Genomic DNA, 72089 nt, shown 5'->3' on the forward strand with positions numbered 1-72089 from the left:
AAATTAATTTAAAGAGGAAAATTTTATTGGAATGGCGTAAAGGTAATAATCAACTTTTTTTTTTAACTTTCTCTCTTCACATGCAAGGCAAATATTAAGTCCCCCATTATTTTTAAACGTCGATAACTCTTTCAACAATATTTAAAAATATAAGTCCCGTGACGGATCTTTCAATGTGATATCAAGAAACTCGGTGATTAGGCGGAAACTAATCACTAAGTCGATTCTATAAAACAATCAAGAATACATGTAAAACAACGAAGACGCTTCAAAACACACGAATATTATACGTCGGGTGCTTAAGCTCTTAACAACTTACACGGTTGAATGATAATGAACGAACAACCTAATATCGTTAACAAAAGTTCTATATATATATATATATATATCCTACCAACCGGGCCTAAACCCAACTCAAGCCCACCGAGATCAACAGATCTCAGTTTACATACAAAAGCCCAACTAAACCAAAACCAAACCCAAAACCACAAGCATAAACCACAAAATACGGCCCAACATTCTCCCCCTTGGTTTATTGCTTGAATTCAGCTCTTGTCAAAAATGCCAACCATAGACATCTAACATGCTTCTACACCTTCATTTATTCCTTCCGGCGTATATACTATGGCTTTTAAATAGACACTTGGAAGTTGAGTGTCTTATTTAGTGCCTTTATTCCGGTAATAAGAACCCCGGCCAGTAATCCAGCACAGGTCATGCCACTTCCCTACAGAAGTAGATGATCATGATTTTGGTTAGTGAAAACAGCACCAACTATTAGGCTTGATCGACTCAGAAACATCAAATACGATGTATCTTTGGTAGAACCAACGAATCCTCTGTCATGGTTTGACCGAGAACGCCTCAAAATGCTTTTAATCCGAAGATCTCTCTGGTTGATTAGGAGGATCTGATCAGTCCACACTGAAAACCTGAGAATACCCATCGTCGTCATCCACCTATCGCCAATCACCATTGATGATCAACCCTGTAACTGCAAATGATGACTAAACGACATTCAGTAACTTCAAAATAAATCAAATCATCCTACCAAAACCATGAACCGAACGCATCTAATATCTCAATCAAACATCACCGCAAACCCCTCAACTGTTCCTCCAGAATGGCTGGTAATACCACTTAAGGGCGGATAGACCGTCCACCCAGTGCCACTACCCACTTCTACTAAGGCTGGGCGAGGCTTTTCATCTCACTATCCATCTGGGTTAATCTCTCACTGAGAATAGTACTATTTACCATATACTGATTCAATTCATTCCTTAGAAAGGATAAGATTATTTCACTATACTGGGGTGTAATGTAACCATACTGATTATGGAAACACTTGAGTTAGATTTCATTACCTTTTAAAGAAATCCGTTTGAAAACTGAGGGGGACAAGAAAAGATTGATGGCGGCGAGAAGGTGAGAGATTTGATGGTTATACTTTAAGAAGATTTTGGAAGATATAGGAAGTTGCAAATTTCAAGAATGATTAATAGAGTGTAACGAGTGGCTTTTAAACTTCCAAGACGCCTCCATCTGTGCCGAGAACACATAGGGACCGAAAACATGTATAGGCCGAGAACAGATATTATGAGCCGAAAACTCATCTCAGTGAATTTTTCTGGGCCAACATGATCAGGCTGAAAACAAGTAAATTCGTTGGGCTAAGAACTAACCCACTCATTTTGAGAAATAAACAAAAACCCAATTAAAGATTGATTTCTTAAAGACATCTGTTTCGACATGAGTAGATATGAGGTAAATAAAATTAAATTAAATTAAAAAAATTTGAATAAAAAACTAAACTAAAACAAAAATAATTTACCAATCCAATCTTCAGAAAAATCAACATATATTGGGATCAAATTTCAGCTGTTTAAAAACAAGCACCCCTTTTAAGAAAAGATCCGAACATGAAATCATATTGATTAAGATACTTTCACAATGATCCATTTTCAGCATTATTGTGACATAGTGAAAATGTTGATAGCAGGTATTTAGAGACTTGGTATGATTTTCATTGCGTCACTGATATGATTAGATTCAATTAGGCATAAAACTAGTATGGACATCACTCATGGACCCATGATACCCCCTATCTCTTCTCAAGGCGTATTTGGCTTTCCCCAGATCACCCCAATTTGACTCCAACCCCCTAGTACTTGATCAAAGAATTTTCTATGTACAAAATAAGTATTTCTTTTTGGCTTTAAGGTTGAACGTTGGACTTGCATGCCGTCCGGACTTACAAGCCTTACATTCAGGGTGTTTAGGACTTACTTGTATTCCGCACCCCTGTAGTTCCCTAGAGCCCCTTTAAGCCGTTATTTTCGGATCATACATATATATAACAAATTTTTTTAATACTTTTGGCGATCAAGTCACTAACGGGCTCGTGTATGACTGGGTAATTACTTTTCTGTCTATCATTCAGAGAGACGTATCTAGAGACATGCACGCTGTCACACCCCAACCAAAGGCGGAAATTCCGGGGCGTGATCCGATTACTCACAGCTCGAAGATACTATCATACATAAAATGTGACAATATCTAATTAATTATTTTATAGAAAATAAATACACACAATATCCAAATAAAACAAACAATTTAAATACATGAATGGAAACTCAAATAATGGTTATCTCGTTTATATCCTAAGGAGTCTAAGTGTCCAACTTTAATCTTCAATACAAAGCAATCTGCATATGCGTAGAAAATGGAGTTTGTCAACAACAAATGTTGAGTGAGATGATCACCAATTTTGACACAACAAATAATATATATAATAGATAAATGATAAGTGTTAAATGCGCAAACCAATCTATGTAGTAATAATCAATCAAACCTTAACAAACCATGTACATAAACAAATTGTGCTAGTGTGCCAATGAATCGTTGCCAAGCAAATCGGGCATTGATTACAATGACTAAAATTGTCGGTTTACCTTCGCCAAGCGAATCGGGCTCCGTTACTAAGACGTTCGTATTATCATACTAATGAGAATCCAAGACTTGATAGAATACAAACACACTTAAACAAATAGCAATTAGCAAATAGCATTTAATTGATACAACACACAATGATCATGTTTGCGATTGTTTGAGATATATATACGATAGAAAATATGAATATGTACGCATATGTCCTCAAAATGTTTGAAAACAGTATATAGAAAGGGGAATGATCAAACTCACCTTAGATTAATGATAAGCGATTAATAAATGCGATTAAACGAGCTAACGTATAAGCGATCGTCCACTACACGTCAAATGTTATAAAAAATCAGAATCTAAACCTTTAGTATATGATAATATAAGTAAAAACGAACTCGTGGCCACTGGAATCAATCCAAACGGACGTTTAGAAATCTAGACATGTTATATTTAAGATTTAAGCGAGCTGGTACTGACCAGAATCCAAACAGCGAGTCAGGAGTCGGGTTTTGGTCAGCAGCCTTAAAATTTTGTTTTGAGAATAAAAGTATTCTGGACCGAACGTTGAATCCGACCAGAAGTATGAGAAAATGTAAAGTCAAACTTGTTGACTATTTTGTCCTTTAACGAATTTTAAACGATTTAACCAGTCAACACCCTTCAACCACCGAAATTGACTGAAGGTTATTGACTAAGGAATATATATAAACGATTTATTAGTTTACAACTTACCCGAAAAATTAAAGGATCGATCAAGAGATGAAGTCAAAGGTTGAGAATACTTGAAAGTCAAACACGTACACTTGTTTCTTGAGTAATATGGCAAAACCGGAAGAGAAACCAAGGGTATATGATAGATGACGGCTGAGGGGTGATGAATTAGGTTTTAGCGAAGTTTGTGGCAGAAGAATTAAGCTTTGTTTATATAAGAAACACAAAAACGAACTATATTTAGTTAATTTACTCGTTTAGGAAACCGAATCAAGTTTTAATGATCAAATCAACTAAAAGTGCAGCCAATATTCATTCTTGAGGAATGGTTAATGTATATGTACAAGTATTTTAGTTATATTAGTTTTCTTGGACCTTAATTCACTCGATTTATGCCAAAATAAGCGATTTAGATACCAAAAACGAATTTGGAAACAAAATATTCAATTAATGACAAAACCGGGTATAATAACTTAAAGATTTCGGTTTGGACAGCAATAAAACGAAATTTAAATGTTTTATAACATTAGTTGACATATCTTGGAGCTTAAGTTTCGTTAATTTTATCGAAAATAGGAAAGAATTGGCAAAATTAATCCCTGCAGTTCCCGAAAATGCGAATTTTAGCCGTTTTAAGCGATTTTAAAGGTTGTTAAGGAATATTCGGCATGATTAAAAGTTACGAAATTATAAAATAATTTAAACCAAGTTAAATACCAATAAATACAAGTTTTAAATAGTTCAAAAGATCCGAATTACATTCTCGAATCGGTTTAAACAAATACGAAAAATCTGAGATGTTACACACGCATCTTCAAAATGACCCTCCACAAAAAATTTAGCAGATTTAGTTTATATCACTTCAAACTTTTACTTATCATAGAAAGCTACCATACACATCAATGACTTATCAAGAGCTTTTTTAGCTTAATAACTTCACACGTTAGGCACACAAAATCAATTTATCTATCATCTCTCAAAGGTTGGATCAATTTTCATTTGAAAATATTTTAAGCTTCTAATAAGCTTTAGCTAAATAATATTATCACTTCCCAAATGGTAACCCTGAAGACACTCTTAAATTTAATCACCCCAGTTGCCTTCAGTTTTTAGATGAATGGCTATCCTATATTTCTAAAGATAGACGATAGGACCAAACACATAATAAAATGTGTCCCTCAAACTTAGGGGCCGACATAATTTTCAGTGAGAGAATTTAAACCGATAATTAAACAAAAATAATTTTTTTATGTATGTTCAGTCGCCCCAGTCACTTTCAGTCCTAAGGTTAATGGCTATCTCGTGAGTCAAAAATTGATGACGGACCAAACATATGAAATATGTCCGTTGAACTTAAGTAAACAGCATGATTTAAGCAACAGAACAAAATGTTTTTTTAAGCACACACACACACTCTTTTGTATTTTTCTTTTTCTCCCCCTAAATTTTTACAGAAATTATGATAAGAAAAAAAATTATGTACAAATTTAAACCTCAAAAATACTCAGTCTTCAAAAACATAACATCTTAAGAAACCCTACACGCACATTGAATCTGGATGTTCCGACCGGTTTCGTAAATAGGTCCGCCACATTATTATCAGTGTGGACCTGTTCAAGATGAATTAGCTTCCGGTCGTAACAGTCACGGATAAAATGAATTTTGATATCGACGTGCTTGGTTTTAGAATGTTGAACTGGGTTTTTAACAATGGCAATCGCAGCATCATTATCACAAAAGATAGGAGTGTTAAGAAATTCCAAACTGTAGTCCAGCAATTGATATTGCATCCATATGACCTGAGAACAGCAAGCAAAAGCAGCAACATATTCGGCCTCAGTAGTGCTTGTGGACACCGTTTGTTGTTTCTTGCATTGCCACGATATGAGCCGATCTCCTAAGAATTGACATCCAGAAGACGTCGATTTCCTGTCAATATCATCACCTCCATAATTGCTGTCAGCAAAGGCATATAAGTCAAGTTCTTAATTCTTGGGATACCAAAGACCAAGCTTCGGTTGCCTTTTCCGATATCTAAAAATTCGTTTAACAGCAATCAGATGAGAGAGTTTAGGATTAGCCTGGAAGTGAGCGCACTGACAGACTGCGAACATGATGTCCAGACGACTGGCAGTAAGATACATCAGAGACCTGATCATCGACCTATAGTATGTTTGATCTACAGGTTTCCTATCAGGATCTTAACACAAAAGAGGTCTTTCAGCCATAGGCGTCGAAGCACATTTGGAGTCTTGAAACTCAAATTTAGCCAACATATCCTCGACGTATTTCCCTTGATGTAGCAGAATGCCTGTCGAGCTTTGACGAATTTGTAAACCCAAAAACATGGTCATCTCCCCCAATGAGCTCATTTCAAACCGTTTATTCATCACCTCTTCAAACTCAAAATAGAGAGCATTGCTAGTAGAACCGAAGATGATGTCATCCACATAAATCTGAACCAAGATCAGATTATTTTCGACAGTCTTTATAAACAGCGTCTGATCAATGGTTCCACGCCTATACCCATGCTCCAACAAATGAGCAGTCAACGTTGCATACCATGCTCGAGGAGCCTGATGAAGGCCGTAGAGAGCCTTTTCCAACTTATAAACATACTACGGATACTTGGAGTCAACAAAACCCGGTAGCTGATCGACATAAATCTCTTCCTTTACCTCACCATACAAAAATGCTGTCTTGACATCCATCTGATAGATTGTGAAACCCATGTACGAAGCATATGCCAAGAAAATCCGAATGGCCTCAAGACGATCCAATGAAGCGTACAGCTCAGTATAATCTAAACCCTCAACTTGTCGAAAACCACAAACCATAAGCCTTGCCTTGTTTCTAACGATAACACCCGAGTCATCCTGCTTATTGCGAAAAACCCATCTTGTGTCTTGTGACTTCTTTCCCACGGGTAGTTCAACCAACCTCCAGACCCTTAGTTTCTTAAATTGATTGAGTTCCTCATGCATGGTGTTAACCCAGCTTGGTTCTTGCAGAGCCATGTCAACTGTCTTATGCTCAATTTGTGAAATGAAGCAAGAATACAAGTAATTGTTGATTGTTCCAGTTTGACTTCTAGTTGAGACGCCAGCTTCAATGGGACTAATAATACTGTCAATGGTGTGATCCCGTTGAATTCTTGATGGAGTGGAGTAATCAGGAACAGAACAGTTTGCTGGAAAATTGGTTGGCTCTTCAAGGACTTCGGTGAGAGGGTTCCTCCATCCCGATGTTGCAGTACTGTGCGAGTACGAGGTACTGGCAACATATTCGTTTGGAATTGCATCAGGGAATTGAGTGCTACCGAAGATCTGACGAATAACGCTCTCCCCCTCAACTGGTGACAACTCTGCTGGAGAGGGTTCTTGTGGGGATACAGTGTCAGTGACATTCTTTTCCAGATCTTCTGATGACGGCTGAGTGGTGTCTGAGGGTTTAGACGGATCTGCACTCAACATAGGAACCTTTTGAATATTAATAGAAAACTCTTCTTCGTCATCGACAGGAGCAGTGTTTCCTCCCTCTGAATTATTAGAATCAAACACATGAGCCAGATTGAATGGTTTGAATAGAGTGTTGTAGTCAAACAACCAGTTAGGCGCCACACGAGCATCTGTCTCATTTTCTTCCAACTAGCGCGCATCATATGACTCTACAATCTGCTTCGATGCCTTTTTGTAGACTCTGTAGGCAGTTTGACCAGCGTAACCAACGAAATAAAAATCATCTTCCCTGGCTTCGAACTTAAGAGTTGACTCAAGATTCAGCAAAGTGCACGGACACCCGAAGGCTCGAAAGTGTGCGACTGTGGGCTTGCGGCCATAAACAATTTCGTAGGGATTTTTCATCAGAGATTTGTTGATCAACACCCTATTTTGAACGTAACACAATGTGTTGATCACTCCAGCCCAGAAAAATAATGGTAACTTTGAATCACATAACATCGTTCTTGCAGCTTCGATCAAAGTACGATTCCTTCTTTCTGCAACACCGTTCTGCTGCGGGGTACGAGCTGAGCTGTACTGACGAAAGATTCCTTTTTCGGTACAAAAATGATTCAGTATGGAGTTCTTGAACTCCATGCCATTGTAACAACGAATTACCTTGCGCCTTAGGTTCAGCTGATTTTCCATAAGCACCACGAACTTCTTGATCAAGTCAGCTGTTTCACCTTTATTCGATAAGAAAAACACCAAGTGAAACGGGAGTAGTCGTCGGTGATGACCAGACAGTGATTGTTACGGGATAAACTCAAGACGTGAACTGGACCGAACAAGTCCATGTGAATCAATTGAAAGACACTAGAGATGGTATTTATCAGCTTTGGCTTGTGTGATTTCCGATGATGCTTCCCTAACGCACAGGCCACGCACTTCTCGATAGTCATGAAGTCTTTAACATGCAAGCCATGGACAATATTATTCGTTGCAAAATGGTTCAGGGTTTTAACATTTGCATGACCAAGGCGATGATGCTACAGCATGGCATTATGTTCCGACACTTTAGAGAGCAAGCTTGTAATTTCGTCAGGAATGTTCTTGTTCATGTCAATCAGGTAGGCATTATCTTTTCTTTCAGATCTTACCAGGACCCACTCCTCTGATATGACAATACCAGGTTTCAGAATCAAACATTCTTTGTTGGTGAAGTGTGTAGAAAAACTCTTATCACAAATTTGTGACACGCTAAGCAGACTGTGCTTCAGTTCAGGAACATAGTTAACATTTTCAAACTTTAAAACTCCATTACTTACGGTACCCTTCTGAGTAATTTTTCCTTTTTCTCCTCCTACAAAGGAAACAAATCCGCCGTTTAATATTTGAATGTCGCTCAGCTGAGATATGTCCCCCGTCATGTGCTTGGAACAGCCACTATCAACAATCCATGGTCTGATAATATTCCTCCATAGCTGTTCCTGCACAGTATGCGAGATTAGTTAGTTTTAGGTACCCAGTCCATAGTAGTTCTGGGTAAGCCTGACTCAGTTAACCGTGTTACGGGTTGCCATAACATATCCTCCTCATAATCAAAAATCAAGTCTGAAGTTGTTGAGGACTTTGCTACCGGAGACTAGGGCAACCATTTGTATTTCGGTTTGAAAACTTTGTGATTTACATAATGGTTGTCTTAGTCTCTGGTTTGCAAATGGAAAACTCAGTCGGCTTTGTCCTTTTAGACGTTTTCGGTTCAGAGACCCACTTCGGTCTTGGAACCGAAATCAAGTTTCCATTCCACCTTTGAGTCACAATGGGCTTGGTCTGATGAAAGCTTGACCTGTTAGCCTTGACTCTTCTCCAATTTCCTTCAGAGCGCCTTGTTTCATAATACCTTGAATTATTTGAATGTAAGTTTTTGTAGGCATTATGAGACATGGTCCTCTGATGACGTTTATAATATGGGATGTATGGGAGACGAGAGCAATTTCTAGCAATGTGACCGGGAATGCCACAGTTGAAACAGGTTTGCCTTTTAATGTAGAAATCATTGTGTCCTATTCCCGGTCTTGCTCTGTTGTGTGAGCTTGCTTTTCCATCTTTGAACCTATCATTAGAGACTTCACTTTTAACATTACAAGGGTTTCTTTCTTTCACAAACTTAGGTGACAAAGGTTTATTTTGGTTTTTAAGTTTATCAGTTTCATTAAAGGACAGATCACTGCCTTTTGAAGTTCTAGAAAAAGTAACCAAACGATTGTATTTGCTCTTAAAAACAGAGCACACATACATCGGTAGCATTATTGTTTAAAACAGACAAAACTGGCAAATTTAAAGAGACGGTAGAGTTAATAGGTGATTCATCATCTTCCTCAGTCCAGTCCTCAATTAATACTTCATCTGCACACGAGCTAGACATGTTAGAATCGTTCACCCCTGAGGTTGATTCAGTTGCTGAGTCTGTATCAACCATACCCTTGCCAGTTGCAGTTGACTTACCATACTGCAAGCATTTTTCTTTTTCTTCTTCTTCCTTGGTAATAGGAAGACCCGTATAATTATTGTTGTATGGAGGGGGAACCGTGTTATACCCAATACCCACACCCTTGTTTTCCTTCCATTTCAATTGATTTTCTATCATTGACTCAACGACAGCACTAGAGACATCAATTTTTTTAAAGTTGAATTCAGCATTGTCAAACTTATTTGTTAGTTTTACTATCTCCAATTTCGATGCTTCTAACTCGGTAGTTAGTTCATTGATTTTCCTTTTAGCAGCGATATGGTGACAACATTTTATGCTAAAATCAGATTGCAGTTTGGAAAAATCTTGTTTTTGTGCCTCTATTTTTTATCTTTTAAAGCTTGTTCAAGTTTTTTAAGTGTTGAGTTTTCATATTTTACACCCTCCATTTCCTTCATTAGGTTACTGTTATGTATTTCATACAATCCCACTTTATCAATGCACGATTGAGAACAAAGTACAGGACTTACCTCAGTTTGTTTGGTGGAGGTGAAGGCCATGAAAGTATGCTGAAGATCCCTGACCTGCACCACAGCATCATTCTCCTCTTCATCAACATTCACCTCAGCAAAATTAGCAACTTCATTGCTCAAACTCAGTGCTCCCATTTGATCCTCCCAAGAGAAGTTCTGAACCACCAAACCTTTCTCACCCGTGCTTGAACCAGCCATATTTTCTTCTCTTCCACCATGTATTGTAAACCATTGCTTTTCTTGATTTCCTTCCTTGGCGGATTGGTACATTCACGAGCAAAATGACCCGGCTCATGACAGTTGTAGCACCTTAGGGAACTTTTGTTGAACCCCTGATGTAACGTTTAATATACATTAATCCCGTGTACATTTTATTTATTATTTTATAAGTTTTGTTAGGTTTTAATCAAGATTTGTATACTACTAACTTATTTTTATATTTTAGGGTTCGGGCTTTGAATTGTGGTGAAAAGATGACGAAAAAGGAGCAAAAACAAGCCGAACCGGAGAACTGAGCCATCAGGAAACGGACCAGACCAGACCATAAGAGAACCGGACCGGCTAGGATCAGGAGACCCCGCTAGGCCGGAACGCCGCGCGGCCAAGGGAAGGAGGGCCGTGGCGCGGCACGACGATGATATTCCAGATGTTTCCAGCTTTCGTTAACCGACTTTCGTATTTTTGGACCCCTATTGCCTATATAAAGACCCCTAAACTCACCCTCAAACATACCCTGAAGTTCCAGACGAATTTGGTGAGTTCCGAGGCATCCGAGATCAACTTTTGGTAGCTTTGGAGTTGAAGAATCAGTTGGTGTTGCACGTATTAGTTGAAGACAAAGAACACGGGTTTTATCTTTTGTTTCTTTTGTTTTCATTTATTTAAACACCAAGAATTCTTATTTGCTTGTTTTTTTTAAACCTAAGATGCTAGGATAAATTGCATGAACTACTTAGGCTTATGATGAACCTACTTTGATGTTTTGATTTGATTTTGGGATTGTTTATCGTTATGGTTTTTATGGTTTAGTAAAAGATTTATTTATAATTAGTTAATGCGTATGGATGCTTAGGATTGTTTGATGAGTTTTATTCCATAGTTTTCCTTGATTATTGTTTGTCATAAGATAGGATTGCTATTAGGTCAATTACTTTGTGTTCATGATTATTTTATGATTGATGTCATGAGAAGGTCATAGGAATAATATTGTCAAATAAACCTAAGTGTGCTGCTAACCTAAAATCTGTAAAGTGCTAGGTTAATGATAAATCTTTACTATTTAATCTTGCTAGATTTAGTTTTTCGTAAGGAGTCCGTCTAGGTTTGATTATTTATTATTGTTTATCAAATCAGTTAAATATAGTAAATTGCCTTTGATTTCCGCGCTGTAAGGTAGGATTTCGTTATAAAGGAACTAAGTCATAATTAATTAGGTGTCCGTAAGGAAACTTGATTTTTAATACTGGTGTGCATTAAAACTTGTTAGAAACCCATAGGTGTCTCTTAAGAAGGGTCAGGGGTCCTGCTCGGGTTTTCTTTTTAAGTGTCTATTTTATGATCCCAGTCCATAACTAAACATTTTCCCGGGTTAATTCATTACTGAAATTTAGGGGATTCTAGCCTAGGTAGTTTTCTCATCATCACTTATTTTCATAACAAACTTTGTTTTCGTTTAAATTACTTGCTTTCTTAATTAGTTTTTAATAATAGTATTAAATTAGTATTTTAAATAAAAACCCCCCAAACAATTATAATTAATAAGTCGTGTTTTGTAGTCGAGTCTAATTAGCTAATAAACATAATTTAGAGAGTCTCATGGGTTCGATATCCGGACTTACTTAGCTTTACTAGATTCGATCGCTTCACTTGCCGGTTAGTAGTTTAGTCGAGTTTTAGAAAGTCTAAAGTATTACTTAGTGTTTATTTTTAGTTAATTTAGTTAATAAATATTAAACTACTTCAAGCACATCAAGTTTTTGGTGCCGTTGTCAGGGACTCTTGGCGATTGCGTTATTAGCTTTGATTGGACCTACTTGCTACATACGTGCTACTTGTTTACATTTTGTTTGAGTCGTAGGAGTCTAATTAAGTCTAGTTTGTTTTTAATTATTAGTTTGTTTTTATTATTTTTGTTTTATTAGAAACTACTTACTCGGTCTTTTGCGTTTTGTAGGTATATGTCACATCTTCGTTCGTAAGGACCACCATTGAATTGTTTTGGACCTACTCCGTTGAATTCCGAGGCAAGTTCGTCATCGTCAGAAAAACAACCGATCACCATAGATACTTCACCGAAATCATCACCCGCAAATTCACCACCACCGAGTCCCAGACCCGTTCCAATGGTCGAGAATAACCGCACCGTATACCAGCAAGCTTTTGAAGGGTTCCATGGAGATCACTCACCCATTGTCACCCCCGAGATTGATAACCCTAACTCATGGCAGATTCCGTCCTACGTTATGACCAACATCACCCAACACCACCAGTTTCATGGCCGTGAAGATGAAGATGCACTGGCACACATCAATCGTCTGACTCGTGTGTTCTGTAGGCTCCAGGACGGATCGTACACGGGATGTCGCTATCTGCGCAGGTGCGGAATCCCTGCGTAGTTAGATACGAGTGCAGAATATGTATAAACAAACACACGAACAATGAAAGCACACGTTATATTGATAACCGAACACGTGACTCGAGGTCACTATTACAGACACTGACACGTAACTCGTTCACTGAACAACTGAAACGAAAACCTAAAAAAACCAACACAGAAACTGTTCCGCTGAACAGTTTATATACACGACAACTTCGCCATAGGCGAAGTTGTCAATAACTTCGCTGGTTCAACAAGTTCGCCTGAGCGAACTTGTTGACAACTTCGCACGTACAAAAACATAAATATAATCATAAACATAATTACATTACAGACTCAATTACAAATGCTAGACTATGAACTACTGACACACATGTACCAACAGACTCCCCCTTGGCAGTAGCTTCATATCTTGATTTTCAAATCTTGAGTCTTGTAATCTTGCATCTCTACGCGTGCGCTCCCTCTCTAACATATACCGACACCACCCGTTGATATTTCCTAGCTTGATCCTTCCAAGCAGGAATGTAGAAGATCTTCTTCTCGTTGAGCATTTTCAGATCAGCCTGCGATAGATTAACAAGATGCATCGGGTCGTAAACCCTAAGCACTTCTTGTTCATCCTCATCTTCCATAACCGCCTCCGCTGTCTCACAGTCCACGAACCACCATTTTAGGTCTTTGAGCACGTCCTTGGGCATGAGCTTCATCGGTACTTCTTTAAGGCACCGGATCGGTTTATATTTCATAACCATCCAAGGTTTTCCATCAACTCTCAGACCTCTATCCTTGTCTACGACAAGTTTCCCCTTTTGTGGTTTCAGTAGCTCAAACTTTTTCTCTTTAACGCACTCTTTCCACACAATCTTCCCGATGATTCTAGCCATGTTGTCTTCACTTCTGTTTATCAATCCCAGTCTGGCTAAATCTTTTACCTCACATTCTGGCAGTGTGTTTAGAGATCTCAACGTTCTCCTGAAGTACTGAATGCCATCGTATCTCTTGATCACGAAGAGCCGCAGCTGCTCGTCATATAACCAGCAGATAATACCTTTCTTAGCTTCTGCGTATCCCTTAATATTGTAACTTTTTCTGAACATCTTAGGGACCGCCGGCTTCTTCGTCTTTATGAACCAGTGAGCACAACTCTCCTTCCAATTCGGTTGTTCCTCCCATTCAGTATCTTCCACCACGCTCTCATCACCCAACTCTGGTCTCTCAACCTCCGGAATCTCGTGTTCCACGGAGTCATCTACAATCTCACCCTCCTCTATCACGTTTTCAACAGTAATCTGCTCTCCGATCCTCTCGATCTCATCAACAGGCAGCACATCATCTTCATTCATAAACTCATCATCCTCCTCATCCAACTCTTTCAACGCATCTATAACATCTTCAACATCAACATCATCAACATCTACAACGTCGTCACCGGCTGCACTTGTAGACTCCCCCTCAGCTGTGGAAGCCCCAAGAGCCTGAGAGGTTCTTGGCAGCTCACCACCTGCACCTTCCGGTGCATTGGGATCATCGTCATGATCTTCTCTCCGTTTCGTCCTCAACTCATCTTCCCTACAAGTCTTCTCCCCCAGAGATGCCAAGAATGCCTTGAAGGCATCTATTACTTGTCCGTGTTCAACCAGGAGGGCTGCTTGTAGTCGATTGGATTCCACTAGGCTTTGAATGGTCTTTGTCTGTTCAGCAACAATCCGCTCTAGCGATGCAATCCTTTCGTTGTCAGAAGTAGGCGTTGGAGTTGGCGGGACATCAGCAGCAGAAGTGACCGCAGGTGGTACACTTGGTAACCCTGCAGTAGTGGTGACGGTCGACTCAACAAATCGTGCAACTACCACCGGTGGAGTAAGCGATTGGGGTGGTAGAGACACAACTGTTGGGGCCGACGTCTCGACAGCAGTAACCTGTGCTGTAGTAGGAATAAGAGACATACCAGACAAGGCAGGTGGAGCAAAACGTACCAGCCTCGAAGATTCTCCAGCTCCCGAACCCATACCTGTCCGTTCTCTTCGTGAACGTCTGAGCACAATCTGAACTGCTTCCTCTTCATCAACTTCCTCATCATCCTCGTCAACAATTCTCGGCCTCTTTCCCGTAGTTCTCTCCCGAGACACCATCAGTCGTCTCGCTTCAGCAAACGTTTCGTCAAGATCGGAGTCAGCTACCGAAGTAACTGCTCTAGTAACATCCATGACCTGAGAAACTGATACATCCATATCAAACAAACCATGTCCACTAAAAGCAGCATCAAGGTCTACATCTTCAGTAGTAGGCACAGCAGAAGATGCAGCAGCTGGCACAGCAGCAGAAACCACAGTAGATACAGCAGGCGCAGCTGGTACAGCATGGGGTGCTGCCGCCTGATGTGGCTGTGGGTCTCTGAACTCGTCCCCTCCTGCAGGAACATACCCCGGGTTGATGAGATACCCGAATAATGGAGTATGCCTGGGACGCAGCTCAGGCTTGCTACGAGTGCTCGAAGTGCGGCACTGAGCAAAGATACGTTTCGTCACGCATTCGACGTATCTAATAGGGCGTCTCTGCGGTAGCGACGGAGCGACATGATTTAGAATCATTTGTAAGAATCGAGGATACATGATAAATCACTCGCGCGCCACAGCCCTTCTCTGACGATCGATCTCGTAAAAGATCATCTGACTAAAGGAATATCGTCGGTTGTACGTCAGTGCAGCCATGGCAGACTGCATCGTCGCGCCCATCCCATCCATTCCTGCCTTCCTCCCAGACATGCATACAATCAACACATGCATCAGGAAGCGCCACTGATCCAGCAAAAACCCTTTCCTCCTCTGCGAGTCCCCCAGTGGACCCGAATAACCCATCCTCAAAAACGCTCCATCACGAAAAGGAGCTACGAACTCCGTTGGGTCATCTCTTGTTTCTTCCCCAAACCGCAAAGCCAACCGTATATCTTCCGAAGAAAACTGTATGTCATGACCATTTACGGTTGCTCGCATCACCGGAGGCTCAGGCCTGCAATCATAGTACACTGTCTGCCAAAAGTCTTCAATGTTAGGCAGTGAAATGGGCAGTGTATTTGTGATCGCATGAAAGACTCTTGATCGCTGGAGAAATGTGATTATCTCCCTGTAGTCTTCTACGCCTCTTGCGTCTGGATCTAAAATGATGTACTGGTTATGGGCCGGAAAGAATTGTCGTTGATCATCACCGTCGTCACCACCAGCACCGCCAATAGCAGCCATATCTGCACAAAACAAAACAAGTTAGACAATGTGTAAGCAACTCACAAGTTCGCTATGTACCACGTGCGAAGTTGTGAGTAAACCTGTATAGGCGAACTTAACGGTGAGGCGAAGTTGGGAACAACTTCGCTTCATCTGTAAGTTCGTCTAAGAGCTGTTAAGTGAATTGGTATAGGCGAAGTTGATGATAACTTCGCCTTATTACAACATCGCCACAGGCGAAATTGAGTTCAAGGCGAAGTTACGGATAACTTCGCCACAGGCGAAATTAATCTCCTGGCGAAGTTGTGGATAACTTCGCCTAAACCTTAACTTCGCCTGAATCTGAAACGGCGACTGTTCAGATTCAAAGGGCATAGATCCGATGTTTTCGCAACGATTTGACGATCCAGGAGTAGAGAACAGCTTATATTAATGGTTTTGAGAAGAAAAGGTCGTCCATGAACACGTAATACACGGTTGAAAAACTAGGTTTTGAAGGTTCGACGACCCGAGGTCTCGAACCGGGTAAAACTATAACGAACGAGTATGTTTGGGAATGATATTGACAACACATACCGTCAATGAACACAAGAAACTGGAAACAAAGATCGAAATCGAAAAGGAAATCAAGTTCGCCGGAAATATTTGTAAATTCGCCGGAGTAAGTTGAGAATAATGAACTGTTACTGTTTCAAAGTCTTTATATAGGGCAGAGTTTGTTCAGGCGAAGTTACGCTTAACTTCGCCTTGGCGAAGTTAAGCACAACTTCGCCGAATTCAACAACTTCGCCCGTACAAAAACATAAATATAATCATAAACATAATTACATTACAGACTCAATTACAAATGCTAGACTATGAACTACTGACACACATGTACCAACATGTTCAAAACGTTCAATCTGCAAGGTGCTAATGAGGATGCGATCTTCCTTCACTTGTTCCCGTTTACACTTTCGGGCCGTGCCGCCACTTGGCTCGACTCGCAACCAGCTGGAGCATTCACTAATTGGGAGGCGCTTCGCAATGCATTCATCAAGAAGTACTTTCCACCTGCTAAGGCTTCGCGCCTCCATGATCAGATCCACTCCTTTCACATGGAGCCGGATGAGCCATAATACCAAGCTTGGGAGCATTTTCAGAATCTGCTTTCCTGTTGTTCACAAAATGGTCTCACACCTTGGGCCCTTGTTGAGAAGTTTTACAATGGGCTTACTTATGAAGCTCAAGAGAGGTTTGACACAGCTGCTGGGGGTAATCTGATGGACAAGAAGAATGTGACCGAGTGCAACGAGATGTTTGAAAGTTTCGCGCAATCTAAGTATGCGAAGAAGCCACGAGGCGGGAATTCCAATCCTGTCACCAGTACACCCTCATCAGCTCGAGGTGTGCACCAGGTTAATCTGGATACTGGTATGGCTGCTGCTTTGGAGAATCCCACCCGAGAGATAAAAGAGTTAAAGGCTAAGGTGGATAAGTGTGAGATGTGTAGAGGTGGTCATGGTACGTTGGAGTGTCCGTTCATGAACAATCAAGATGTTGATTTTGTGGCTGGTCAGAACAGGTTCCCTAATGCTTACAACAACAACAATTAGAAATGGAACATCTACAAGAATCAAAATCAAAATCAGAACCAGAATCAGGGGCAAAGAAACTCGAATTGGCGTTCGGCTGGTGGGCCACCTGGTTTACAAGCTCCTTATAACTGAAATCAAGGACAGTATAACAATGATGGCTCCAATGGTCAAAGTTCGAATAATGTGCCGGATCTGAGTAAGAAGTTGGATGAGATGATACAGCAAATCGTTACTAGAGATCTAGCCACTCAAAAGACCCTTGCCGAGCATGATCTGCTTTTCAAGAATCAACAATTAGCTATGCTCTACATGCAACGAACCATTGGTGATATTGCCTGACAATTAAATGAAAGACCCTCATGACAGTTTTAAGAATCTACTCAACAGAATCCGACCGCTCAAATAAAGGCAATTACTACTCATAGTGGCAGGGTTTTGGGTCCCGAGGTGCGAAGGAATGAGGTTGAAGTGGAAGATGAGGAGGTAATGGATGAAGAGATCGAGATGGAAGTACCGAGTAAAGTGCAGAACACCGCACCAGTTGCACCGCCAGTAGAGAAGAAGCCGGTTGAAGTCCGGCCATCACCTTTGATTGATCACTCTCGTATCCCGTATCCCGCTCGTGCGAAACACCAGAAATATACGCGGGAGCATGGGCACTTTCTTGATATGTTCCGACAGTTGAAGATTAACCTCCCGTTCATTGAAGCCCTCCAACACATGCCGAAGTACGCGAAGTTCTTGAAAGACCTGTTGAAGAGGAAAGATAGGTTGGGGGAGGTGTCATCGATTCCCCTTATGGGAGATTGTTCGAAGGTAGTGTTGAACCGCGTGCCCGAGAAGTTGTCAGATCCGGGAGTGTTTACGATTCCGTGTTTGTTTGGAAGTGATGCGATGAGCCATGCATTGGCGGATTTGGGTGCGAGTATAAATTTGATGCCGTATTCTTTGAACGAGAAGTTGGAGTTAGGCGAGCCTATACCGACTCACATGTCCTTATCGTTGTCCGATCGATCGGTTAAGTATCAGCGGTGTATTATCGAGAATTTGCTAGTGAAAGTTGACAAGGTTGTGTTCCCGGTGGATTTTGTGGTACTCGACATGGAGGCCGACGAGAAGGTTCCTATTATTCTAGCTTGTCCGTTTATACAAACCGCAAAGGCGCTTATCGATGTGTATGATGTGAAGATCACGCATCGTGTTGGTGATGAGAATGTTACTTATGATGTCGCGACATCGATGAAGCATCCGAGTGATCAAGATGATTTCAGTGGTCCATGGCACTCGGTTTACTTTATTAACTTTTTTATTGCAGGTATTGATAGCTGCTTAAATTATATTTGTGGTGTGGATCTCGTGGGAAGTAATGGTTTGGTTGATTGTGATGATTTGGGTGAGGATGAGTCGTGTGAGAACGATTCGGTTTGTGATGAGTTGGCGGAGATTTCGAGTTTGCCCGAGATGATAGAGGTAAATGAGATTAGTTGTGAGAGTGAGGCGGGTTCCGAGGAAAAACCCGCTACGTTGGAGTAGAAAGTACTCCCGTCACACTTGGAGTATGCGTATCTTGATTAGGGCTCGAACTTGCCTGTTATTGTGTCATCCAAGCTGACGGAGGAACAAAAGACGAAATTAATAGACGTGTTGAAGTTGCATAAGGGGGCGATTGCATGGAGATTATTCGATATTCAAGGTATTAGTCCCGCTTATTGCACACACCGGATTTTAATGGAGGATGAGTACAAACCGGTGGTGCAACCACAAAGACGTCTCAATCTGAATATGCAAGAGGTGGTGAAGAAGGAGGTATTGAAGTTGATGGATGCCAGGATGATTTACCTGATCTCCGACTCTCCATGGGTGAGCCCGACCCAAGTTGTTCCGAAGATGGTGGGTATGACCGTTGTGATGAACGAGAAGAATGAGCTTTTTCATTCGCGTACGGTTACCAGTTGGCGTGTGTATATTGACTATCGGAGGTTGAAAATGATGCCACCCGGAAGGACCACTTCCCGTTGCCTTTATTGATCAGATGTTGGAGCGTTTGGCTGGTCAGCAGTTTTATTGTTTTCTTGATGGTTTTTCAGGTTATTTTCAGATTCCCATTGCACCGGAAGACCAAGAGAAGACGACTTTTACATGTCTATATGGCACGTTTGCGTACTGTCACATGCCGTTTGGACTATGTAACGCTCCGGCTACCTTTCAGCGTTGTATGGTGGACATCTTTCAAGATATGATAGAGACATCCATTGAGGTGTTTATGGATGATTTTTCGGTTTACGGTGATTCTTTTGATCAATGTTTGGCTAATCTTGAGAAGATGTTGAAGAGGTGTATCGAAACGAAGTTGATGTTGAATTGGGAAAAATGCCATTTTATGGTAACGGAAGGGATCGTGTTGGGTCATAAGATCTCGAGAGATGGTATTGAGGTGGATCGGGCAAAGATTGATACTATAATTAGACTTCCTCCACCGACGAATGTGAAAACGATTAGGAGTTTCTTTGGTCATGCAGGATTTTATCGGCGGCTTATCAAAGACTTTTCAAAAATTACCCGCTCGATGACCCGACTCCTCGAGAAAGACGTACCGTTTGTTTTTAACAATGAGTGTTTGAAAGCGTTCACGTATTTGAAAGAGAAGCTCGTAAGTGCTCTCATTCTTTGTTCTCCTGATTGGAGTTTACCATTCGAGCTCATGTGTGATGCTAGTGATTATGCGGGTGGAGCGGTTTTGGGGCAAAGGCGAGATAAGCATTTTCACTATATCTATTATGCTAGCAAGACGTTGAATGATGCACAAGAGAACTACACCACCACCGAGAAGGAGCTTTTAGCCGTTGTTTTCGCATTTGACAAGTTCCGCTCGTATCTCGTGCTTTCAATGACCACCGTTTTTACCGATCATGCAGCCTTGCGTTTTCTCTTTCACAAGAAAGACGCGAAGCCTCGTCTTATACTGTGGATTCTTCTACATTTCGAGTTTGACATCGAGATTAAAGATAAGAGGGGTGCGAAGAACGTAGCGGCCGATCATCTATCCCGCCTAGAAGATCCGAGGAGAGAAGAGTTGAGTGAGGATGAGATTGGAGATACATTCCCTAATGAGTCGATCGATTTTGTAGCGGCTGAGAAGCAAGGTATGCCATGGTTCACTGATTTTGCTAACTATTTGGCTAATGGTTTTATTTTGGAGGGTATGACTACGCAACAAAAGAGGAAGTTTTTTCGGGATGTTAATCGGTATGTGTGGGATGACCCGTTTTTGTTCAAGATTGGTGGTGATCAGATTTTGAGGAGATGTGTGACGAAAGAGGAAGGTTGGGATATTCTCAAGCAAGTTAATGAAGGGTTGACTGGAGGTCATCTTGGTGCGCATGCTACCGCGCAGAAGGTGTTTGATAGTGGGTTCTATTGGCCGACAATTGTTAAAGATGCTGAAGAGTTTGTGAAGCTTTGTGATGCGTGCCAAAGAACAGGTAATATTTAATCCAAGAATGAGATTCCTCAAAACCCCATACAAATTCTTGAAATCTTTGATGTTTGGGGCATCGACTTCATGGGACCGTTTCCCACGTCGAACGGTAATAAGTATAATTTGGTGGTGATTGATTATGTGTCGAAGTGGGTGGAAGCCCAAGCGTTGGATACGAATGATGCACGAGTTGTTGTGAAGTTCCTCAAGAAGTTATTTACTCGTTTCGGTACTCCGAGAGCTATTATTAGTGATCGGAGAACCCATTTTTGTAATACCGTCATGGAGAAAGCATTGGCTCATTATGGGGTTACTCATCGTACTTCTACTGCTTATCACCCTCAAACAAATGGTCAAGTCGAGAAGGCAAATCGAGGGGTGAAGAGGATTTTGGAGAAGACAGTTGGGGCTGGTCAGAAAGATTGGTCGGAAAAGTTAGATGATGCGTTGTGGGCATTCCGGACCGCATACAAGACTCTGTTGGGTACTACACCGTTTATGCTTGTTTATGGTAAGTCTTGTTATTTGCCGGTTGAGTTGGAGCATCGTGCTTATTGGGCATTGAAGACGGTAAATGTCGATCTTACCGCGGCCGTGAGGAAAAGGTACTTTCAGATTCATGAGTTGGAAGAGCTTCGGGATGCAGCATATTTCCGATCGTTGAACATCAAAGAAAATACGAAATCTCTACACGATCGATGTTTGAAAGGCGGAAAAGAGTTCAAGAAAGGCGACAAGGTATTATTATTTAACCCTCGTTTGAAGTTGTTTGTAGGAAAGTTGAGATCGAAGTGGACGGGACCGTACTTGGTGAAAGAAGTTTTCCCGTATGGAGTGGTGGAGTTGGAGAATCCGAATAATGGAACATCTTGGAAGATGAACGGTCATCGCTTAAAACACTATCTTGGAGGACCGGTAGAGCCTATCAAGATGGAGGAAACTCCTCTCGATCCGTTGCATTGAATTGTCACACGTGGATCTTGAGTGAATATTCAAGTGTAGAGTTTGTATATTCTTTCTTATTTTTACTTCTATTTTATTTTTATTTTTTTTTTTGAGCCACTAACGTAGTTTTTTGCAGTTTTTATTTGGTTTTTAAGTTTTGAAGAAAGAAGTATGGAGATCCCCTTGAAGTATAATGCAACATTCAAGTGTGGGGATGGAGCAGCTGTAGCCGTATACTTTTCTGATTATTTATTTGCTGCTTTTATTCATATTTATTAGTTTGATTGGTTGGTCTGGTTCCATACTTTAAATGATTTATATCTATCGAGGTTGATAAGATGAGTTTTAGATAGTGTTTGTATTGTTTCCGCTTCCGTTCATATACAAGAGAACGAGATACTGGCTGTTGAGCACGTTCGGAGTTGGGGGGCAGTTATGGAAGAAGACTTTAGCATGATACTTCACTCGCAAATTACCAGCTAAGTCTTTTCCTTTTTAATTCGTTTTTATGTTTTTAGTTTTTAATTTTAGCTTTGTTTTGTTCTTATTTATTTTTGTATTTTAAGGTTTTGTTTTGTTTTTAAAATTTTTGAGTCGTGTTTCCGTCCCTGCATTGAGGACAATGCAAATTTTAAGTGTGGGGATAGGAACACATGTCTTTAACTTGTTTTGTCATCTTTATTTATAATTAAAAAAAAGTTTTGAAAAATGTCCCTTGATTTTGTTGCTTTTTACATATAAATGGAAGATGAGGATACTTATCGAGAGTCGGTTTTTCAAACTACTAATAATATGATATAATTAAAGAACACGCACTTAACTTGGGATGTGTCGGTTGGCTCGCCTTGAGAATGAAAGGGCTTTGTTAGTTGGTTTAAATCGATAAAAATATGATTTTTAGTGGGAAACATGTTGAGTCTGTATAAAATACGAGATGAAAGGTCGGCCATACTCAAGCCTCATTTTTAGTTTGATTGTAGAAAATTATGAATTTTATAGGAATCTAAATAGGCTATCATATGATGCTTGGGTAGGTTTAAACGTTAAAGTGAACTGTGTAGCCTGTGATATAAACGTAAATCTTGCACTTCTAGTTTTAATGGTTAACACTTCATAGGCATATGGTTTTATAGCCTTAAATCCTGTATTGATGGGATGCCTCGGGTTCGGAAACCACGGGTCTTTTTACGATTGTTCATCTAGATATCTTCGGATATTTAAACAAATAAAATCTTTTAAGCATAAACCCGCAGTTTATTGCAATCATTACACTCACTTACATCAATTACAGTGAAGTAAAATCTTGATGGCCCAGTGATCATCCCGCTGTTAGTCATATGTGGTCCTCTTACTTGAGTCCCATACCATTAAGAACAGGATCAACTAGAGACACGACGTATGTAAGCCGACAGATGGAAACTTGTAAAATCACGTGTGGTAATGGGTCCGGGGTATTGCTTGATAACGGGGGTATGTCATGTAGTGGGGAACACTAGCTAGTTAGTTGAATAATTGAACTTTAATCGTCTCTAATGGCCGCTTGGTATACTTTGATGTTTAAATTTAGGTGTATAAACAATATCCTTGATCGTCTTAGCTGTTCATGAAAAAATGTGCAACAATGTTTTTAATCTGATATGAAGTTTAAGTCAAGTTGGGGTGGTTTGATCCGGTAAAATTTAAAATAAAGCGAGTCTTGACTGTGGGTTCCACTAGATTATATAATAATAATAATAATAATAATAATAATAATAATAATAATAATAATAATAATAATAATAGTTGGATCTTATTTGTCCCGGTTAAGACAAAGGCATGGGTTTAAGTGGACAACAATATCGGTGATCGTAGTTTTTGCGTTGTTCTATAAATTTTAAGATAATCTATATGTTTGTAAAACTGTATTTCTCCAATTCTGATCCCGTCGCAATGAGACTTTTTCAGGGACGAAAAAAGAATAAGTGTGGAGATATTTGATATTACGTTTAATATACATTAATCCCGTGTACACTTTATTTATTATTTTATTAGTTTTGTTCGGTTTTAATCAAGATTTGTATACTACTAACTTATTTTTATATTTTAGGGTTCGGGCTTAGAATTGTGGTGAAAATAGGAAGAAAAAGGAGCAAAAACAAGCAGAACCGGAGAACCGAGCCATCAGGAAACGAACCTGACCAGACCAGAAGAGAACCGAACCGGCTAGGATCAGGAGACCCCCCCTACGCTAGAATGCCACGCGGCCAAGGAAAGGAGGGCCGTCGCGCAGCGTGGCGGTGATATTCCAGATGTTTCCAGCTTTCGTTAACCGACTTTCGTATTTTTGGACCCTTGTTGTTTATACAAAGACCCTTAAACTCACCCTTAAACATACCCTGAAGTTCCAGACGAATTTGGTGAGTTCCGAGACGTCCAAGATCAACTTTTGGCAACTTTGGAGTCGAAGAATCAGCTGGTGTTGCGCGTATTAGTTGAAGACAAAGAACATGGGTTTTATCTTTTGTTTCTTTCGTTTTCATTTATTTAAACGCCATGAATTCTTATTTGCTTGTTTTGTTTAAATCTAAGATGCTAGGCTAAATTGCATGAACTACTTAGGCTTATGATGAACCTACTTTGATGTTTTGATTTGATTTTGGGATTGTTTATCGTTATGGTTTTTATGGTTTAGTAAAAGATTTATCTATAATTAGTTGATGCATATGGATGCTTAGGATTGTTTGATTAGTTTTATTCCATATTTTTCCTTGGCTATTGTTTGTCATATGATAGGATTGCTATTAGGTCAATTACTTTGTGTTCTTGATTATTTTATGATTGATGTCATGATAAGGTCATAGGAATAATATTGTCAAATAAACCTAAGTGTGCTGCTAACCTAAAATCTGTAAAGTGCTAGGTTATTGATAAGTCTTTTACTATTTAATCTTGCTAGATTTAGTTCTTCGTAAGGAGTCCGTCTAGGGTTGATTATTTCTTATTGTATATCAAATCAATTAAATATAGTAAACTGCCTTTGATTTCCACGCTGTAAGGTAGGATTTCGTTATAAAGGAAAGTCATAATTAATTAGGTAACCGTAAGGAAACTTGATTTTTAATACTGGTGTGCGTTAAAACTTGTTAGAAACCCATAGGTGTCTCTTGAGAAGGATCAGGGGTCCTGTTTGGGTCTTCTTTTAAGTGTCTATTTTACGATCCCAGTCCATAACTAAACATTTTTCAGGGTTAATTCATTACTGAAATTTAGGGGATTCTAGCCTAGGTAGTTTTTTCATCATCATCTTATTTTCATTACGAACTTTGTTTTCGTTTAAATTACTTGTTTTCTTAATTAGTTATTAATAATAGTATTAAATTAGTATTTTAAATAAAAACCCCCCAAACAATTATAATTAATAAGTCGTGTTTTGTAGTCGAGTCTAATTAGCTAATAAACGTAATTTAAAGAGTCTCGTGGACTTACTTAGCTTTACTAGAGTCGATCGGTTCACTTGTCGATTAGTAGTTTGGTCGAGTTTTAGAAAGTCTAGAGTATTACTTAGTGTTTATTTTTAGTTAATTTAGTTACTAAATATTAAACTACTTCAAGCACATCAACCCCACTTTCTAATTAGGAGGCACATTCTAGTTGTTCCTGCCAGTCCTCTTGGTGAACTTCTTGGCTCTAAAGACAGCCATGGCAATTTGCCAAGAGATATCCATCTCCTCCACATCATCAGGATGTATTTGATCTAGCTCAGCAGCCACGACAAGTTGTACCAGGTCTCCCGCAAGAAAGGCATTGTAGCTGTTCATAAAACCTGCCATTAATGCTATGTTCTCTTGAGTCTCTTTGGAAATGTGAGGAACTTGATTAGGAAACTGGCTGGAGGTGGTCACCGAAGCTTGCGATTTCGGTGAAGGAGTTGGTTGTGGAAAGAAGACAGTAGCTGCTGCTGTAGGTTGTGGAATGGGTTGACCTTGAGATTACCTGAACATGGAGAAGGTCTGCTGAGTCTACTGCGGTTGAGCTGACTAACTTTTGAACAGTGAGAAGTTGTCTTGTGAGACCAAAGCATTGTTAGCCGTAACGCCTTAACCAGCAGTATTGTAGATGCTTGCATGATTGATAGCACGTTGCTTGTCGTTCATGTCACAAGCCTTGATGATCGCCATCACCTCAGAGAGTGTCTGTCTGGCCAGATCTTTGGTCTTCTTAATAACAACCACATTTAAATCCCAGTTCTGTGGCAAGGAATTGACTAGCTTGTTGTTGATCTCAGCAGATGTGAGGTTTATATATGTAGACCTGATCTCTGTGATTAACGAGATGAACCGATGAAGTTGTTTTTCAAAAGACTCTCCCAGAACATAGTTAAACATGTTGAACTGTTGTCTAAGGAGATCTTGCCTACTTCTCCTTATGTCCTCATTACCTTCAAACACTTCAATGAGAGCCTCCCAGAGTGCTTTGGCAGAGTTGAATTCTCTAAATCCCAAGGTAATTTTAGGCGAAAGTGCCATGATCAATGTAGCTAGAGCCTTCTCATCTTGCTCAACAATGTCAAAATCTGCATCTGTATATGACTCAATTGGCTTAGTCTCTACTTCTTGAGAACCTTCAATTTAATAGGTAATAACCTGAGGACCTCTAACTATGCTTCTCCACAGTTTCGCATCTCTTGCTTTTACGTACTTCTCAAATCTGAATTTCCACTCAGCAAACCCTTCTGATTTCAGTAGTCGTAGAACACGAGTGGTGGTCCCCATGATGGAGTCAAGTTCTTGATGAAGAGTGGCATTGGAAGACGTACTGACAGTTGATTGTTCCATAATATCCTTAACCGAGAACTGGATAAAATAACCGAAAACAGCAAAAATTTCCTGAGAACTCAAGGAGTTACCAAGAACCGTCAACAGCACACACCAAGTTGCCCGAGAACGACGAATTTAACCCGAGAACGACGACTTCAACCCGAGAACTCGTAAATCTTTCCCGAAAACCTTGAATATTTACCGTGAACCTTGAGATCTTCCCGAGAACTTCAAAATCAACCTGAGAACTAGGAATAGCACAATATATGGCAAATCTCGAATATTTAACTAAATCCCGAGAATTATGGGATTTAAATTAAATATGAGATATACCAGACTCTATTCCGAACAAAGCTTTCACCAGCCGAAGAACACGAAGAACAATCTTCTTCGAGATCCAAAAACCTTCAACGCAATATACCTTCTTAGATCAACGATAGAATCCTTGATATCACCAATAACCGAGCCTAGAATAGGTCTATAGGCTCTGATACCAATTGTAAGTCCCGTGACGGATCTTTCAATTTGATATCAAGAAACTCGGTGATTAGGCGGAAACTAATCACTAAGCCGATTCTATAAAACAACCAAGAACACAAGTAAAACAACGAAGACGCTTCAAAACACACGTATATTATACGTCGGGTGCTTAAGCCCTTAACAACTTACATGGTTGAATGATAATGAACGAACAACCTAATATCGTTAACATAACTTCTATATATATATCCTACCAACTGGGCCTAAACCCAACTCAAGCTCACCGAGATCAATATATCTCAGTTTACATACAAAAGCCCAACTAAACCAAAACCAAAACTACAAGCATAAACCACAAAATACGGCCCAACAAAAAAAATCGCCATAATAACAAGTTTTTTTAGTATCATATTGTTATATAAATAAATAAATAGTGGGTTTTTATATTTTGTGTTATTGGTTGTTCGTTGTGTTTTTTAACTAGGTTTTTTATGCGTTGTGTTATAGATTTTGATCAATGTATTTTCAATTGGTACTCATATTAAAGATAAAAAAATAAAACAAAGATTACGTCATTTTTTCTTTGTGCTCATCATTTGTCTTTCTACTTATTATTATGTTTTAGTCATTGTGTAATACGTTCATTGTCTTTTGTTTGGGATTGACATGTGGTATTCACTTAATTTGAGAAAAAGGGTATTACGTTCATTGTGTATTACATTCATGTCATTGTGTAATATGTAGTTTCCATTGTGTTTTACATTTTAGGTTATTGTGTTATATGTATTAACCATTGTGTTTTACGTTTCATGTCATTGTATTATATGTATTTACCATTGTGTTTTACATTTCAGGTTATTTTGTAATTTCTATTTATTTTTGTATTTTATGTATTAGATAATTTATCGTTATTTTATCATTATATTAAATATTATTATTACACAACGGTATTATTAATATTTAAAAAAGAAAAACACAATGATCATTTGAAATACACAATGACAAACATAATAACAAACATAAAGACACAATGGCAGACAAAAATACGCAATGCCATAATTTTCATTTTAATTTTTATATAACAAAGTCATGCTCATATTAAAGATAAAAAAAACATTTGTTATTATGATGATTAAAACAAACATATCATATGAAAAAAGTTATAGATATTCTAAAATGATGGGGAATTGACAAGTGACTTGCATTTGGAAAGAGAAAATATCTACCGTTATTTTTATACCCTTTTCCCTTTTATTGCTCCATCTCGTTTCCTTTTTTTATGCTTTTGAGCACCGGATAGTTGTTTAGAAGGCATATTCCTATTATCTCAAAGCAAAATTATTAACATATACAATTACACGCTACATTATACACAATTATACTCGATGGCAATCTTTGATCTCACAAATCACAATATACATATCTAAATATTAAATAATAAATATCTCATTCTAATGGGGTAATCAATAATGATCTAATGGATGACGAAACCGAATAAGATAGCTATATTGACAAAAAATATATATATAATAATAATAATAAAACATACCTTTAATATTCTTTTTGGGTTGTCTACCGTCTTTGGTCTCCCCCTCCCATTCCAGCTTCTATTCTTCACAGCCAGGTCCCAATTCGGTTTTAGATTCTGGGCTGCGTACACTATGCATCTGATCTCTATGGAAGATGGAATTCAATCGGTTTATTGATTATTATTATTATTATTATTTTAATTAATTTGGCCCACTACCACAAATGGATCATGGGAACACAAAAATTGGGCCCAATATGTAATAAGGGGATTAAGATTTATTTCTATTCTATAAAAAAATTAATATATATATATATATATATATATAAGTTTTTTTCCCCCGAAAATTAAGTGTCGCGACTAGTTGTGTAGTTGCCCTACCCACAAGTCGACTCTGATCAATTCTTCCCCATATTCATTACTTAATATAAATACTAAATAAATTCCCACTTGTATCATTTTGAACACTTGACAAGCTTCTTTATTGAACCTATTTATCAATCAGAAATATAGTGCCGATCTTCGATATCACGAAATTGAAGTCAAACATACAACGATCGTGTATGTTTACAATGTATTTTTATTTATAGAAATCCACATGAAGTTAACCATTTCCACGTTAATGAATTCTTTAATGCATTCAGCCTTCAAGATAATATAAGAACATTATATCATATAGGATTAAGAGCGCCTCCAATGATAGAGGAAAACCCCGTCCAAATGACATGGAAGTGAAGGACTTGGAAGGCACGGACCAAGCCCCGTTGTGGAGATGAAGTCTGGCTTTAATGTCCAAGTCTATAAACGATAGGTGGGCTTGTAGTGGGCCTAGTTGAACATTAAACGACTAATTCAAATTTATAAAACAAAATCATTTTTTCTAAAAAACAAATGGGTTTTTCAAAGAAATAATTCGTTACACGTTTCCAATTTAAAACCCATGTCCACTCTCATTCAAATCATTCCATCTCAAACTAAACCAACATACTCAATATCAAATACGGGTGGAGCATATCCATTTTTTGTTTTCGATCCTATACGCCCCATAAACAAGAGACGTCTACTTGTACTAGTATGCCCTACTAACCCGCGACCTCCTGGTGTTGAATGGTTACACCCTGCAAATCAGTCTCCTCTTGTTGTTAAACCCGTACACCTTGCAAAACCGCACCTCCCGTGTTGAACATTGTCACACCCCAACCTAAGGCGGAAATGTCGGGGCGTGATCCGATTGCTCACAGTTCGAAGATACTATCATGATATAAACGTGACAATATATAATTAATTATTTGATTTCAATTATACACACAATATCAAATACAATAAATAGTTTAAGATATACAATCATAAACTCAAATAAAGGTTAACGTGATTATATCCTGAAGTCTCGTCTACGTGTCCAAACTTCAATCTTCAATACAAGCAACCTGCATATGCGTATAAAATAGAGTTTATCAACAACACATGTTGAGTGAGATGATCACCAATTTTGACGCAACAAATAATAATATATATACATATGATAGATAATTGATAAATGATAAGTGATAAATGCGCAAACCAACCATGTGATAGTAATCAATCAAATCATAACAAAACATGTATATAACCAAATCGTGCTAGTGTGCCAATGAATCGTTGCCATGCGAATCGGGCATTGATTACAATGACTAAAATTGTCGGTTTACCTTTGGCAAGCGAATCAGGCTCCGGTTACTAAGACGGTCGTATGATCATACTGATGAGAATCCAAGACTTGATAGAATACAAACACACTTAAACAGGTAGAAATTAGCAAATAGCATTTAATTGATACAACACACAATGATCATGTTTACGATTGTTTGAGATATATATATGATAGAAAATATGAATAAGTACGTATATGTCCCCAAAACGTTTGAAAACAGTATATAAAAAAGGGAATAATCAAAATCACCTTAGATTAATGGCAAGCGATTAACGAGCTACGAATAAGCGAGTCGTCCACTACACGTCAAATGTTATGAACAATTCAGAATATGATATTTCCGGATATGATAATATAAGTAAAAACGAACTTGTTGCCGCTGGAATTAATCGAAACGGACGTTTAGAATTCAAGTTATGTTTGTTTTAAGATTTAAGCGAGCTGGTACTGACCAGAATCCGAACAACGAGTCGGAAGTCGGGTTTTAATCAGTAGCCTTAAAATTTTGTTACAAGAATAAAAGTATTCTGGACCGAACGTTGAATCCGACCAGAAGTATGAGAAAACGTTAAGTCAAACTTGTTGACTATTTTATCCTTTATCGAGTTTTAAAGCGATTGACCAGCCATCACCCTTCAATCTCAGAAATTAATTGAAGTTTATTGACTAGAGAATATGTGTGAACAATTTCTTAGTTTACAACTTACCCGGAAAGTGAAAGGATCAACCAAGAAGATGAGTCAAAGGTCAATGTATAAGCAAAGTCAACCGATAAAGCTAGTTTCTTCAAGAACAATGACCAAACCGAAGAAGTTTATGAGGATTAAAAATAGGTGACGGCTGAGAATGATTAGTTAGGGTTTAGAGAAGTTTTGTGGCATGTATAATATGCCTTGTTTATATAGGAAACACAAAAACAAACTAAATATAGCTAGTTTACTCGTTTAGGAAACCGAATCAAGTTTTAATGACCAAATCAATATAAAATACAGCCATAAATCAATCTTGAGGAAGAGGTAATGTATGTGGACAAGTATTTAATGTATATTAGTTTTCTTGGGGCTTAAATCACTCGATATAGTCCAAAAATAAGCGATTTGGATGCTAAAAACAAATTAGGAAACAAAATAAGCTATTTAATGAAAAAATCTAGTACAATAACTAACAAATTTTGGCTTGGACACCAAGAAAACGAAATTGGAATCTATAATATCATTTCTTGGAGTTTAAGTTTCGTTAATTTAATCGAAAATAAGAAAGAATTGGCAAAACTAGTCCCTGTAGTTCCTGAAAATGCGATTTTTAGCCGTTTTAAGCGATTTTAAAGGTTTCTAAGGGCTATTTGGCATAATTGAAAGCTATGAAATTATAAAATAAGTTAAACAAGTTAAATACCAATAAATACAAGTTTTAAATAGTTCGGAAGATCCAAGTTACGTTCCCGAATCGATTTAAACTTAAACGAATACAAATACGAAAAATCCGAGATGTTACAAACATGTACGCCCTCCAAACCCGTGACCACCCGTTGATGAACCACGAGCATGAACTAATGAAGAGTAAAGCTGGGCCTTCAATCAGGTCTTTGGCCAACTTCAAGTTGGGGCACGTCCCCAAGGCCGGCGACGAGCATGCCCCCAACTAAGAGACGAATGCGTCAGTGACCTTGGAGAGGAATACGCACGTGATTCAATGGGAGTACAAAAATCACCGTGAATGAAGTTGGACGTTCCATGATTCATGGGAGGACAAACGCTTAACGGATTCAGATTTGGTCATTTGATTCGCTCGCCCATCTTTAGATATGTGTTTTATTATTTGTTGTATTTGTTTATGTTCTTTTAGGGTTTTTATTAATTATTGAAGTTTTTTTCTTTTATTTTCATCAAATGTTTTTTTAATTTAATTTTATGTATTTTGTTAATTTAAACGTTTGTTTAATTGTTTTGAATATCTTTAATCTAAAATAATACTCTATTGTTTTAATATATAAAATATAAAAAAGAAATTTATTATAACTATTTTGATTTATATTAAATTAAATAAAAATAGGCGGTGATGTAGATTTGTGAGGTGGAAGTTTGATGTTGTTGAAAAAAAATGGTTTGTATGCTTTAGCGATTGGAAATGACTAGGATGTGTTTGGCTTTAGTTAAGGTTTTTAGTGAGGTTTGAAATCTTTGTTTTTTTACATAAGTTATATATCATATCAGTCTATTTAGTCATTAGGATTGCTCCACTCAAGTGGTATTGTTTTGTTAACCTTGTTCAACCATGGATTACCTCTATTTTTCTGAAGAATAAAAAGTATCTTTGTAATAAAATTAAGATAACGTTTGGTATAAAGGAATGAGAGACGAAATGAAATGGGTCTTTTCAAGGGAATGAAAAAGACCATATTTAGTTGTCATGTGGTAATAGAATGTAGCATTCCATAATGAACGAAATTCCTTTTAAATATAGGATTTTCATTCTTTTAGGAATAGTATTATAACATTCATTACTTTTAAAACCCGAAAACCCGACCCATTTTAGAATTTTTGGTTTTGTTTATATACATACATACATACATATATATATATATATATTATGATGTCGTTATCTAATCCCAAGTCTCGTTTCGGGTATTTTATGTGACATTCGTCATTGTTATTCGTATTCGTTTTAGTTAAACCGACCGTTACCTTGTTTTGATGTATTGTAGTTATCATTCACGATGATTTATTGTCATGGTTTGTTCGTTTCCTATTTGCGTGGTTCATTAATGAAACTTCAAGTTTTAACGTGTTGATCGATTTACGAACTATCGGGTATAATATGAAGATAATCCAAATAAAGTAACTTTTAACAAGTTTTTATAACATTAGAAAGTTCAAGGTCCAAAATGCAAATATACCATTAATCCTAAATTAAAAGAAGTATTAAGTACAGGGGTTGAAATTGTAAAATGATTTAAAAAAATATAATTTAATTAAATTAACTACCAACCCGCCGTCCCTACCCCTTCATAATCGTTTTTCCGGCACCAAGTAATTCCGGTGCCGGCAACGGCTTGTAAACAGCCCTTAATCTTCATTCTTTGACCCGCTTGCTTAGTATAACGTATTTAGATGACCATAACAACTGATAATCAACATATTGATTAAGTTTTAACGTCCTAACCATAGATTTAATTCCGTAATATCCGTCAGAAAACGGCCATTAATCAATTAATCCGATTAACGAGTACACTGTCACACCCCAACCTAATGCGGAAATGCCGGGCGTGAGTCGATTGTTCACAGCTCGAATATACTATCATGAATATAAATGACAATATCTATTTAATTATTTTATTTCAAGAGTACACACAATTTTACAAATATTACAAAAACTTAAATAATGATTGTCTTCATTAAATCCTAAGGACTGGTCTAGATGTCCTTTTCACGTCAAACTTCAATTCAAAAGTAACCTGCATATACGCAGAAAATAATAGAGTTTGTCAACAACACATGTTGGGTGAGATGATCACCAATTTTGACACTACCAATAATATGTATATAATATATGATAAATGTTAAATGCGCAAACAACATATGTGGGTAGTAATCAATCAAACTATAACAAACCATATACAAACCATAGACATGCTAGTGTGCCATTAAACCGTTGCCATGCGAACGGGCATTGGTTACAATGACTGACTGAGTTTGTTGGTTTACCATCGCCAAGCGAATCAGGCTCAGGTTAATATGACGGCGTATGATCATACTGACTGAGATATATTATGATGAACCTCTCCGAAATGCGATAAAATAAACACATAAGCAAATAGCTATTAGCATTTAATTTATATACACACCATGATTATGTTTGTGAGTTTGAGTGTATGTATATATGATAGAAAATATGAAAAGGTTCGCATGTGTCCCCAAAACATTTTAAAACAGTAAAATAAAGGGGAATGATCAAACTCACCTTAAAGCGAAGGCAAGTGTATAACGATAACGATAAACGAGTTAATAATTAAGCGAGTTGTCCATTAATGCGTCGAACGAAACAAACTAACTGATCCTGAAACTTGAGATACGAAAATATAAGTAAAAACAACTCGTTGCCGCTGGAACCGTTCCAAACAGATGTTTAGAACTTCGGTTACGTTAAATTAAAGATTTAAGCGAGTCAGTACTGACCAGAATCTGAACATCAAATCGGAAGTCGGGTTTTGGGAAGTAGCCTTAAAATTTTTTTATAAGAATAAAAGTCTTCTGAACCAAACATTGGTTCTGACTAGAAGCATGAGAAAACAAATAGTCAAACTTGTTGACTGTTTTGCCCTTTAACGGGTTTTAAGCAAATTGACTAGTTAACACCCGTCAACCAAGAAAATAGATTGATGGTTATTGACTAGGGAATGTGTATGAACGATTTTACAGCAGACAACTTACCTGGATAATGCTTGAATCGATAAGAAACGAAAGTCAAAGGTTGAGAATGCTTGAAAGTCAAACACCAAAGCTTGTTTATTTGAGTATAATGGCAAAACCGAAGAAGATAATGAAGGGCAGAAACATGTGACGGCTGGGAATGATTATTTAGGGTTTAGGGAAGTTTGTGGCAGAGGTTATATGATGTGTTTATATAGAATAAGCAAAAACAAACTATATTTAGTTAGTTTACACGTTTAAGTAACCGAATCGAGTTTTAATGATCAAATCGACATTACAAGCAGTAAAATTCGTTCTTGGGCAAGGGGTAATGAACATGGACATGTATCTAGGCTAAGTGAGTTTTCTTGGGGCTTAAAACACTTGATTTAGTCCAAAAATAAGCGATTTCGCGCCAAAACGAACTATGAAACAATATTTAACAAAAACGAACTGCACAGATCATCCACGACGGTGCGCGGCCACATGGTGGCCTTGCCACCGCCCGGCGCTCCGGCCAAAGGAGGGGACGTTCCATTTTTTTACAACTTTGGTCCTTTAACTTTCTAAAATGGCCATTTTTTGATTATTTTAAAGTTTAACAAAGAACGAACATCTTTAAGAACATGAAGGGTATAAAATGAAAAGTACATTCTTAAATACTTAAAATCGTTTGATTTTGTTAATGATACAGATCCGAATAAGTTCCCGGATTGGGTTATATGTAAACGAATACGAGTTCGAAAAATCCGAGATGTTACATACACGCTCTTATAGCTAGTATAAATATGATCCTAGCATAAAACTAAACTTTTCTCAAACATTAAATCCATCTGAAATGCACACACTGATCTTGAAATTTCTTGTTAAAACCCGTCCCCGGCCAAACCTCGGTTCGTCACCAATCCGTAATACTTAAAGGTAATTGTTATATGTTTATTAATCATTTCTAGCTGATAATTAAAAGCCCTAACTCAATTTGATTGTACATGATACCAATTAACATGTTAGAATCCTAGGGTTTGATTGGGAAGAAGATGAACTTAAGGGTTTCTATATAAACTTTTGTTTCTGTCTTAAATTCAAACAATCTGTCTAGACCAGCTGGTTGGTGCGTTTGGATGTGAATAGAAGGACCCGGGTTTGAAACCCGGGTCAGGCGATTGTCTTCCTTTATTTTTTTTATAAGCTTTAATAAATATAAAAAATCAAATTAATTAATTAATTAAAAATCATAATAAATCAAATAAAATTATTTTTAAAAACTAAATAAAATTTTGTAAATTATAATTAATCATTTTCCATGTAAAAACCAACTTTCATAAACATTAACCCGTTAAAATAAAATCGTTCGTTAACTTTGAATCATTAAACCTTATTTCATTTTGCTATAATTCGTTAAACTTTATTTTACTTTTAATTCGTTAAAACCGTTAGAAATTATTTTAATTCATAACTTTAACCCGTGCCTTGCAAAAATCATATTTTCTCTTATTAATGTTAAGTTATTAACTAAATGTTCTCTTTAACTAATAAGCTTCGTTAAATTATTAAAACTTAGATTTTATTTTGATTCGTTAGCCTTAACTCGTCAAATTCAATTTGTGCTTCGTATTTCCCCATATTAATACCAAATTATTAATTTAATAATATTAAAATAATATAAATCGTTAAAACTTAGAAATATTATTATAATATAAAATACCTTTCGTTAAGCACTATTGTTAACTCAATAATCTTTTTCAAAACAATATTATATTCAAGTGCCTTAAAATCACATAAAGTATATTAAAATAAATGCAATACCCCGTAACCAAATATTTACAACCTTATTAATCCTGTTAGCTAGTCTTTAAATTTTCGCATTTTTTTTATTTATAGTTCGAGATGTTCGGTTGCTTCGATTTCGTTAACGCGGTTTCACTTTTTATTTCAAGTTGATCTTCAATTTCAAGTTGAATTTCTCACCCCCCCCCCCCCCCCCCCGTTTTAAACGTTTTCATATCTTTGGGGGTAGTATATGCATCCTACCAAACTTCAAGTATTTACAATGTTACTTACAAACTATAATTCATTACATGGACTTGCGTGCTTACTTGCTTATTTATTATATATGTGGATTTTAAGTGGTTGCCTCAATAAGTATGATCATACGCCCCTCTTGCACTTAGGTCCATTGTATCGAGTGGAAAAGGGACCTCATATCCGAGTACGTTGGTTGTGTACTAACTGGAAAAGACCTTCGTTTGTTCTTTACACTCAGGTCCATTGTATTTATTTGCGCATTTCACAAGTTTCATGGAATTGTATGCTTTTTATGTATTATATCAAACTGTGTGAAAGTTGACTTTATTTTATGCATATGCTACAGGTACAAACGTTAGAGGCGACACTTGGAGAAGGCACTGGACTTAGGTTATTTAAACAATTGGACAAAATGTTTAGTTGTGTTTATTTTCCTTGTATTACTTGCTTAAACTTGTGTATGTGAAGTATTAACGAATTAATGATAATATTGCCACTTAATAGTGTCACATGTGTTTTGAACAATCTGTACATTACACTCGGGCGTTTCCGCTTTAACCGGGGTGTTACAAGTATCTTTTATCAATTCATTCAAGGAATGAAATCAACAACAATAATAACAACAACAACAACAACAATAATAATAGTAATAACAATATATTAAGAATATTACTATAATATTAGGATTATTGATATTATTACATTATCAAGTTATCATATTATTATTATTTACTTTATTATATTATCATTATTTTGTATATTATAATATAACTATTATTATATTAGAGTTATTATCGTGTTATCAATATTATTATTATTATTTGATGAGTCAATGCTTCACAACACGTATGCGTGATTCAACATTTTTATGATTACTTTTATATGGTTTAATGATCTTGCTGAAACGTACGGGCCCTACTACTACTACTACTGCTACTGCTACCGCCGCCGCCGCCGCCGCCGCCGCCGCTGCGACTGCTACCACTGCTGCTGCTACCACTGCTGCTACTACCACTGCTGCTACTGCTACTACCACTACTACCACTACTACTACTACTACTAATAATGATAATAATGATAATAATAACAATAATAGTAATAAAGGGATGATTGTTCCATTTCTATATGGTAACCAAACACGACAATGAAACAGTAATGATCCACTTCATTCTTTTGTTCATTCCATTTCTACAGTCACTTCATTTCCTCATCCATTCTATTATATCATACCAAACAAACCCTAAAAGTTTAGGTAGCGTTTGGTATGTAGCAATGACAGAGGGAATGGAATGATTCATTACGTGAGAATGAAAAATATGATGTTTGGTTGCTCAATGGAATCATCCATTACACATGGAATCCCATTCCATCAAAACCATTCCTTCCCACCCCCATTCTTTTTTTTCATTCCATTCCTCCTTCATCATACTTTCTCAATAACTCCTCCACCACTTTACAACCAGCGTTATCACCGCCACTATCTCGCCACCATCGTTGCGGTAACCATCGCAACCATTGTCGTCGCCTCCGCTTGGCCATCATCGCCATCGCCACCGCCACCGCAACCATCACCCCTGTCGCCTGACTGCCACCACCGTTGCCATCGCCACCACCGTTTTCGTCACCGGAGCTACCACCACCGTCGTCAATGTAGTTTTTTTTTTTATTTTGGTAAAAAAAAATTATGTAGAGATACGAGTGTTTTTATTATTTCTATTTTATTCCTTTAATTTTTTTGGATACCAAACAACATAAAAATAATTCATTTCATTCATATTGGTTAACTAAACAAGACAAAGGAATGTAATGATCCATTTCATTCCCTTGTCCATTCCATTCTTTTTTACATTTTATTCATCCTTTATTCCATTACCTCCAACCAAACATACCCTTAATGCATGAATGAACCTAAAAGTTTAATGCTTGAATGAATAAGGCATGCACGGTTTTTTAATATTTAAATTGATGTATAGGTAGCCCTGCTTGCGGTGCGCACATATGATGTATATATGTGTGAACCCTCGGGTGGGCAAAAGTGAAATTGCACTAATTTTGACGTTATTTTACTAATCTCGTGAAAATAACGTTAAAAGTGACGGACGGTTAATCAGGCATCATGTAGTGGCGTTGATAGCTGAAAGATAAGGGTACATGCACCGATCAGCTGGTGTCCCGATGATTGAGTGCTATGTGCCTTATGTCCAAGGCTTGATGCAAAACTACTATCGAGCCGGGGGTCTCACCGGAAGCAGCCTCTCTATCCCTATGGGGTAGAGGTAAGGCTGCCTACATCTTACCCTCCTCAGACCCTACCATAGCTTTGCTATTGGTGGGATATACTGAGTACGATGATGATGATGATGATGATGTATAGTTAGGGTCTGTTTTTAGATCATTTACTAAATGTATAAATCAATCATATTTAGTTTTGTCTTTCATCGATGGAATCCCAAAAGTAGATAACGTTAAACATCACACATTTACACGCTAACACACTTCATATTATAATTTATACTTTGTCCATAATTGTATCACACGGGCGATATGATTCTAAATCTACTTAGGTATTTTTGTGCAAACATACAGTGCAATCATATTAGCATACAATTGAAGGTGCAAAATGGTCTAAATTCATTGATCTTGGGACTTCGTAAAACACGACCAACTATTGAATGAACATAAATAAACTATAGTAAGTAAAGATATGTTATATTACCATTCAACTAGGTATGCGCAATACTCATAAAACAAAAATAAGTTAAGCGGAAGGAATTCATAAATGACTTAGTGCATGCTACTTCACAAAATAAACCAATATATTCATTTCATTATTCAGTTTTCTCTTAAACTATAAAAGTTATAATCAGATTATTAAAGAGAGTAAGATCTCTTAGTGGATAACGTCCGACATAAGTTAAGATGATATGACACTTTAAATATGCATTAAACCACTCTCCAGTAGTGTTAAGTTTGTTAAAAAGGCCCATAGATTATGCTTTTAATGAGTTAAAAGGAACAATATGTATTAATTATATATTGATTACTAATTGATTTGTTATTAATTATGGATTAAACCATTTCCTTTGGGTGAGATGGAATGAAAGAGAGAAAAATGAGTGACGTGGTGCTTATGTGAAGTTAAAGGAGTTAGAGTATACCTCATAGCCTAATCTTGTCTATTAATTTGTATCGAATATTTATGACAAAGGTCAAAGTTATTTACAGGAATGTATGCTTTGATCTAGAAAGTTATTTTACTATGATGGGAGATGAATGCAACATGTTATGTATATTTTCTAAAAGAGTGTCCCCTATTTTCATGCACATAAAAACTGTCTCTACATGTGCGGTTGCTTATTAGCTTTAAAGAGAACACGGTCATTATTATATGATTAATAAGTGGATACTTTGGTTTCAAACTTAAAAACATTCTTTGTGTAAGATACATAAGCAACAAAACTAATATCAGTTCTTAAAAGTGTGTCATGTAGGGTATGTTTGGTATCAGGTGATGGTATAGATGAGGAAATAGAATGGACAAATGAATGAAATGAATGTTACCATCAAGGCCGGCTCTGAGAATTCACGTACCCATGCCGAGTAAAAAAAAATATGCCCCTTAAACCTTAACGTATTAAGTAATGCAAACACATTTTTATACGCTGATTAAAGTTATAGCGATACGCATAACAATTAGCAAAATCATGGTATTAGAATGAGTTTATGGCATACTCAATAGGCTAATAGCTAATGGATTTGTGAAGCTCTTATAACATTTTTGATAACAAATTGGTTAATCAATTCTTCACAGTTTATGCTCTCTAACGTTCCGTTCTCAATGGCTATCATCGCCAACCAGTTGTTGGGGGCATTGTGGATCGTAAATAAGATTTCAATAATTATATAATTTTGAAAAACTCATTTATGCAGATGCTACCGTGACTGCTGGTGTTCGAAGTCGACTTTGCTGTTATCCCGCATATACGTTTCTTTTATTTATTTATTTAACTTATATTGATTAATTAAAAGCCCTTGGCCTTTTTCAATTTTGAGTGGGCCTATAAGTCTTTGTGTAATTTAAAAAAAATCGGTCTAAAAGATATTTGAGTGCTTTAAAAATAGTGGGATTATAAACATCCGAGTATCTTACATATATAACATCAAGAATTTTTTTAAAAATTGTGCCCCAAAAAAAAAAACGTGTCTCAGCCGGTCGCCCACTTGGCACACCCCATGAGCTGGGCCTGATTAGCATCCCATTGTCATGTTTGGTTACCATGTAAGAATGGAATGATTAATCACTTTATTTTTATTATTATTTTATTAGTAATAATAATAAAAAATAAAAATAAATAATAATATGAATATTTATAATAACTAATTTTTAGGACCCTCTAGCACTGCAACGAGATCGTTAAACCGAATAAAATAATCGTTACAATGTTGAATCACGTATGTTAACTCGTTAAATTTAAAATAATAATATTGATAGTGTAGTAATAGTTCAAATGTAATAATAGTTATATTTAATATACAAAACAATAATGATAATTAGATAATAATAATATAATAATTATAATTAAAAATAATAATAATCATAATTTAATTTAATTATAATCATAATTACAATATAATAAAAAATATAATAATTATAATAGCAATAACAATTGTTGATTTTTTTGACTTTTTCATTCCTTGAACGAATGGAAAAAAAAACATTCATATCCAAAGGAATGAAAATTCTAAAAATGGAAGGAGTTTCATTCCTTATGAAATGCTTATCCATTCATGCATGGTAACCAAACATGTTTTTTTTATTTCTTTGAAATAACCCATTTTTCTTCATATCAAACACTACCGTATAGTTGTCAGATCAACTTTTTAGCACCATGCCTCTCTAATTTTTTTTTTATCCTTAACTACCCCAACTGCTTTTGTTACTATATTTCATTTTAAGTATGACAGATTTTATATAACTATACATGTGCGTGTGTACAAATACATATATACAAAATGCATGCTATATGACGTATTTCTTGCTGATTTTAATTAAGGAAAGCACTACAACTATTTGAGCGAGTTTACAAGCAACTCCTATGTATGCTTCCACAAAACATATGATAAAATACAATCTAATCACGCATCTCTATACAAAAACAGATTTAAGTAAATTAATAAAACACTTGATTTTGCCAAGACTGTTATAATACCAATTAATACCAAATCCTTCTCAAATTAGTATTTCATCAATTATCTTCACAATCTTTAGCATTAAATCATGTAAAAACATTTAAATTGTTGTTTTCACATTAAAAATTCAAAAGTTATGAATACATTCCCCGTATCTCCCCAACAAAAAGTCTTTACAAATCTCTATTTTCAGACCAAAACTTAATACAATTAATTAAAACAAGTAATCATATTTTGTGGTTTGTCACCCATTTAAGTTACACATTTAATTATAAATATATATATATATATATATATATATATATATATATATATATATATTCAAATTGTTATATTTATATCAGTCTGCCGTACAAAGTTTCAACCCCTTTTCTCCCTCACTTCATAAGTCCGCGTGGGGGTTGAACGTCCGTCGTGACTGACTCAATCAATCAAGGTATATATATACATATGCGTATACATACACTGCGATCTGTCGTTAGGTTTCCGTTAATTGTTGCTTAAATTCAATCAATTTTGGTTTATAATTGCGGTCTCGTTAATCGGAATTGGTTGTTTTTAACGAACGATTAATTGTAGCTTCCAAATTGTTTATAATGTGTTTGAATTTGACGTTTAATCGGCCATTGGAATGCGAATTGTGCTTTTTAGTTGTGTAATTGAATGTGAATTCAAAATGTTGACTGAACAGAGCTTGTTTGATTGATTGTTGCAATGCTGATTGAGCTGTTGCTATACATTTTTGATGTCGAGGGATTAGCATTCTTCTGTTTGTAGCGTTTGCCCTAGAAATGCGTCTGGTTTAGGTTAAAATATTGTAATCTGAGACGCGCATGCGCGCGCTCACGCGTTTATTTACGGATAAGTTTGGAGAATATTTGAAAGAGTGATCACTTTTGGAAATCTAGGTTATTGTAATTTTACTTTAGTTGCGCGGAGATAGGGTTTGATGTTTGGTGTAGTCAAATGTGAATTTAAAATGTTGACTTATCACAGCTTCGTTGATGTTAGATTGATTTTTGCAATACTGATTCTGTTGTTATACATTTCTGATGTTAAGCAACTAGCTTTCTTTTATTTGTAGCATTTGCTCTACAAATGTATCTGGTTTAGGTTAAAATGTGTAATCCGAGGCATGCATGCGTGCACACTACGCATTTGTTCACAAATGACCTTGGAGAATATTCTAACGAGTTATAAATTTTAGTGATAAATCTTTTGGAAATCTAGGTTATTGTGATTTAACTCGAGTTGCCCGAAGACAGGGTTTGATGTTTGGTATAGTCAAATGTGAGTTTAAAATGTTTACTTATCACAGTTTCATCGTTGATGTTAGATTGATTGTTGCAATGCTGATTTGAGTTGTTGTTACACATTTCTGATGTTAAGCAATTAGCTAGCCTTTATTTGTAGCCTTTGCTCTAGAAATGAATCTGTTTTAGGTTAAAATGCGTAATCTGAGACATGCATGTACGCACAGACACACGCATTTATTCACATGTAACCTTTGAGAATATTCAAACAAGCGATAAATGTTAGTGATAAATATTTTGGAAATCTAGGTTATTGTGATTTTACTCAAGTTCTTATGCAAGCTAGGCACTAAGATAGGGTTTGATATTTAGTATAATCTAATGTGAATTCAAAATGTTGACTGATCACAGCTTTGTCATTGATGTTAGATTGATTATTGCATTACTGATTGAGTTGTTGTTACATATTTTTTATATTAAGGGGTTAGCATTCTTCTATTTGTAGCATTTGCCCTAGAAATGTGTCTGGTTTAGGTTAAATGCGTAATCTGAGACATGCACAAACGCGCACACACGCATTTATTCACAAACAACCTTGGGGAATATTCGAACAAATGATACATTTTAGTGATAAATAATTTGGAGATCAGGTTATTGTGATTTTACTCAAGTTCTTATGTAAGCAAGGGGCGAAGATAGGGTTTGATGCTTGGTATAATTAAATGTGAATTCTAAATGTTGCTGATCACAGCTTTATCGTTGATGTTAGATTGGTTATTGTATTACTGATTGAGTTGTTGGTACACATTTCTGATATTAAGCAATTAGCATTCTTCTTTTTGTAGCATTTGCCATAGAAATGTATCTGGTTTAGGTTAAAACGTGTAATCTGAGACGTGCATGCACGCGAGCGCACACATTTCTTCACAAGTAACCTTGGAGAATATTCAAACAAGCGATAAATTTTAGTTATAAATAATTTGAAAATCTAGGTTATTGTGATTTTGCTCGAGTTCTTATTTTGCTGTTGTTCTGTTTGTTATTATCAGGGAAAGCGGAAGCTGAATCTTCAGTTGTTCATACATTTGGAGTATATGATTAGGCATTATTAATTGGAAGTCTGGAATTGTCTCATTTTGTTATGCAAGCTATTTTTGCTAGGGATAAAAATGAATTTACAGGCTCAAATAGCAGGACAGTACCCGAGGCAGGTTACCAATCAAGCAGGGACTTCATTGTCTTCCATACCACAACATAATATTATGCAGAACTCTGAAGGTCCCCATGCTCTGCTTAATATGGAGCCTGAACGACAGTTTATACAAGATAGGATGTAAGTTCTTTTTCGCATGTGCTTATATGGGGAAGATGCTTTGTGTATGTATATATGTATGTAGTTGTGCGTTACAAACATGTATATTATCTTACCATCTTAATGGGGGGGGGGGGGGGGTTGGAATTTTGTTTTGGGACTGACTATTTAGTGATCACATCATGGTGTTGAATGTACGCAAACTGGCTACCTAAAATGTCTGAGTTATGTTATGGTAGTAATTTGATGTAGTTATTGTAAATCTACATTCACTAGGGTTTTTGTTTCCTTATTGTTGAACCTTATTTGTGGTTTGTTAGCCAACATTCTATTTACCCTAAAAACTTTCATGATGTGAGTGATTGTCGCATAATGTTATGAAATGCTTCTAGAATTAATTTTCTTTTTGTGTCTTTATTTGTACTCTTTTCGTATCCAATATTGATGATAATATTTAATCAGCCACTGCTTCCGCTTCCTTGTAACACAGGGGCAAAAAACGTAGTTTGGATTTAAAAAGCTTAAGTCCACCTTTCCTTTAAGAACTCAAGACACCTTTGATCCTTTTTAATATCACTTCTCATATATACGCATTTTGCTGATTTTGTTATCTATCATGCCTATACATGATAATGGCCTTTTGGATTCTGTTTGTTTCATGTTTATCTTGTTAATTATAGTTAATATTTTAATATCAGGGTTTGTTTGTAATTAGCCCAATCGGGCCAGATAGGTTTGTCATAAACTTACATTTCATTTTTTTTCAACAATGTGGTTCATGATTAGTGCTACATATGACTGATACACCATATCTATTAAATCTTGATGAAAAATCTTAATATATGTTTCTTAGATACAAGTTCCTCATGCAAAGACGAAAACGAGAGGCACCCCCGAAAAACATCATGGATATTGTTAGACCCTTGGATGAGAGCTTATTTAAATCCGCTTCGACAAAGGTTCTTTTATATGAAATGTTCTCACTTGCTGCATTAATATTCTTTCATTAACAATTTATAGAAATATTACATCTGCAATATAACATGATCATTAACACTCACTTCTTTTTTCTTATTTAGGAGGAGTATTTAAATGTAGACACGTTGGAAAGTCGTATACATGCTTTTATCAAGGCCAGTCAAAATCAACAATACCAGCAAAGAAGTAATGCTAATGCTTCAATGGGACAAATGATTCCAACTCCTGGTGTGCCTCAAAGTGGAAACTCTGGTTTAATGGCTCTATCATCTGCTAATCGCGGTAATAATAACATGATGATGTCGTCAGGTGTCAATCAAGGAAGCTTTTCCATTAATACCCTTGGGCCTTCTAGAAGCACACACAATGATGGCGTTTCATCAACGGGTGGACAAAGAATGATGCCTACCCCGGGATTTAATAACAACACAAGTAACCAATCGCATGTGAACTCAAGTTTTGACTCAACTATGGTGACTCAGCCATTGCAAATGAAGCAACAAGTTGGTGGTCAAAACAGCCAGATCTTGCATATGGGTGGGGGGGTCAGCTCAACTTTGGCTCAAAAGTCTTACGGGTTTCCGAACGGGTCGTTAAACTCCCGTTTAACGATGATGGGTAAAAGCTCACAGACGGTTAATAGTTTGGGTAACGATGACGGATTTATGACAGATTCGCATTATGGAAACTCTCAATATCAACATCAAGGACAGATCTCTCAGGGTACGGTTACAAATACCTTTTATGCTAAATATGATTGCAAAGATTATATATTAAGAGTTATAATCTGGTTTTGTGAATAACGTGATTTAGGAGGTTTAAGCGTTAACAATACAGTTTGAGTAACATCTGGTCTGTTTGATGAATTTCCTTTTTAATTAAATGTTTTGATTTTTCTCATTTGACCTGTTAAAGATAAAAACGTAATCTGAATCAACACAGTCGTTAATAAATTATAAATGGGTTGAAATTGCCATGTCTATTAATTACTAGTCTAGTTACAGGAGGTGTAAACGAGCCGAGTTGACCCGAGCTCTTGTTTAACTTACTAGAGCTCAAGCGCCAACTTGGCTTGTTTCGAGCTCTATTTCTGAAGCTTGAGCTTTGTTTGTAAGTAGTTTTTCAAGCTCGAGCCAATTATTAATTAACGTATATGCATTTAAAGTTATTTTTCATATATATTTTATTATAACTTTTATATATAACTTATTATATATTATTTAGTTATTTTTATAATAAATTATTCATAATAATAATTATCATCTATATATATATATATAATGTTAAATATAATTATGTAAATAATAGGCTGCTCTAGGCTCACGAGTGGCTCGAGCTTGATAAGTGAAGCTTGGACTCGTTTTATTAAACAAGCTTATTTTTAGGCTCGATCTCAGGCTTGAGCTCGTTTAAGATCGGCTTGATTCGAGCTTTTAGCGAGCCGACTTGAGCTCATGCTCCGGCTCGTTTAGTACACAAGCTTATATGTTATTCTCATGGTTAATTTACAGGTGATGGATCAGGAAATTACTTTATTCCCACAACCTCAGGCACATCACAGATGAACATGAACTTGGTAAACTTATCAACAGTACAAAGAACAAGCTCTCCCATGATGGTCAACCAGTCAAACTTGCACAATTCTGGTCAAGCCGCAAACATTCAACCCTCTTTGAATCAATCAGAGACGCGGTTGCGGTCTCAGCAGCCTCTTCAATTTCAGAAACATCAAATTCAGCCTCCAAGACAACGGAATCAACAATTTCGGTACGGGCGGTCCCCACTGGTATCCAATGTTGACAGTCAAATAAAACCTGAGCCACAGGTTTGTGAACAATTCCCGTCATCCAGAGGTAGTCAATTGCATGGCTTTGATACTCAACATAATGTTACGGGTCAACCAACGTCAACACCTCTAGGTCAATGGCAGTCAAGATTGCAACAACCGTCACCTCAATTAGGTAACTCATCAAATGAGATGAAAAAACAAATTCAGGATAATAATAATAACAATAATAGTAATAATACTATTCAATCTTTAGAAGCATCAATACCTGCCAAAAGGCCAGTTGACCCGTCACCTGACAGTTTCAGGAAACAACAAGATGGATTTTGTTCTTACGACATGCTCGTAGATGTATTTATCCACCTGGAAATTGCCCCGAACAACATTGTATCATTGCTCAAAAACTGTGGACACATATGACATCATGTTGTGATGGCACTCAATGTCAATTTCCTCGCTGTCATAGGTCAAAGAAATTACTTAACCATTACAAGAATTGCAAGGACCAAAGTTGTCCTGTGTGTGTTCCTGTAAATGATTTCATTCAAAGACCCGGGGTCCTCGTTAAGGATCTCCCGCAGTTGGGTAACAGATCCCGTGATCATACTTCAGAAGATTCCCAACGCCCCATTAAACGAACCAAGAGCGAGCAACCGCCTGCTGCTCAAAATGAAATCGAAATCGAAATTGAAAAAGAAAACGAAAACGAAAACCCGATCATACCAGTTTCCATTACATCTGAGGATCTTCAGGATCATGACACCTGTCAACCGCTCAAATATGAGGCAACTCTGGATCTTCAGGATCATGACACCTGTCAACCGCTCAAATACGAGGCCACTTTGGATCTTCTGGATCATGACACCTGTCAACTGCTCAGATATGAGGCCACTTTGGATCTTCAGGATCATGACACCTGTCAACCGCTCAAATATGAGGCAACTGGAGTGAAGATAGAAGTTTCTTCAAGTTCCATGAATGCTGGTGAGGCGAATAATGATGGTGGGTCAAATGAAGACACAGGTTACCCTAAGCAGGTGTTTTCTAACCCAGAGAAAGAGGTGGGCCCGGCTAAACAGGATGATGTGGCACTTGTTTCCGAGACCTCCAAAACTGGGAAGCCAAAAATAAAGGGAGTATCAATGATTGAATTGTTCACACCGGAGCAGGTCCGAGAACATATAACAGGTCTCCGACAGTGGGTTGGCCAGGTTAGCATCTATAATATATATATATATGTATATATATATATGTTTGTTTGTTTGTTTGTTTTGTGTAAAATGCTATAATCTCTTGTATGAATTCTTGTGCCAAATTGTAATCTCTTGTATTTACAATTAGCAAGCCATATATGATTCAAAAATTTATTTTATTCCAGTAATGATGTGTTGACTAAATTACTTTAATATTAAATGTGTTAAAACTACATTCTGAGCGACGGTTTATTCTTGCGCGATACACTGTGGATCCTTTGACCCGTTTTTTAATATTCACTAATTGCTGTGCAGAGCAAAGTAAAGGTAGAAAAGAATCAAGCTATGGAGCTTTCAATGAATGAAAGTTCTTGTCAGCTATGTGCAGTTGAAAAGCTCAATTTTGAACCACCACCCATATATTGCTCACCCTGCGGGGGGCGCATTAAGAGAAACACGATGTTTTACACATGGGGGAGCGGTGATACACATCATTTTATCTGTATTCCTTGTTATAATGACTCTCGTGGAGACACCATACGTTTTGATAGGACCAGTATTTTAAAGTCAAAGTTAGAGAAAAAGAAAAACGACGAGGAGACTGAAGAATCGGTATCGCACTATATTATTTTTTATGAAGTTTGTTTCATTTTTTCAATGTATCTAACCATGCGTGGGTGTACAGTGGGTTCAATGTGACAAATGTGAAGCGTGGCAACATCAAGTCTGTGCATTATTTAACGGTCGTAGAAATGACGGGGGACAAGCGGAGTACGCATGCCCTACCTGCTATGTGGAAGAGGTTGAAAATGGAGAGCGGGTCCCGTTACCACAGAGTGCTCTTCTTGGAGCAAAAGATTTGCCCCGAACTATTCTTAGTGATCATATAGAGAACAGATTGTTTAAGAGACTGAGGCAGGAAAGGTTAGAAAGGGCACGGTTTTATAGGAAAAGTTATGATGAGGTGATAATATATAACCTTTTGATGGTTGTTGTGTGGTGTTTAGGTGTGGAATGATTGGTTAATGTTTTGAATTTTATGTTTTTAGGTTCCTGGAGCGGAATCGCTTGTTGTTAGAGTAGTCTCGTCTGTTGATAAAAAGTTGGAAGTTAAGCAGCGGTTTCTTGAGAACTTTCAAGAGGAAAATTACCCCTCGGAATTTGGTTATAAATCTAAGGTATGTCGGGAGCATTGTCAAGTGTCAGTGTCTTTGGTTTAGGGCTGTAAACAACTCAAGCCAGGTTGGGATTGGGCTCAGCTCGTGTATCTTAACGAGCTGAAATGTTGAGCTCGAGTTCGGCACGTAAAAAGCTTGAGCCAGCTCGTGGCTCATCAAGCCAACTGGTTTATTTATTTTCTTTTTAAATAATTTTTATATCTTTACACGTATTAATACACACACACACACACATATATATATATATTTATATATTATATAGGGGATGGTTCAGGCGAGAAGTCATTTTAGTGCGGGAAATGCGAGAAATGAATTCTAACCTTGATTAAAATTGATCTATGGCCTACATTGTTTATGGCATTTTTGTAATTATTGGTAACCGTTTTTAATGAATTTTAATAAAAAAAGGATAGTATTGTAATTGCCTTCTTATGATAAATATAGAAACCCACTTTTTGTCAAAGAGAATCCCTTTTATCATGTTTTCGTCTTCTCAGTTGCCAAAACTACATCTTATAAAATTATTATTAGTTTACTAGGTACAACATACAATATATGAAAGTAGATCATTTTGGTTGTTTTGGTTGTACCTTTACCCTTGTACCACTCGGGAAAAAAAATCCTACATTTAGAAATAAAAGTCCTACACTTCTATGATAATCCTACATAGTTTATGCTCTTTTAGTTGTAGTTTTTGAAATTAAAACACTATTCGGTTTCTCATGTTTTATGTTTATCAAACGTGTTAGTGTTTGGGAAAAATAATTTAGTCTATGGCAGTGTAAGATGTTATGTTTTGTATAGAATGCGTATGCTTGCGTTAAAATGTGTATGTTTTGTGTATGGTAGTGTAGGATGTGGACTGTTATTTTATGGTGGTGTATGGTAGTGTAGGATGTGTATGCAATTTTGTGTACCATATCTGTAGTGTAGGATGTGTATGGTAGCGTATGGTAGTGTAGGATGTGTATGTAATTCTGTGTACCATATCTGTAGTGTAGGATGTGTAAGGGGAAAATGTAGAATGTGCAGTTGAGTGTAGGTAAATGTGTATGTGTTGGTGTTGTGAAACCAAAACTTAAATTTAGTTGTGTGTGTGTAAAATATGTATTTATGTTTTTACTGTTTTTTTTTTGCTTATTAATTAAAATTATTATTTTTTTTCCATTTTTCTGATATGAATTGTTGAATGTGTTAAGATACCTTAAATATAGGGAAAAAAAACTACTACATAACAGTGTAACACCAAAAAGACAACGTGATCATACTTTTGATATAGTTGAATATTTAACTCAAATCTTCATTTTTGTTTTAATCAATATATGAATGTAGGATGGAAAGAATCTGTGTTTGAATGAAGATTAATCATTAATGAAAGAAAAAAAAATTATGATATTATAACTGTAATCGGACAGGGAATCATGATTCATGATAATGTTTTTTAACTTTTAAATTAACATATAATAAAATAATTGTTTAGAAAAAATAAAACATTTAAAAATAACATTAATAGTTACCATATAAAACATTTAGGATGTTTACCATTATACCCCTACATTTAATTAAAAGAGAAATAGAAAGGGAAAAAACATGATTGGTTGGAATTATTTCTCGCACTTCTCGCACTAGGATGATTTCTCGCATGAACTTAAGCCTATATATATATATATATATATATATAATATTTTTAGCATACACATAATGCATAATTAATAAACTACAAAATCTACAATATATTGAAATTTTGGTTGTAATTTACAGATACTAAAATTTGGGCTTTAATTTAAACGAGCCAATGAACCAGCTAAACGAGCCTAAAGAGCCAAACTACCTTGTCTTGGATTGGCTCGTTTTCATGTCGAGCTGAGCCGGCTTTGCTTGTTTATCTTAACGAGCTGAAATGTTTGAGCTTGAGCTCAGCTCATGAAAAGCTCAAGCCAACTCGTTTATTAATAAAAAGTTAGTTTTATATTTTTACACACAACAGAATATATAAAAAGAAAAAAGTTACTTTTAACACACACTTTATTAAAGAAACCGGATTTGGGGTGGTCGGATATCACAAGAATTGATGATGATGAATAGATTAACAGAAAGTAAAAGGTCATGGATTAATCAGGTGAAAGAACCCCTGAACTTTAGGACTACGTTGTGATATGAAGTATATCTATTACAAGAGATAAGCTCCTCTATTTATAGTGATGAAGAGGGGGCTATATGTAAATACTAATTACAAATAGAAGCCTAGGTTACATGGAAGGTCCTATATGTTAAGTAACTTATTAACAAGGACCTATAACACACATACCGCATAATTAATAAATTACAAAATGTATATATATTAAAATTTGGGCCTTAATTTGAACGAGCCAGCTAAACGAGCCTAACAAGCGAACTAATGAGCCGAGCTTACATTGGCTTGGCTTGTTTACAAACGAGCCGGTTCTGAGCGAGCCGCAAGTTTTTTGAACAACCCATGTTTTTTATTGAAGTTTAGGAGTAGATTGGCCAACAACTAAGGTTACTATTGTTTTTTGTAGGTTGTTTTGTTGTTTCAGAAAATCGAAGGGGTAGAAGTATGCCTTTTTGGCATGTATGTTCAAGAATTTGGAGCAGAATGTGTGCAGCCAAATCATCGTCGTGTTTATCTCTCGTATTTGGATTCAGTCAAGTACTTTAGGCCTGACATAAGAACAGTGTCAGGAGAAGCTCTGCGTACATTTGTATATCATGAAATTCTGGTAAGTTTCTAGATTCTTCACCTTTTCGAGTTGATTATCAGGCCGGTCCGTCAAAACCGAATAATCGAACAGGTACCGACTATATTTGGGTTTTGAAATATTAGATTGCCGGTTCTGGGTTCAATCTGGTTCAATCCGGAACCGGACCTGTCAAGATTTTAAAAAAGAAACTGAAACACCTCATTTATATTCATTTTTTTTATCGGTTTCTCATACCCAAATTTGTAGTCGGTTTACGGTCCTATTTATTCCATTCCAATGAAAACCACTTAGGGGTGTAAATGAGCCAAGTCGCTCGTGAGCTACAGCCACTTAAGATTGGCTCGCTAAAAGCTCGAATTGAGGCGAACTTAAACGACCTCGAGCCGGAGCTCGTGCCTAAAAGTAAGCGCGCTTAATAAATGAGCCCAAGTTCGAGCTTCACTTATTGAGCTCGAGCTTCACTTATTGAGCTCGAGCTGGCAAGTTGCAAGCCTATTTTATATATATTTTTTTGAACAGCCAACTTTATTGATGAAAAATAGTAAATGTGCTTTCCTATAACTTTCTCAGATTGGTTACCTAGAATATTGCAAGTTACGTGGGTTCACAGGTTGTTATATATGGGCATGCCCTCCACTAAAGGGTGAAGATTATATCTTGTATTGCCATCCCGAAATTCAAAAGACACCAAAGTCAGATAAACTAAGAGAGTGGTAAGCGCACGTGTAAAATGCTCATTAGTTCGCTAATATTGTTATCAGGAACCATCTGACATGATTCCTTCATCAGGTATTTACAGATGTTGAAAAAAGCCTCAAAGGAAAATATTGTAGTGGAGTTGACTAATTTATATGACCATTTTTTTGTACAATCTGGTGAGTGTAAAGCCAAGGAGACCGCAGCCCGTTTGCCATATTTTGACGGTGATTATTGGCCTGGTGCTGCTGAGGATATAATCTATCAACTTCAACAAGAAGAAGGAAGAAAAAATAGGAAAGTGCCAAATAAAAGGACTGTAATGAAAAGAGGTCTCAAAGCTTCTGGTCAATCTGATTTTTCTTCTAATGCTTCTAAAGATGTGCTACTCATGCATAGGGTATTTTTCTTCCATTGTTTGTGTAAATCTTAGTTTTTGTATATTTTTTACATGGTTTGATCTTTGTTGCTGCTGTTTGTTTTACAGCTTGGTGAGACAATATCCCCAATGAAGGAAGATTTCATTATGGTTCACTTGCAGCATGCGTGCACGCATTGCTGTCGCTTAATGGTCTCTGGAAAACGTTGGGTCTGCAACAATTGCAAAAATTTTCAGCTCTGTAACAGGTAAGCGCCATCATTTCTTAGCATATTTAAGTTATATTTTGCATTATCTTTATGTTATTAATATTATTTTCAGTCTATATATATATATATCAATGTGTATAAAAAAAAGAAAAATTAAATGAGCCGGCTCCTGCGAGCTTGCTTGAACTTTTTGACTAGCTAAACTCGAGCTCAACAGTTCAGCTTGTTAAGATAAAAGAGCCTAGTCGACTTTTAGCTCAATTGTAAACAAGCCAAGCTTGATCCTACCTGGCCTGGTTCGGCTTGTTTTCAGTCCTAATGCGCACTGCTTGTTTCAAACATTCCATCATATTAAGCTATCAATGCTGACGTGTCTTGCCTGTTGGATTGTCTCCCATTACACTCATTGGTTTTTTTTTTCTTTTAACTTCGCATACACTGGGCATGCTTCCGTCTCTTAAATTATGTATAACTTGATTGGTGGTTGATGTGTGTTTCAGTTGTTATGAAGTCGAACAAAACCTTGAAGACAGAGAGAGACATCCCATTAGCCAAAGGATGAAACATCCACTATATCCTGTAAGTTGTTTCCTTAGAAAACTGATTATTTGATTAACAATCAGTGTATAGTGTTTGAATAAAGTGATAATTATGTGATTATATATGGGTCAATAATCAGTTCATATCATTTTCAGCCCTATTTTCATTGTTAATCATACTACTACTAAAATATACAAGTATTGAAATAAAGTGCAATATTCTTTAAATCACTAAAACATAGTTTGTAAGTATATTATCATATTTGATAGAAAAAACTAACTTTCATACTGTAAATGATATAAAAAAACGGTTGTTTTGGTCATTTTTTAGTCAGTTTCTTAAATAATCAGAATCATCTAAACTCAAAAACAACTGATTATTGCATGTAAATATCTGATTATAATCATCCAATCTAATCTATACCTAATAAATAGTTAACTGGTTGTGCCATGCGTCAAAATTTGTGAACCCAAGATTCTTTTTCCCACTTCATTACTAACTATTTAGTATTTCCTTTATTCAACTGTATAATACACGGGTGTTCTAACCTATTTTGAATTTAATAATCTGATTTGATATTTGTAATGGCGCAGATAGAAATCAAGGGCGCACCCACCGACACAACAGATAAAGACGAAATTCTCGAGAGTGAATTCTTTGATACCCGACAAGCTTTTCTAAGCCTTTGTCAAGGAAACCATTATCAGTATGACACACTAAGACGCTCTAAACATTCATCAATGATGGCTTTGTATCATCTTCACAACCCAACAGCTCCTGCATTTGTGATAATTTGCAGTATTTGTCGTCTTGATATTGAAGCGGGCCAAGGATGGCGGTGCGACATCTGCCCTGATTATGATATATGCAATGCTTGTTATCTTAAAGAAGGAGCTAGTCATCCTCATAAGTTAACTCACCACCCATCCGTTGCTGAACGCGACGCACAAAACAAAGAAACCCGACAACAACGAGTCTCACAGGTAATAATATACAATTGGGGTTATTTTATAAATGTGCTAAAAACTTGCATTAGTATCATATTTATCCAAACCAAACAAAGAAATTCGTATAGAATATACTCATTCAAAACACAAAATTTCATATTTGCTAGGCTTGTAAACGAACCTAACGTTCAATGAACTGTTCAGTAGGACGTTCATTTATGTTTTGTTTATTTACTAAACGAATGAGCACGGACAACATTGTTTGTTCATTTAGTTAAATGAAGGAACATGAACACATGTCTAGTTCGCTCAATAATGTTTGTGACCATTTGTTCAATTAAATTTGTTTATGTTGGTTGGTTTGTATATTTATTTAAATGGTTTAGGTCCATTACAATTTTGTCTAGCTTTATGAATTTATAATATCATCTGTTTTTGAATTTATAATATCATCCATTACAATTTCTAGTATTATTAAGTTTTTAGGCCCAATAGATTGGTCACATTTAGTTTTAATTGGTTTTTACTCACTTATGCTTGTTCATCTATGTTCAATTATGTTTGTTCGTGAACCTTTCGTTTATACTGTTAACAAACGAACACAAAAGGACACACAATTCAAAACACATTTGTTTCTTTAGCGAATAACCATGGACAAGGAAACCACATTCATTCATGTACGTTTGGTTCTTTTAAAGGCCTAATATATAATACCCATTTCATTAAATACAGTGTATAATATGACCATTATACCCTTCTCACTCTCATAATTTGAATATTTGCTTAAATAAAGCATATTTATGTCAATAATATGAAAACAGGTATTCAATATTATATTTTCGTTTGATAAAAATATGATTTATTCATGTTGAGGGGATATAAGACGGGTTGATATTTATTTTACATGCGTGAACATAATGTGATCTATGAATATGTTGCATTGCAGCTACGAATGATGCTTGATCTACTGGTACACGCATCCCAATGTAGATTCGTACCATGCCCGTATCCAAACTGTACAAAGGTGAGGGGACTTATCAGACACGGAAGACAATGCAAAGTGCGTGCGTCTGGCGGTTGTCCTCTTTGCAAGAAAATGTGGCATCTTCTTCAACTTCATGCCCGCGCTTGTAAAGACTCGTCGTGCAATGTCCCCCGCTGCAGGTCCTTCTTTAAAAAGTGTTACCTTTTTATACTCTCTCACATTTTTAAAAATTTTGTGTTGACATGTTAATTGATTTTATATAGAGATCTGAAGGAACATTTGAGAAGGCTGAACCAGCAGGCGGATAGCCGGAGGAGGGCGGCGGTTATGGAGATGATGAGGCAGCGTGCTGCTGAGGTGGCGGGCGGCAGTGGATGATGTCATCAAACTGTAAATATACAACATGCTGTATGCTAGTGTACAGTTACAGTTTTGATTGCAGTAGTTCAATTTTGGAGTGTATTTTTGGAATGGAGTCACCACCCGCCATAGCAGGAGAAAGATAGTCATAGTAAAAATATAGACTATACGCAGGTTTAAGCTTACAACTTTATGGAGATTGAAACATCAAATGGGAGAGATGCTTTTGGATTTTTATTTTATTGTTTTATTTTTATTTTTTGGTATGTGGTTACCTTTTTGACAGTTTTTAAAGCGATGACCTGAAAATTGGTCGATTTTGGCTTATTTTAAGATAAAAATACACATAAAAACAAGAATTGCCTGTATCCTTGCTTTATAGATGCATGAGTAACAAGCTCCATAATATCATAGGTAAGGAATGGTTAGAGAACTCAAGAACTCAGAGAACTAGAGAGAATATGTAAGGAAGAAGTTTTATTTCTTTCAAGGAATGGTTTACAAGTGAGGGGAAACCTTCCTTTTATAGGTAAGGAAAAGCTAACCAACCTTATAAAAAGACATAAGGTCCATACATACATGTGACATATGGTCTATACTTATGGCATAAGGCATGACATAAGGCTGATACATATGGGCTAATCCTACCTAATCACTTTAAGAGTGATTAGTCTTAAAAGACATACTTAGTACAATAAGAAAGATAGAATTAAGACAATATTATATAAGACACATAACTATTAATAACTTCTTTCGGAGAGTAAGGCTTGGTATCTTGAGTCTGGATGCGATGGATCATCTTCATATGAGTCATAGTAGTCTTCAATTGGATCTTCTTCTGTTGGGTCTAGACTCAATACTAGGGAGTTACTACTGCATGGTTCCCAATTTGGTCTCCAATCTTCGAGCTCTTCATATTCTTCTTCCGTAAGGGCAAGAATATGAGTATTGGCATATTCAAAATGCATTTTTCGCCACAACTTTGTATAAGGGTGATCAATACTCCATATTTTTTTGTTGTCTTTGATGGTGGGGCTTAGACTCATCTATCCCATTTGCGTGACCTAGACATTCTCTCAATTTCATCCAATCGTCTGGGAAGTTTCTTTTGTAACTATTGGATGCTGGATACATATTATAAGAGTTGTGGTGGAAGGTACAAGGCGAATGGTAGATGGCTGACTGGTCCTTGTTGATTACTGATGCATGTATAAAGCTGCCTGGTCTTTTGAAAAACCAGACACTATACTGAGGCGGGAGGTGGTCACATGGCCGATCCATTGATGGATTGGTAAAAGCCACTGAAGGAGAGTAAGGGTGTGTTTTTTCTCTGCTGGAAAATCTCCAATTTGGTAGTTCAGTAAGTACAAATGGAGATCTTCATTATCAAAGGATATAGCAGCGATATAAAATGATTCAAACAGGTACCAGAAGAGAAACTGTGCTTTTTTAGGGAGGTTGAACAGGTTGTCAAAGTGGAAGATGTTTAGAAAAGGATAATCAGGGTGGAATTTTATCCCATTAATATCATTGCATGGTTCTTAAGAAGAATTGTAGTGAACGTTTTGTAATTTAAATGAGACCTTTCTTTGAACGATAAATTTGCAATCACTTCGACAATTTCTTTAGTTATGTTTTTCTGATTGAATTCTTTTTGGATCTCGATTTGGTATGTGGTGGTGGATGAGCCAGCTTTAGACATGGTGAGGATGGTGGGTAAGATTTGGTGATGTTGATCTATATTGGACTCTTGACATTTATAGACTTGTGGCCATGACTGCAAATCTTTCATGAGGATATTATTCTCTTTGTAGATGTATGTAACTATGAAAGAATATTGTGAGAACCATTTAGCCCATTGTAGTATCTGTTCATTTGGGAGAACTTTTTCTTGAACTGTAGTATTTCTAGAAAAGATGATGTGTCCATTTCAATAAAAAAGGTTGTGACCGACAAGGTGGAGGTGAAATTCCTTAATTCCTCTTTTGACCGCCAAGATTTCTTTGTACGTGGAGTGATAATTTTTTTTCTGACACACCAAACGTGCCACTGTTGTATCCACGTACTAATCTGACACCTTTTGTCGTCTTCTGCAATTAGGACCACTTCCCAATACTCATCACTAGCTTCAGTCTGAAGAATTTTTTGTCAGTTTGCATGGGAATCTTTAAAGATGGCATCACATCAGCCGGCTTCTTTATTTCTTTTATAGTCTGTGTTTGCTTTTCGGGCCACTGAATTGGATTCCTTTACGTTATGGGAAACCTGATTACTGTTTGTTCTGACAATATTGACAGGGAATCAGGGACATGTATTTCTTGGGTTACCCTGGGATGGGGAGAGTATGGGTTTTCATGGACACTATGGATTGTGGTATATGAATTGACGCACTCCTTCCATTTGATTCCATTGTAACTGAAAAACATCATTTCCGGTAGTTGGAAAATAATATCCCAACCAAGGAGAAGGTCTCTTCCATGTAGGCTAGATCCCAAAAACCTATGTCTGATAGCACACTTAGGAAATAGTCTAAATTTATATTGGCTTGCTAATTTTGTCAATGGAGAAAGTATGACCATTGGCAGTTACAAAAAACCATTTCTGAGGGCGCCAATAACTAGGGGGGGGGGGGGGGGAGAATGCTTGGATTTAGGACTGATCTGTGTGAACTAGAGTCTATCAATGCACCACTGGGATGGGTTTGTGTAGTGATTAAGCAGCAGATTGAACTTGAATAAAGGTTCTACAATTAGAGGATCTGAACACGACTCTCTAGCTCTTGCCATAAACATTGGACAAATGTTACTGTTTTGACTGTCTGTGTTTGAGGAATTTGTATCTGTTTCGTTATCATAGCAGATTGAACATAATGCTCTATCTCCTGGTTCGTCGTCAAGAGAGTATAGTGACTCTAAATTCGAGATGTCAATTTGTTCTACCTGGTTGATCGTCTGAAGCAAGGCCTGGGTCCTCTTTTAATCTTTGCAATCCTTTGCAAAATTGCCTTTCTGGTTGTAAATGTAGCACCTGCCAGTGCTTTTGCCCCTAAAGGATTTTCTCCTGAGGAACTTCCACTTCTTATTAGAAAATCTTCTTCTTGAGGAATAATGCTGACTATGTTTCTTCGAGAAGTAGGACATTTTCGAATAGCTGTAGGAATGACTTGCGTATGCATTTGATTTTGAGATGACTGTCATTGCAGGCTGAGCCAAGACGACTGCTCGTCTTTTCATAATCACTTAGGAGCCTTTTTTTATTACAAAGGTTAGTAAGAGCGTTTGTAATAAGCTGATATAGTTCTCCTAGTGATGCATGCGCACATGTTACGTTCCAGCTTTCCAGGGTTCTAAACGCTTCACTATAGAGTGATCTTGGAAAATATTGTAGGAAGATCTGCTTGAGATTTGCGTCATCTACGCGTTGAGACAGTAAAACCGTTCAAACATACGGTTGTAATGTTCCTCAAGATCTTTTGGGTGGAGCGAACAATACTTCATTTTTAAAAATTCATCACGTGCATGAACCTTATGATCAAGGGGATTCCCAATGAATTCATTATGGATCATGTGTATGAGTTCTTCTCGTGATTGGATCTGTTGAAGCTGTATCTGTCTGTTTTAACCAAGACTTAGGTACCAGTCTCTAAGTCTTCCTTGACACCTGGCCAAGAATCTTTTGATGACAACTTTAATTTCATAATACTGTAGTTCTGCAACACACCATGTATGCATTTCTATAGTTCTTTCATGCCATTGTGATGGGGGAATGTCATCAAAGGTGAACTTTATATTGGAGTCCGATCTTGGGACGTTTAGTTTATTATGAGTTTCTGTTTGTGAATATGCATCCTCAACATATGAATCGATATCATTTCTGATTGTGGTATCTTGCTCATTCATGAACAAATGCTCGAATGCTACACTTGGGTTGGGTATTTCCTCATCTTCTGACTTATCAGATTCATCGTCTGAAGTGATAGCCATGTTGGAGGCAATACAGGGCAGGACTCTTGGAGAGTCTTTTGTGGCTAACTTCTGTAGCAGGGTTGTAATGGGATCTTCCTTTAGGATCAGTAGATCAACCGGAGAAATTAATGAAGCCATCATCATGCTATCATTATGTGTATGCTTTTTGGATGGTTCTTTGTCTTTTGAAGATTATGGTTGTGGGTGGAGATCTTCTTTGTGGCCCGCTTCTTTGATTGGACCATATGCTTAGTGATGGTGAGGATTATTTAAATGGAGCCATGGCTAAAGGTTGTGGGTCAAAGCTAGGTCTCGCAAATGATGAGGTTGGTAATCTCCAAGGATCATCAATCGTGGTTGAGCCCTTTTGTTGCTTATGTTATCTTTGAAGATCTGCTAGTTGAGCCTTGAGAAACTTCATTTCTGACTCTTTGTGTGAGAGAGTCATCGATGTTTGCATTGAAGGAGTGTTTCTGACCATTTCAAGTAGCTCTTGGTGAAGGTTTAGAATTTTTGTTTTAACTTCATAGATGATGTTTTTCTAAACCTTGAAGTCTGTTGACTAGGACTTCTTGAGCTCTGATGAAGTTGTCTTGTTGAACTAGAATGGTTGTGAGAACTTTATTCTGGGCAACAACATTTTCACTTTGCTAGTTTAAAGTTGCTTCTGCTTCAATGGTTGGGTTTGAAAGACCACTTGGTGTCATGATGGAAGAGTTTTGGATCTTCCATATGTGTTTGGCTTTTTGGTCAAGTTTCTCAAATGGGGTTAATGGTGGGAATTCTGTTTGGTAATCAGATGATGAGTTGGAAGGGGTGATTACAAACATCTTTTCTGTTTGCTAGGAGGCATGCTTGGTGGAGGTTCTGGTTTTGAATTTGGCTTCTGCGTTGAGCTACCATAAATGACATAGTAGTCAAACTTGCCTGATGATTCGCCTAGTAAACCAACACCAGGGTCTCCATCTTCAGACCTTTTCTTTCGAGAGCGTTGTGAGCTCTTCTTCATAGGTTTGCCTTCTTCATACTCAACTCTGAAGGCTTCTTCTAAGCAAGATTGATAGTTACATACATTGTAACAATAGTGTCCTATATGTTGAGTTTGAGTCGGTGGTGGTATGGGTTGCATCATGTTTATCGTCGAGAATATGTTTCTTCGTTCTTGGTTTTAGAACTTGATTTCAACCATTCCATCTTGATGTTTGACAACTCTGGGGTTATGGTTGTCTGAACAGTTGGTGGACATATTCATAATTTGTTATCAATTTTTCTGGTAACAGTTTTAGTAGTTCTTTGACAAACTCTAGGGTTATGGTTGTCTGGACAGGGGTTTGGTGGACATGTTCATAATTTGTTGTCAATTTTTCTGGTAACAGTTTTAGTAGTTCCTCTCTAGATAATTGTTTTGGAACATATGTGCAGGTTCGCATGGCGTTGGAATCAACATCAATAAATAACGCGTCTCCAGCGTTATCTTGTTAGGGGACCATGATGTCTAAGGAGTGGTTTTGTACTCTGTACGCCATCTGGTAATGGAAGGTTGTCTGGAACGTGCTTACTTGGGGTGTTCCCCCAATCTGGATCTGAGCTTTCAGAGCTGTGAGGAGGGATGGATCATTTATAGGCATATTGAAGTTTGGGTAGAAGGTGACAAACACAGTGCTTGCATTCAGGGTGGTTTGTACAGCACCTATACAAGCATGTTGGTATTTTAACAAATCTTGTATCAACAAAGGCTATAGGGGAGAATGCCGGTAAGCCTTTTCTTCTGTGAAAGGTAAGGGCTAATCAGATGGCACCAAAGTGGATGTGCATGTAACCTTGGGCTTGACAGATTCTGGTTAGATCTGGAGGTAAGGGAAGGGCTACAAGGTGTTCGGAGGTGATGGTTGCGAGTTGATGTGAATCGATTTTGGAGGTTTGGACAAATTCTTTGACACGGGGATTGGAATTAGAACGGATTAATTTTTTTGGCTCTTTTTTATAATGAATTTGGGGTTTAGAGAAAACATTATAAGGATTTACTAAAGGCATACTGGAATAGGAATTTTAGACTCATAGGAAACATACGATATTTCATATAATTGATCTATTCTGGATGCTGAGGACTGACGTAGACTTGAAGTAGAATGGGATAGCATTTGGCCGGACATAACTGGATATCGGGCTGTCTTCAACACTGTTTAGTCTTCACACCGCAATATGAGACTTGACAACGACCTCTTGTCGACTTACCACTGGTTCTTAAGACTTCTAACACGGATCTTGGATGGAACAGTAGTAGTTGCTCTTTTAGACCTTTACTACCGGCTGGTTTTCTGTTGTGAGAGATCCGAAGAAAGTCGGCGGCCACAGAGCATACTAATCTGAACCTTTAGTATAGGAGAACAGAAGCCGAGGTATGGCTTTAATACCAAATATTAGAGAGGCAGGGGTAATATCATAAAAGAACTTAAGAACTCAAATTAGAGAACTCAAACCAACTCACATAACAAGAGAAAACAAGCGCATAAAGTTGTGCTTTTTACCAAACATCTTTAGTCTTTCATCATAGTCTTCAATCATTTTCCTTTTCATTAGTTATTCGAGAAACCATACACTATAGGTGCACTAGAGGTGCAAGGACTGGATTGTGAGTCATTCAACATCACATACATAATTGGCAATCCAATCTAGAGGTGTGCAAAGAAACTAGTTAACTGACCCCGATAACCCGAACCAAAACTGAACTAGTTTGGAACCGTTTGAAACCACTGGTTTGTAACTGACTGGAGCTACCGGTTTAGAAATTGATGTCAAGGAAGTGGGTTGCGATAACCTAGAGGTCGTGGGTTTGAAACCCTTCATGTTGATCAAGTGCTATTAACCCTTTAGGTTACTATTCGTGCTCTAATCTTATCCCTATTTTAGACAATCGTTTTTCTTAACCTTTACTTCTTAAGAGGTGCTCGTTGGCACTAGGTTATTCTTGCTGGCATCCATCACTATGTCCCATTCTCAGTTTAAGTTCAGACATTAGGAGATGTTAGAACCTCTCAAACTATTGCTCTAATACCAACTTTAAACGCCATGAACCCAGGGTACATGAGAGGTTGGGTTTACACATGCAATATAGTCCTTATACACCAAATATCTGCAACGAAAAATGTACAAAGTCAAACTAGAAGTTGAAAAGGATGCTAGTCTTCAGCACGAATACCCGTCAAGGGTCATCCATTCCTTATTACTACCTCAAGCTTACCTGCTAACGTGATGCATACTAAAATGTTAGTCTTGCTGAGTGAGTTCTAAGTTAAAGCATTTCTTCATAACAATTATAATAATAATAATAACACATATTCACCCAAAGGCGTAAAACATTAAAGACTTCGCTAGGAACTTGTCACTTCCTTTATAAATCTCATTTATAGAAACTTCATTTATAAGTTAATATGATTTGCTATCTAAATCTACTCATACTTCAGAATTTATAACAACTCCAACTTCCGAATAACAAACGTCATTCAACATCACATAAACAATTGGCAACAAGCCATAAAGGCATTGCCAACTTCGTGCCCATACAAGGGGTCTAACTCATGCCCATACAAGCAGTGTCGGAAGTTAAACATTTTAACTGGTGTGTTTGTGTGTGAAAGAGGGTGATGGGAACAATCATAATAAATCCAATAATTAATATCCGTTTCTTCAATAATGAAAGGAATGTGATCGCCGGAGGGACAAAACTAGAACATTTTAACCAAAGGGTCCTAATAGACTTGTTTTACATTCGATATGCACACCAAATTTTCTTTCCACAATGAATCTATTAGGCGGTAATAACCTCGAGGTCTTATGTTGAAACAAACCATTGTGAAATTACTTTATTAAAAAAACACCTTGCTTGATTTAACACACTAATATAAAATAAAATCTAAAACGCATAGATATAGTTAATTAATTAATATAACATCTACTTATTATATTAAAGCGAGATCAATTTTGGTCACATGGTCTTTTACTATTGGTTGAATTCACTATTTTCTATAAATAACTGTCAATCTTATAATTTTCTTTCTAATTTAATAAATAAAAAATAAATTATAATACTCACAAAATTAAATAGACCCGTTTATATGTTTCATAACTCATAATAATTGATGTGTTAAAAGTAGTCTAATACAAACACGCCAATTTAGACACTAAGTAATAAATTCTAGACTCTTAACTTAACTAAAACTACTAACCGGCAAGTGAATCAGTCGACTCTAGTACAGCTAAGTAAGTCCGGATATCGAAACCACGAGACTCTTTAAATTACGTAAACTAGCTAATTAGACTCAACTAATACTGACATGACTATTTGTTTGTTTAGAGGGGGGGGGGGGGGAGGGGTTGTTTAAAATACTAATTAAAAACTAATTAAGAAAAACAAGTAAAATAAACGAAAACACAAGTTTGATTAAATCAGATGATGATGAGAAAACTACCTAGGCTAGAATCCCCTAAATTTCAGTTGTTAATTAACCGGGAAAATATTTAGTTATGGACTGGGATCGTAAAATAGACACCTAAGAGAAAACCCGAACAAGACCCCTGACCATTCTCAAGAAGACACCTATGGGTTTCTAATAAGTTTTAACGAACACGAGTATTATAAATCAAGTTTTCTTACGGTCACCTAATTAATTATGACTTAGTTCCTTTATACGAAATCCTACCTTACACCGCGGAAATCAAAGGTAGTTTAATATATTTAATTGATTCAATAGACAATAGTAAATAATCAAACCTAGAAGGACTCCTTACGAAGAACTAAATCTAGCAAGATTAAATAATAAAGATCTATCGATAACCTAGCACTTTACAGATTTTAGGTTAGTAGCACACTTAGGTTTAATTAATTAATAATTATTTTTCCTATGATCTTATTGCAAATCAATCATAAAATAATCAAGAACACAAAGAATTAACCTAATAGTAACTAATGATAATGACAAACAATAATCAAGGCAACTATGGAATAATAAAAATCAATCAAACAATCCTAAATATCCATATGTATCAATTTAATATAATTAAACCTTTTACTAAATCATAAAATCATAACGATAAATAAATCCTAAATCAAATCACAACGTCAAAATTGGTTCATCATAAGCTGACGCAATCTATAATGTTTAGCCTAGCATCATAAAATAAAACAAAACAATAATGAAGGAATTCATGGCGAAAATAAATAAGAACGGAGTCCTTGAATAATAAGCACGTCACCGGCTGATTCCTTGCCTTCAAACCCTCCAAAATATCACATCTTGAGCTCCCAAATTCGTCAAAGTCGGCTGGTGGCTTCAGCTTATGATTAAGGTTAAGTTTAGGGGTCTTTAAATAGGAAAATATCAAGCCGAAACCCACAAAAACAAAGATTCTTGAACATAATGCACCCAATGCGCCGTGCGACGGGCTCCTCCCCTCTTGGCCCGGCGCTCCGGCTTAGGGGGGGGGGGCTGGTTCGGTCCGGTTAGTTTCCTGATGCTCCGGTTCGCCAGTTTAGCTCATTTTTGCTTGTTTTTCGCTCTCTTTAACCCCGAACAAGTCCCGGGACCTACATTATTCAAATGTGTTAGTAGTATAAAAATTCTAATAAAAACCAAACATAAACTAATAAAATATCATATAAAAGGTACACGGGATTTATGTATATCAAGCGTTATATCAAATATCCCCACACTTATCTTTTTTCCTCACTGAAAAAGTCTAGTTGCAATGGGATCAGAATCAGAGAAATGCGATCTTAAAAACATATTAGGTTATATTAAAGCTCAGATCAACGTAAAAACCGCGATTGCCGATATTGTTGTCCACTTAAACCTAGCAACCAGCCTATCAAGCCCCCAAGCACATTAAGTAGTTAAGTTTAAGTGATATCAGACACCTATGGGTCTCACACCTTTTGGGTCAAGATTCACTTACCCCATCTCAAGCATAGTAAAACAATTAAAATTGAGTTGAAGCAAACTGGTTCAACATATTACCGTAAGATAAGAACCCCTTAATGGTAAGAAGAAAATACACTTAGATGGAATTATGGATGATAGATCAAGTGAGGTCGTACGAGCATACCCTAAATATTATTGGACTTTGTCCTATATATTCCCTAAGAAAATATTTATTGACTAAAAAATTTCGAGTCCCAATAGTGTATCCTCAGAGTCGCCATCCCCTTGGTAACACGTAAACTCTCAGTCTCGTCTAGTATGTGCACTTTGGCCTCTTTTTCTATTTTTGAGAATGCTTCTTTGGCATTTTTTTATTATTTAACTTTTCTCTTTTTTTACTTTTTAGACCAACTTTTGGAATACTTATTTATTTTTATTTTTTTTAACATTTTTTTTTCATTTTTTTACTATGTACTTAGGCATCTTTAACCTATAAATATATAATTAATAGACTAAAGCTCGTATAAATTGGACATTTGCGGGGCGCCACCACTCTTTATTTATTTTCATAAAACGGAGTGGCGTGCTAATTTAAAGTGATTTCAATTCTCACCACCTTAGGATAGTCTGCTTATGGTAATACTCTCTATTCCTTATCGAATTTCATCTTCACTATCCCCCCTAGGATGAGAACCCACAAAATCTAAGGTTAATTAGGTTTATTAAGAATATGCAATGGGAAACCTTTCAAGACTAGTTTGGCCTACCGACACATCCTAAGCTTAGTAACTAGGGCGAATAAAACCCTTGTCTGAGAGTTCTTGCAATTGGTTCGAGAGTTCTTGCCTTTCAGACAGTGCAAGACGGTAGGGTGTTTTAGCGATGGGATTTGCTCCAGGTACAAGGTCAATATGAAATTTGACTTGACGAATAGGAAAGACGTCGGGAAAATCACGCACCACCAGGATATCTTGAATCTTCTTCTTATCACGATATTTCTCCACCACAAGCGCCTAAGAAAGCAACGTACTTCTTACGTAGTTAACGTTGAGCTTGAAAACATGACATCAGATTAAGATTAGAAGTAGGCGCATTACCGAAAACTTTAAGAATACGACTATCTTTGAGAGGTATACGAAGAAATTTCTCGAAACAAACAACCTCGACATGATTTAGAGTGAGCCAATCCATTCTAACAATAACATCAAAACTACCCGTTTGCGTAGGAAGAAGATCGATACTGAACTTGACCTTATTAAGAGTTAGGACACAATCCCGAATAACCAAATCAATAGTAATAGAGTTCCCATTTGCTACTTCTACAGTAAAAGGCTTAGATAACCTATCCCAAGGCTTATTAATGATATAGGCAAAATCCAAAGAAATAAAACTCTTATCGGCACCAGTATCAAACAACACCGAAGTAGAATGATCATTAATAAAGAACGTACCATTCACCACATCGCTGGAATTCTGAGCTTGTTTCACATTCATCACAAAAGCACGACCATTAGAACCTTGAGGTGCTTGAGCAGCTTGGTTGGTTGGAGGAGCTTGGATAGCAGGGGTTTGCACAGTTGCATAAGGAGGAGCCGTGAGCAAAGGGACTTAAGGAGCATAAGTATGAGGTGCAAAACTTTGTGGGATCGGAGGTTAGTTGGTTTGAACTTGATAAGCTTGGCTAGTGTAGTAAGGTGCGGGCATGACTTAAGCCTGGTGAGCATGTGTGGCATAGTAGGGTGCATGCATAACTTAGGCTTGATGGGCATGGGTTAGCTGAGGGCACATTATGCGGAAATAACTAGGATCTCCACAATTATAGCAAGCACGGGTATTTGGAGCACCGAGTTGAGCATATGGTGTAGTAGCGGGTCTAGAAGCAGGCTGAGAAGATCGTTGCGGGATGGCTTGTGTACCAGGCAGTGCATGACAATGTTAGCAAGGTGACCATAACGATTGCATTGAGTGCAAAGATGGCAAGGAGATTGATTAGGATGATGGCGGTTACATATGGAGCATAACGGGTGAGTTCCGGTATAGGGTATTTTGTTCGGAGTACTTTGGTTTTGTTGCGGTTGATGGTTGGCTTGGTTAACAGCATAGTTTTGGTGATTGGTCTTATGTTTGTGGTTGCTATTGTTGGTGTTGTTGTTCTTGTGGTAGCTGTGAGAATTATTGTTTTGAGCGGGTTTGGGCTTAGCTTTTGCATCGGTTGAGGACTCGGCTTTGGTTTTGTCAGGAGCGGGTTTGGAATCTTTTTGGGATAAGGTTCCATCTCTGACATTGTCATCAGATAGCGAGGCAGCAAGAGCAATAGCTTCCTCTATGGAAAGAGGATCTCGACTGACCACAGCATCACGGAAAATCGTTGGCAATCCTCGGATATACTTCCGAATACCGCGAGACATAGGTGCCACAAGATGAGGTACTAGCAGGCTCAGTTCCTTAAAACGATTGGAGTAAGTAGAGTTATCACCACCAATCTGCTTGAGTTCCCAAAACTCAGTCTCAAGCCTTTGTAGTTCATGCTCGGGACAAAACTCCTTCTTCATAGCCTCCTTGAGTTCTTCCTAAGGCATAGTCATAGCAATTTCAAATCCTTGAAGGGCTTTGAAAGTGTTCCACAAGTGAGAGCTCGCTCTTCGAAGACGGTTGAGGCGAACTTAGTCTGTTTTTCATCCGGACATTCAAAGTGGATAAAGATGTTCTCCATTCTTTCGAACCACTAGAGAAGCTTTGTGGTATTCTCTTCTCTAAGATACGGGGGCAGTTTAGCACTATTGAAGTTTTGTAGTGAAAGTTGCTCTGTAAGACCCCGAATCCCGGGAATCCTACAGTTGGTATTCATACAAAATACTTATAAAAATACTTAACTCAAAAACAGTTCATTCCATTAAAATAACCAATTCAGAGTATAATTCAGCAGAAAATCACAATTGATAAAAAAAGTTCCCTAAACCCGGGAATTATGCCCAAAACCATATTAAAATGTATTTAATAAAACGTTAAAAGAAAAATGTTTATTATTATTAAAACTTCCTAATAAGCATGCCCTCCACCGTCCAAGTAGCTTCGTGCACGTCCAAGCGATAATGCATCCTCCTCCTAACCTGAAACTCACACTAACATGCACACAAAGTCAGCTTGAGCTGAGTGAGTTTAAGTTTTATTAATTAACATCTATAATAATAAGCATAATAGTCATTCCAAGAGTTTCAAAATAATCGGGATATAACAGTTAGTCCATCATAAATAATAAGTAATCATCCTTATAGGTATATATAAACATCCTTATAATTATATATAAACATCCTTATAATTATATACCTACATGTATATATATATTATCCAAGTAATAACATCAAGGTCGAGCACACGTACAACCCAAACACGTAACATCTCATCCAACGTATGCAAACACAAAGTAGGCATACGTAAACATCCTTAGTCGATAACGACTAAATAACATCGCCAAATATTGGCCATACAATAATATATGTACAAACATACGTACAAACATACAATAACATCATCTCAAGGCCTACCCAATACAAGCAAGCCCATACAAAATAATTTGACGGTTCATCAAGCAAAATCGCTTAGGTGTGCATGCTAGCCCAAAACTTAAAAAGAGTAAAAAGGGGCATCATAAACTCACCTGACACAAGGCACGAATTCACCACGAGCTAGAGAATCCTAAGTATCCCCAAAACTCAAACGCCTGTCGGTTTACATACAAACATTACTAATGACATCGAAAGGACTTGTTTATCCTACGAGACGTTCTAACATGGATCAAGTTACCTAAGCCTCGGCCTAAACAAACTCATTCACAACATCCCCCGGGGCCTTACATCCACCAACATGACCCTTAGATGCTCCCGGGAATAAAGAATTCCCAATTTATCCCTGGAAGCACTAGGTGATACTAACATGCGTGTTTAAGAGTTGTTTAGGGGATTAACATCCAACTCAGCCCCGTGTGGACCCAATATGATAAATTCACAGCCAATAAGTCCACACGACGCTACACGAGTCAAATGGGTCGGTAACTCGCAAGTACAACGCACCAACTATTCAATAAACGCAAGTGCGCGTTGTACCGACCCATTTGAGTAACCGACAACAAATTCAGCCCCATAACTTATAAAAATGATTTTTCAACAGCCCGTACATCCAACCAAGTCCACCCGAGCTGAATTGGTCGTTAATCACTTCAACCCTCGCGTTAAACGCAACAATCTACAATTCTAGTAAACCGAACACAATCTTTCAAACTACAACTAGTTGACCAATCTAACGAACACCAATGAACATGATTTAAAGTATGCTATACTAGATATACCTTGGAAGATTTTGGTTCAAAAACCTCAATCAAAACAGTCCCAAAACCGCTCAATTGGACAGCCACCCGGTTAACCTTAAACAAGTCGTTTATTGATCAATACGCGTAATATAATGATCAATTAAGGTGTAAAAGACTTGTAGGGACATAGTACTAACCTTCAATTGAAGTTTTAGACCTTAACCTTGGCTGCACAAAATAAAATCACATGGGGGGGGGGGGAGGCTGCACTATGCCGATCAGACAAGGAGGGGGGCAAGGGGTTAGGGTTTACTTATGATATAAAATATTTTCACTCTAGCCCTTCCAATTTTAAAGAAGTAACATCTTGGTTGAAAAGTTACATGATTTAACGTACTGGGATGACGAGAAGGTTTCCGAGAAATGTCGGTTAAATACAGAGAATTATACATACTTTACATGCTTTAAATCTTTAAACCGAAATTAGCGGGCGTTACATGCTCGGTGCAGCTGAAGTAGCAGAACCATTCGAGTTGAAACTCTGGATCTGAGTCACAATCATAGGCATAGCAGTAGCAAATTCATTGGTGATCCTAGCAGCCAGACGGCGATCATGAGCAGCCGATTGGTGTGCGTCGGATATGTCTATAACAATGATGACCCTCACAACTAAGCATTAATTTTAAAACGAAAATCCTAACCACACACAACTGGCAAGTGTACCGGTCGCAAGTAGTATAGACCTAGGAAGTCTGAGTATCGAACACGAAGACACGTAAGGACGCTAATGATCACTGACCCTAGACAAGACCTACCCAAGAATAATATTTAATTGGTTTTGATTTTTAATAACTTAACTGGACTGACTAACAAAAGTTACTAGAAATAGAAAAGTTAACGGAGAACTAACTGTGTTGACTTTGGATGGAGAAGAACGTTTACCTAGGTTTGAATCAAAATGTAGGCCTAACAAGTAAATGGATTGAATGATATCAAGACACCGGTTCCTAAAACTGACACAACTAAGGATCGCTCGGGCTCACTAGATTGCCTCTCGGTCTCACTCAACAAGCCTTAACTACTCAAAATCGGCTAAAACAACCAAAGCGGAAAACAATTGTTAACGTGTTCTAATGTTGACTCACCTCCCGGTCTCACCAACACTCGACCCTAATGGTAATGAATACTACATAACCAAGGATAGAGGAACAATTTAACTTAAACCAAAATAGATCAACTAGTCGCTCAAAACACCTAAACCAGACAAGAAACGAACTCGCTCTCGCACAATCCTTATTCTAGCATGCAAAGGTAATGAGACGACCCTAC

The 72089-nt window shown here is 37.0% G+C and overlaps 1 protein-coding gene and 1 pseudogene across 2 annotated transcripts; both read left to right on the forward strand.

Annotated features, from left to right (window-relative positions):
- Window positions 1-19273: 19273 nt before the first annotated feature.
- LOC143633763 (uncharacterized) lies at window positions 19274-21932 on the forward strand. The gene is made up of 3 exons (XM_077102009.1): window positions 19274-19435; window positions 20691-20973; window positions 21373-21932. The coding sequence occupies exons 1-3, from the start codon at window positions 19274-19276 to the stop codon at window positions 21930-21932; spliced, it is 1005 nt and encodes a 334-aa protein (XP_076958124.1).
- A 22236-nt stretch (window positions 21933-44168) lies between these two features.
- Window positions 44169-56691, forward strand: LOC143633775 (histone acetyltransferase HAC1-like; annotated as a pseudogene). Its single transcript, XR_013153728.1, has 16 exons — window positions 44169-44618; window positions 45451-45556; window positions 45677-45803; window positions 45885-46298; window positions 47087-48572; window positions 48870-49166; window positions 49240-49518; window positions 49604-49732; window positions 52273-52473; window positions 53026-53168; window positions 53245-53551; window positions 53639-53778; window positions 54240-54318; window positions 54873-55262; window positions 56173-56390; window positions 56475-56691. The product of XR_013153728.1 is annotated as a histone acetyltransferase HAC1-like (transcript).
- Window positions 56692-72089: the final 15398 nt, after the last annotated feature.

This window comes from Bidens hawaiensis, unplaced genomic scaffold (genome assembly GCF_021521415.1).
Source record: "Bidens hawaiensis isolate Kalapana, Puna unplaced genomic scaffold, B.hawaiensis_p1.1 tig00006905_1, whole genome shotgun sequence".
In the NCBI taxonomy this organism is placed as follows: Eukaryota; Viridiplantae; Streptophyta; class Magnoliopsida; order Asterales; family Asteraceae; genus Bidens; species Bidens hawaiensis.

What these genes read in the sequence shown, in the direction of transcription:
- LOC143633763 (XM_077102009.1), top strand. Translation starts at nt 19,274, where the DNA reads ATGCAAGAGGTGGTGAAGAAGGAGGTATTGAAGTTGATGGATGCCAGG. An exon ending in AGCTTTTTCATTCGCGTACG is followed by an intron (nt 19,436 to 20,690) that starts GTTACCAGTTGG and finishes TTTATTTTGGAG; the next exon opens with GGTATGACTACGCAACAAAA. An exon ending in TGATGCGTGCCAAAGAACAG is followed by an intron (nt 20,974 to 21,372) that starts GTAATATTTAAT and finishes TGGAGAAGACAG; the next exon opens with TTGGGGCTGGTCAGAAAGAT.